The following is a 72,089-nucleotide window of genomic DNA, read 5'->3' as shown; positions in this document are numbered from 1 at the left end:
AGAAGGTGCAGTGAGAGTAACAACGCTAAAGCAGTTATGGTATTTAGAATAGTTTGACCATTCTGTGGACCATTATATTGTTACAGGTTAATTACAATCAGATGCATTAAATTTATGAACGATATGCGGTTAATTTCAGTGTATTTGATAAAGCCGCCGTCGTGGATGTGGATCTAAGAAAGGGTAACCACACAGGAACAGTAGCACTGCTTTGACACTGGGTGCCGCCAGTCTGCAAAACCGAGCATAGAACTTGCGTATGACAGGGTATGAGGTACCGTGGAAAAGTGCGTGGCTTTACGCCAAGTGTAGGTTTTATACATTGCAATTTGAACGTGGAAAAGTTCTTACGCAACATTTCTGTGTGTACGCACCGTTTATACATGAGGCCCCTGGAGACCGAGGCCAACTATCTGCCAACCCCTTCTTGGACATTTCACAGAAGTCAACCAATGATTCCAAAAGCTACCAGTATCTCAGATGACTTTTCCATGGACAGGAGAGCAGCATGGCAGAAGACAAGTCAAACAAGGGACCAAACCGCCTATGGTAAAACGTATTTTATAATACAATCAACCTTGTATTTTTATCTGTGGTGGTTGTGCCATCAGTGTGGTGTCAGTGTCTTTTTTGTTGAACACCATCACCTTACTGTGATTATGACAACTATAAAGTAGAAGGGTGAAAATAGTGGCTGCTGTCAGAGTAATGGTAATGTGATGGATACACTTGTACACTGTCTTGGTTCGCATTTCACCCAATCTAATTTGGCTCTATTTCATTTAAAACGACATTTTTATAATACAGGGTTTTTTTTATTGTCTATTACTTGCAACTTTATTCAGGCAGGCATATTGGAATGATCTATGATTTTATTATTGTAAAATGAATTATTTAAATTCCAACTAAAGCCAATAAAAAGAGTTTTGGCAGAAACCCTTCGGATACATCAAAAATTAATCAGCATTTTTTTTTTTCTGGAGCTGCTCAAGTTTGCCTTTGCTATTTATTCAGTATTGCAGCTGCTTTCATCCTCCTTTCAGAACATAAGTAATTAAAATTAAGATATTGATATCAAATATAAAGGTATTTGGGCTCTTGATGAAAAATAAAACAAAGCAAGCACACTTTTGAAAACCGTAATTATTTTCTTCTGTGATACATAGCTGTAGAGCTGCACTATATCAATCAGCACACTGAGCGAGATTTTCTGACTCTCCTGTATGTTACCAGAATTTCAATTGTGTTGTGTGAAATGGTCTGCTGTATTTACACTGAGGCAATTTTGTCAGAACATTCCATTCTAGTTTATTTTGTCTTGTCAGGTCTCCTTTATGAATATTGCAATAAAGGACCTAACCTTTTTTCAATTAAAATGCCCTGTAACCAAACCAAGTTTAGAGGAAGCCTATCATTCTATTGAAGTTTTCCATAGAGATATCGGCATCTCCAAACTTGAGATTGGTGTGACCCCTGGAAATAATGAATGTTTTGTCTAATTAAAATTTTATTTCAACAGGCATTCGTCAGAGCTTTGCTCTTTCTGGTCGATGACCCAAACAGTGAGATAATGTCTTATATTTTTACAATGGAATATTTTTTTTATTTTACTCCCAATATATGTAAAGTTGAAAGGCATGTTGATCTGGCTGCCTGCCTGCTTTGCATACAATTAGCAAACTAGCTTTGGTCCAGCAGGATACCAGACCCTTCATTAGAACACAGAAGGGAAAAAACAAGACAAAAGTGTAAATTGGATACTATAGATGCTGTCAAAATAAAAAAAAATGATGATGTGACTCTGCTTCATACTTATGTTCCAACAAGAAGATATTTGGCAAAACGTCTACTGAATATAAAACTAGCTGCAAATCTATAAATGGCAAGAAAGTGGATTACAGTTCACTTAAATTAATCCTTTGCATCTGTTAAGAAAAGAATACTTCTAACAGAGCTCTTAGGTAGTGGCTGCCAGATCACAGTGAGGTTGTGATTCACAATACATACTATAAATACATAGAAGATTCTTCATGATTATAGAATATTTTGTTTGTTTTTTCTGTGCTTCACTACATTTTATGTATATATGATGTATATCATGACTGAATCACAGTTCCACAAAACAGAATTCAGATCTTAGCTTGGCTACTGTTTTTGCAGAGTTTAAACATTCTCCATATCTGCTTTGGTTTATGTCATGGTAGGTTAGTTGGATTGGTGACTTCAAGGGGGTATTTTCCGTACGTCCCTTAAATCATCCAAGATCAGATGCTTCATCTTGGATGAGTTAATGCCGGCGAAACTCATCCTGGATAAGTCGGTTTTTCAAACGCAGCCGTATATTACATTAGTTGAGCTGGATCTAATCATCCGAGATGAATGCGCGCGCTGATTGAAAAGCCCATATATATTGGGTCTAGAAAATATGATCAGCAAGTCTTTGATAGGCTGTAACAAAAATGACAAAAGAACGGGCGCATTTTTTTTTCACACTAGCGGAGCAGGACCTTTTATTCGAAGGACATGAAGAATTTCAAGATTTAATGTGCACAAGGGGTAACACTGCAAAAGCAGCCCAAACCAGAAAAGATGGCTGGCAAAAAGTGGCCGACAAATTAAACGCTAAGTAGTGTGCATTGTACTTACTGAATGCAGCGTTTCATTTCCTATGTGTCAGATTAATTATTATTTAATATGTTGTAATTCCAGATCAAACATGAGCACAAGGAGAACATGGGAACAGGTTAAAGTGAAGTACAAGAATATACTTCAAACTGGTAAATATTGGTATATAACTATTTAAAGAATTGTTGACATAAATAATCATATATAATATAAAAAACATTAATTTTAAAGCTAATAAGAAGGCAGACAAGCAAAAAACAGGTGGAGGTCCACGCGGTCCAGACCTAACCCCTGAAGAAGAGTTGGCTCTCCAACAAAATGCCCATCGCCCTGTTTCTGAGGGCATTCCAGGGGGAAGCTCCTCCTCAGAACCAGTGGCAGGATGCAGTGGTCACTTCATTTCAAGTAAAGGATGGTCATTGCATATATTTGTCCTCAATGTGTGCTATAGGTATGTTCCAATAGCCCTCTTTTTTTGTTGGGTTAGTTGCAGGGAATGTCATATCCCTAGAACTTGTGTCTGACCAACGAGATATTGACAAAGATCAAATATTTGATGAAGACACTGTGTCTGATTATTCATCAGGAGGAGAGGTACATTTTCCAAATAATGTTTGATCAAACTCCACTCTGATCAGTCCCATGTGCCCCAATCACATTTGGAAATCCTGGGTAATGAGAATGTTCAGCTGATTGTGAGATTCTTCATGGAACTGTGGGTGTTTTAGCCTGTGTATTGCCTACCTGCAATGGCATGAAACACCTCTTTTGTCTGCACATACAGGTGTCCAGGAAACACTATGAAAACCCAAAGGAAATATTTCAGAGCCAAACAGACTTTACAAATTGCCTGGCAAACTGCACTTTTAGATAGATTTTCCGCATCGCCTACAGTATATAAGAAAGTACAGCTTGCAAAATACCTCAAAGCAATGCATACTGTCTGTGTGGTTGTGAGAGCCTGACTTCGCCTAGTTTGACTTCAAATATAAGGTGGTAATAAATCTTTGAGGTACAATATTCCCCCTTGGCTAAGTGGTACCTTTCGAAAAGAATTTCCTCTGGGAGTAATATAGGATCTTTCCGATCGCGCAAAACCCTCTCTATATGAAATTCTCTTCTTATAGTTTGCGCAACGATATGAATTGGTTGCTCATTCATGAACGGCGAAGCCATGACTGGATGAATTCCACGCACGGACACTGACTACGTGTGTGAGCTAATCCTTGTTTACATAGAACAAACCTGCTCTGAGCATGTCTGTGGATTTGGATGTGCTGCTATGACAACACTTCCAGCAAGAGTTTTGAAACACCAACAGAGCCAGGATCAGGCCAAATCGTCAACAATTACATCCGGCTAAACGACTAATCCACGTATGAAAAATACCCCCCAGGTTGATCTCTGGTATAAGCCATGTGTGTGAATCCTACATTTGAATGGATCATATGTGCTTTGAGAATTTGAATTGTAGCTCATGTGGCATAATAGACAGGTAATAATAATAATAATAATAATAATACGTTTTATTTATACAATGATGCCTTTTCTAAGCACTCAAGGACACTGAACAAACAATAATTAAAAAAGCACATTATAAACAGAACTTAAAGCACCAGAAAATATAGAAAATATAAAAAGTTACACCAAACAAAGCCATTGTAATCATTGAGAAAAAGCCATTTTGAACAGATGGGTTTTAAGTTTACATTTGAAAGTTGAGAATGATTCAGTATTTATAAGCTCAGTAGGTAATGAGTGGTTAGACAAGCGAGAGGGACGGTCTGGTGGATGGAGGAGGAGCATCTAAGGTTACAGGAGGGAATGGCAACATGAAGAAGGTTGGACAGATATGGAGGGGCGAGGTTATGAATGGCCTTAAATGTTAAAATTTTAAAATCAATTTGAAACTTAATTGGGAGTCAGTGAAGCTGCTGCAAGACTGAATTAATATGGTGAATAGATGGGGTTCGAGTAATGATGCGAGCAGTTGACCTAAGGTGAACAGGAAACAAAGGAGTATATCAATAACAAGTGAAAGTTTATCGGTTTTAGATAATGTTGATTTTGTACCAATGAGGAGACCCTCAGTTTTGTCACTGTTTAATTTAAGAAAATTTGAATAAAAACCAGGATTTAATTTCAGCAATGCAGTCAATAAGTGAAGATGGTGGAAAAGAAGCTGTGGGTTTACTAGCAAGGCAGAGCTGGGTGTCATCAGCATAACAGTGAAAATTAATGTTATATTTACTAAAGATATTGCCATGGGAAAGAAGGTAAACAATAAAAAGAAAAGGCCCCAGGAATAACACCTGAAGTAACAGCAGTGGGTTGGGATGTGAAAGTTTTAAACTGAATGAACTGAGTACGGCCTGAGAGGTAGATCTGAACCAATCTAGTGTCATGTAGTGGATAAAACTTTGGACTTTGGATTTCAAACCCTGAGGCCGTGAGATCAAATAACAATATTGGCACTATGTGACCATAGGAAAGTCACTTTACCTGCCTGTGCGTCACCTGGAAATTAAAAGAAACATAACCAATTGAATCTAAAATGTTGTAAGTTTCCTTCAATAAAGGCATCAGGCAAATAAATGAATTAATAAAAACAACACATATTCCTTCCCAGTATTGATGGCAGTTATATTAAGACTAAAGAAATATGGTACCAGGACTGAGACTGCTCTCAGATGGTTTGAGTTGTACATCTTGGTCAGATCCCACCGTATCTCCTGTTGAGGAAACATGTCAAGGGTGTATCAGACATGCCTGGGTGTTCCCCAAGGATTGGTGCTGGGTGTTGTATTCTTCTCTCTCTCTACATCACCTCACTAAGCCCTGTCATCAAATCCCATGGCTTTTCATATCTGGCTGATGATATACAGCTGTACAAGTTACTCCCTCCTGAAGACAACATGGCATCAGGTAAAGTCTCAGCATATCTTACTGATATTTCAGCCTGGATGAAGGACCACCATCTATACCTCAACCTGGCAACAACGGAGCTTCTTGTATCCTGGCCAGGTAGTCTATTAAACTCCTCATCACTGTTTAGTTTGACACTTTGTCACTAACACCTGCCAAGTCAGTGCACAACCTTGAGGTGATGAAAGATGAACAACTAGCTTTCTCTAACCACATTTCAACTCTCTCTACCATCTACAAAATCAGACCTTATCTGACTGAATATCCAGCACAACTTCTGGTCCAGGCTTTGGTCTTATCAAGTCTGGATTACTGCAACTCACTACTAGCAGACGAACCCACATGTGCAATCAAGCCATTGCAGATGGTCCAAAATGCAGTGGCCCCTCTTGTATTCAACCAGACAAGACAGACAAATGTCACTCCTCTCTTCAAATCGCTACATTGGCTTCCTCTATCAGTATGCATTAAGTTCAGTGGGTCAGCACCTGTGTATATGGAGACGTTGGTGAGATGCTATGCTCTTTCTCACTCACTCAGGTCTGCCCATGAATAACATCTGGTGATGCCACCTCTACATGATATCAAATCTTAATCCAGACTCTTCTCATATGTAGCTCCTTAGTAGTGGAACGAGCTGCCCACTTTTACCCGAACTGCTGACTCTCTCAATGCATTAAAGAAGTGATTGAAAGCCCTACTGTTCTGTGAATATCTGTTTTTGCTCTTCAGATAGCTGTTCGATTCTTAATTGATATTTTTTTCTTATTCTAGCTTTGTAGCTCTTCACTTGTGCTGATCAACTTTTATAACTGTCCTCCTACACTTATTCAAAACAATCCCTAGACTGATGTTACTCGATTATGTTGACCTCCATTGTAAGTTGCTTTAGATAAAAGCATCTGGTAATCAAATAAATGTAAATATACGGTACAAAGGAAAGGATATATTGAACTTACTTTAAAATGCATACACCTGCCTTGTGTCCATTACAGTTGGGATGGACTCCTGCTTGTTTCAGCTCTAGAATTAGATTAGGTAGGTTCAGCAAATAGCTTGATAAATGGAAAATAATATATACAATCACAATAGAATTTCTTGCTTATTCCAACTAGAATTAATTCACTTACTCAGGTTGGCTGAGTTCCGCACATAGAAGAAATGAAGAAAAATAGAATGTATAAAATGTGCACTACTGTGCATCACCAAATATTTTCAAGATAGACAGTTGACAAATAAAGAAAACAGAAAGAAGTTTAAAATAAACCCTGTCAGGCCCTATTGCTACCAGAAAAAGTGCTAAATTACAAGGTCTTATGGATTAATTCATAAGGATCTGTTTTGCTCTCCAGTTCCTATATGGGCAGACTTGAAGAGCTGCCTAACATTAACTAGTTCCTAAAGACCCATGAAAAAGATCACCAGGAAAAAGGGAAAAGAGACACATAAGAAATAAACTGGAACATCAAGAACATTACACTATCAAAGAACACAAGAGAAAAAAACATGCAAAAGGCTGCTCAGACACAGAAGAGTAAATACTATTTCCAAATTTTCAACAAAATGAAATGCAAATTTAGCACTACCAAGAAGATTATATGAGTTGATTTAAAGTGAGGAAAACAGCCACTGTGATATGAAGTGTGACTGAGGCAGAGGTTCCCACTGCATTCACAGCCTCATAACATCATAATATCGAGATGACCACGAACCCCTGGAAAAAAGGAAAAAAGAGATTTGAATAAATAAGAAATAACTTAATCAAAGGACATGATTGGTAAAAAAAACTGCAAAAAAAACAGATGCAGGTGTAACTAATAATTTATAATAAAAGAAAAAAAATAAAAGACAAGCTTGGAAATTCCAAAAAGATCAGATGACTGAAGTGAAGGTACTCATTGCATTTACAGTAGCACTCATGGCTTCTTTATATCACAATATCATGACCATTGTAGATCCCTGGAAAAACATGACAAATGAAGAAGATAACATGCTTAACCGGTGTTAATTTGTTATACGTTAGTATAATAGTATTTTTGTTTATTAAACTAAACTATGTAGGTCATTATGCTATGCATACTATTATTTCTCAACTGTTTGTTTACCTGCTATTATCCACAGGCTACTTAGAAGCTTCTGTTGACCTTATATTAATCTTAATAATAGTGCTATCATCTACAACTCATCTACAACAAATTCAACCACCTTTAGACTAATGAACCTTTTCTGTGTTCACAGCCACTACATATCTCAGTCCATTAATTCATCTAAACCACCACATGGTCTTTTTTTGTGATCTCAGGTGTTGGGCTTCTTTATCTCAACTACTGACCTTGTTTTTCACTTCTGTTATCTCATTTCTGTTTCTGAGTTTGAGTTTTTTTGTGTTGAGGACTAGTGGTTATATCACTTGAAGATGTTGGGCTGTTTGTTACCACTGTGTCCTCCTAAATGTTTTTGGTGTGTTTTCTGCCAAGGACTAGACTGGAATGTTTTATTATGATTCCCGACTTAGATTACATTGCTTTATTGTTTTGGGACTTGTATACTACCATTTAAATCCAGGATCCACTTTGGCCTCTTGCGACAGTTTTTAGTTTGCCCTAGATCAGTGAGATTGGATACAAAGGTAACCAGTCTGAATTTGTGCTATGATATGAAACCTTTTTCCCATAAATTGATCAGCATCACTTTTATGATAAGCAACCCCAAAACCCAGTAGTTGTGTTTCTCTGTCCATGAAAAGTGCTCCAAGATTTCAGCAAATTTTCAATGTCATGCTCCATCCTTGTCTACATTCACAAACTGTCATGTTTACATCCTTGGGCGTGCCTCTTTTTTTCCACTACTATCTGTGGTTGCTTGGTGATGGAGTATGTAGTGTACTCACCTGAGGCTCATCCATTATTTGTCTCATTGCCTCAGCAGAACTCCTTCATCAGGGTTTATTTTTAGAGTCCTTTTATCGTGTTTCTTCTATCTCATACTACTGTGTCAGGTGTACAGTATATCTTGTTTTTTTAACTCCTGAATTTCATTTCTCAGATATGTAGTTTTCACATAGCAACTAGACTTTTATTATTATCATTATAAAGTCAAAATACATGCAGCTTTATACATATGTATATGTAGGAAAATCCCATCTTCTTATTTAATTCTACGCTTCCTTACCTCAAAAAGGCTGGCAAGAAGGAGCAACAACAACAACAACAACATTTATTTATATAGCACATTTTCATACAAAAAGTAGCTCAAAGTGCTTTACATAATGAAGAGAAGAAAAATAAAAGACAAAATAAGAAATTAAAATAAGACAACATTAGTTTACATAGAAAGGAGTAAGGTTCCGATGGCCAGACAGAAAAAACAAAAAAAAACTCCAGAAGGCTGGAGAAAAAAATAAAATCTGTAGGGGTTCCAGGCCACGAGACCGCCCAGTCCCCTCTGTGCATTCTACCTAACATAAATGAAATAGTCCTCTTTGTAGTTCGGGTTTTTCACGGAGTCACTTGATGCCAATGGTCATACAGACTTCTGGCTTTTAATCCATCCATCATTGTTGGAACATCATGGTGCTTTGGGTAGAGCGCCACCACCAACAGGACACCGGAAAAGGAAACAGAAGAGAGAGTAGGGGTTAGTACAGATTTTGAATGAATAGTTATTATAATGAATTGGATATACAGAGTATCAGGAATAAATTACAGTGAAGTTATGAGAAGGCCATGTTAAAATAATGTGTTTTCAGTAGTTTTTTAAAGTGCTCCACTGTATTAGCCTGGCGAATTCCTACTGGCAGGCTATTCCAGATTTTAGGTGCATAACAGCAGAAGGCCGCCTCACCACTTCTTTTAAGTTTTGCTCAAGCAATGCAAAAGTCAATACCAAGAAATCTGAGAGTAAAAACACACTAGCAAAGAACTGAGAGGGATCCATTCTTGAACAAAGTATCTTAGCCAGGTGGCAGTTAAAATACAGTCACACAAGATGACAGAGACTTCCAAGACATGATCACTGAGAGCACACCATCGTCACGTCACGCCATGCCAGAAAAAGGTGGCAACCATTAACAAAACAAGATGAGACTGCAGGGAAAAGCATTTCAATTTTGATATTCCTACAATGAAACAAACACTAAAAATTATCAACAGAAGTGGATACAACATTATTTAATACTCCAGAAAAGGTCTGAAACAAAGGCAAAGAGTAGTAACTAAAGTGCTAACATTGCCATTGCCAACTCTTGCATGTATTTGACTTTTATGTGCCATTCTTTGACTTTGTGCCACACTTTAAAACTGTTATAACCCTAATAACAAAATTTGGCCCTATACTACTCACCGCTTTTTATCATCCTCCACAATATAACAGATCGGTTTAAAATAATCTGATCTGACTGAACTACAAACTCAGACCCACTTTCCTAAACAGTCATTCTTGTGGGTGATTTAACATCTACACAGATATTTCTATATGTAACTTTACACAAAGTGTGTTATTTGCTTATGGTTCTCTTCTAGCATTTTGTGTTTTTGTATTTTTTCAATCCTACCTGTTTTTTTCTTATTCAAATTCAGAATTTTGTGTTTCATATATTAATCTTATTATTTGGTGTTTAATACTCGACAATAGTCTGTATCCAGTGTAATTAATTTTATTCTTTTTCTGTGCTATTACTCATTTATGTACCTATTTACATGTTTCTGAAGTGCTTTGAACATGGGAAAGGTACTATAGAAATAAAACTAATTATTATTGTTATTATTTAATTTTTTGAAATATTGATTGTATGCCAACACATTGGCAGAGGCTAAAGAGCTATGTGAACAAGTATACATAGCTGTAGGCATTTTATGGCATTTTAAATGTTTTTATGTGTTTTATAGTGTTTATATCTTTGGGTAATGATTATGGCTTATTCTCTATTTTGATATGATTTTCATATTCTATATAAATGCTAAAATTATTTTACATAGTTTATATAACAAATGCCATAATGAAAAAAAAATGTTTTCTCACTAGAATGTGAAACAATTGGTATTACATTTAAAACACATTCCTAATTTTGATTTATCTGTTGCTCTCCAAATAAGATACTACAGTGCTTAGAAAAGAATGTCACACACAAATATTAATATAGAAGTAGTGTAAGCAAGAGCAGGCTTAGCGCCAAATGATTAAGTAACTAGAGTGACACACTAAACAGTCATTTTTGACTCAATTGTCAGAGGTTTGATCACTGTGTTTTCTTATAAGTGATTTTAGCTCTCATAACAGAATGGCATTTGAGACTTCAGGTGGAAAGAAAGTTTGGGACAAAGTATCACTGATAGGAAGAGTAAGTGTCTGGGGTTGTGAGATGAAAAAGACAGAAAAAGAGATGAAAGGAGATGAGAAAATGACTACTTGGTATTTTTGTTGCTATTTATTTGTGTAGACATCTTTGCATTGTTTATTTATAATCTTGTATGTTACTTTGTTGCTTTGAATTCTACTCTTATTTTTTGGAGTGATTTTATTATTGTAGTAGATGTTATATTTCTTGTTAATGTGTTAAGGATTATAAATGATATATTTATCATAAAAAGACGGTTAAATTGTAAGTGCACTTTTGATCTCTGTAAAAGAGGCAAGTTTTAAACAGAGAAGGAAGAAGTGTTAGTAGAGACAGAAGGCACTTTCTCACAGAAAGGGTTTTTCTGCAGTCAGAAGAGAAGACATTATTATTACTTACTTTATAATTTATATGAAAATACGTTTATGGAGGATTTGCATATTGAATCTCATTGTACAATACAATAACAATAAAGGAATTTAATTCAGTTCAATACAAGACAGCGCATATTTACTGATGATGACAACTGGCTTCTAAGTTGATTTAGATTTCCAAGTGCTATCTTCTTGGAGCTCTTGATATCATTTGTAAGATGAAATGCAGTAAAGTATGTATATTACATTATACATTACATTTTTAACTTCATTTAAATAATATAAACTGTTAATAAGTAAACGTGTGGATATGGTGGACAGCAGTAGCGATGAACTGGTGCCCCGTTCAGGGATTGTTCCTCCCTCACGCTGCATGCTTGCTGCGACTGGCATGACCCTGGATTGATGGATGGATGGAATAATTAAACATGTACTACAAAGATATTTCAATGTTCCTTAAAAGTTTTGAAGAATCATCATTCTGAACTTACAGATGGCTTGACATTTATTACAGAGCTTATTGTGTGGCAGTTGGTTACATTGTTTAGTTGGCAATTGGTTGGTTAAAGGAAAGGAAGGGCAGGAATTGGGAGTTAGTATATTTGAAAGAGACAGTACTGTTGCAATAAATTAGTTCATTGAGGGTTATGCACAGCCTAGGAAAAATCTCTGGACAGGGCGCCAGCTCATCACTACTACTGCGCCATCTTGCCCTTATGTTTAATACAGTACATGCTTTAATTCCTATCATCATGAAAATGATATGAAGCATACATGTTAGTATTTCATTTGTTCGGAGAGCTGTATTATCATGAATTTAGTATATTTTCTTTCACACACATAGAGTACATAGAAGAACACATAGAATATGAAGCATGTAGTGTGCTACTTTAGTTACGATGGGATTTGAGAAACTAGTAAATTAAATGATTTTAAGATGAAGTTTATGATGTTGTACTTTAATGACAAAATAAATAACATGATTAAAGTGGAAATTTCGAGATTAAAGTTGTCATTTCAAGCTCTTTTTTCCACTCTGTCCCTATTTTTTTTTTTTCTCTGTAAACTCAAAAGCTTCCATATAACACCCGCCTTTTCACGGCGACTTTGATATCTGACCACTTCTTTTAAATTTTGGGCACTGTACAACTTTCTAAACTTGAACTTTCGATCAACTTCCTTTTGTTATTTATACCATTGCTTAAACCAACAAATAGTATGTGTTTCCTTGCCTTCACTTGGCATTCGCTGAAATTCTTCTTTTTTCCCCATGCTTTTGCCATTGTCTTGTCACAGAACTCTGAACTTAAGGGAATATATTGATTTGTATATTCAACGAGGTATAATTCTGGGAGGAGTCTGGGAGAGGAGAGAGGGACGTGCACAAGTGCTACATTTCATTTATGTAGTGGAAGTGCATGGAAGTTGGCTTACGCACGGTTTTCTTCTTCTGAATTTTTTTGTGCTTATGCACATTTCGACTTTTGTCCATACACCATGTTTTACTGTGAATTCTATGCACGACGTTATGCATGAGGCCCCAGGTGAGTGCAAGAATAAGATAATAACAGTTGGGTTGGAGGACAAATGTGTGGGTCTGTGTGAAAAAAAGAATCTGGGAGTAGGAATAAAAGATTCTATGGGATAGGATAGGATCACCCCAAAAAACCCTTCCATAATAAAACAGCACATCATGACAGAAAGATGCTAAATGAAAAGAAACTGATTAACTAACTGATTTAATAGGTAAGGTGAAGAGTACAATTCCTCAATAACTGGAACACACCTTTTAGTTCCTGTAATGGAAATGGGACATTACTTTATTCCTAACTGTGATTGGTGTAAAATGCTCACATAAAGGGCACTCCAAAAGCTGAAATAGTATTAACTTATTTTATGATGCATCAATAAATAGAACATAATTCACTTATATGTGACCATGTGCAATTTTTAAAAACTTAATAAAAATTGCAATTTGAAAACACAAGTGATCAAAATGAATATTGGGAGTAATTTTACTTCATAAAGTATATTTACAAGAGAGCATGAGCTGGAACTGAAAAACTACACAGTGGTTGCAATTAAAGTGCATTATCTTCTGAAAATTTGACAGCTCCCATTGTCTTAAGTTCCTCAACTCTGTCAAATTCATAGTTTTATTTCTACTTTTCATTTTCCAAAATGTTGTCTTCATGATGTTGTTTGCATTTAATTGGTGAACCATCCTACGTGTTGATATTTATTGACCATGCAGTCCAAAAAGATAATCTGAACTGGTGGACAGAGATTTCACCATGCATGCCAATACCAGCAGATACTGTAGCTATACAATACAATACAATACAATTTATTTTTGTATAGCCCAAAATCACACAAGAAGTGCCGCAATGGGCTTTAACAGGCCCTGCCTCTTGACCAGCCCCCAAGCCTTGACTCTCTAAGAAAACACTCCCAAAAAACCCTTGTAGGGAAAAAAAATGGAAGAAACTTTGGGAAAGGCAGTTCAAAAAGAGATCCCTTTCCAGGTAGTTTGGGCGTGTAGTGGATGTCAAAAAAAAGGGAGTCAACACAACACAATACACAGAACAGAACAAATCCTCAATACAGTATAAAAATACAAATTTTACAAGTACAATGCAGAATTTAACAGTAGATGATATCACAAAATATGATTTGGATTTGCTTAGAGTCCTGGGGCCTCATGTATAAGCGGTGTGTATGCACAAAAATGTTGCACAAGCCCGTTTCCAAATCACGATGTATAAAATGTAAACTTGGCGTAAAGCCATGCACATTTTCATGGTAGCTCAAATCCTGGCGTACGCAAGTTCACTGCTGAGTTTTGCAAACTGGCGGCACCCAGCGTAAAAGCAGTGCTACTGTTCCAGTGTGGTTTCCCTTTCTTTTTCAGATCCACATCCCTGACAGGGCTTTAAAAATACACTGAAATTAACCGCATATTGTTTATTACTTTAAGGCATCTGATTGTAATTAACCTGTAACAATATAATTGTCCACGGAATGGCCAAACTATTCCAAATATCATAGCTGCTTTAGTGTTGTTACTCTCACTGCACCACTCGGAGCAGCTGATCGGAAAGAGAATTATCGGTATACAGAATCAAGCACACACTGCCTCAGCCATTCGTTATTTGAACTGTTCTCATCTGACAAATGCTTCAGAGCCTTTCCTGTATGGACCTCGCAGTTCAGAAACAGTTTCATCCCAAGAACTATAAACACACTCAATCAGTCCATCAAGTGCTCCTTATAGAACTGTTTGTACTTACAAGTATAATTACCTCACTGTAAACTTGCGATACAGTTATAGTATTGCACAACCTGCGCCTCTTTATAAAGCGCGTATTTACATATGATAACGATATCATTTTTAAGATGAATTGCAGCAAAATGTGTTTATTATATTATACAGACAAAACTTTAACTTCATTTAAATAATCTAAATTGTTAATAATTAAACATGTGAGGACACGGTGCTGCAGCGCAAGCAAGGAGCTAGCGCTCTGTTCACGGATTGTTCCTGCCTCGCGCTGTATTCCTTCTGGGACTGGCGCGACACTGCAGAAAGACAGATGGATAGAATAATTAAACATGTACTACGAAGATATTTAAATGTTCCTTAAAAGTTTTGAAGAATCGGCGTTCTAAGCATACTACGGGCTTAACATCTATTACAGAGCTGATTGTGTGGCGATTGGATCCTTGGAGAAAGAAAAGGAAAGACAGGAATTGGGGGTTAGTATGTTTGAAAGAGACAGTACTGCTGCAATAAATTATTTCATTGAAGGTCGCGCATGGCGCAGCAAGCAACTTGCGGGAGGCAGGAACAATCTGTGGACGAGGAGCCTGTTTGTCACTATCACTGCACCACCATGTTCCCATGTTTAATAACATGTTTTAACTCCTATCATCATGAAAATTATATCACATGTACATCTCAGTATTTTAATTATTCAGCGAGCTGTAATATTACAAATGGATTCTGTGTCCTGAATTAGTCCAAGGCCTCCTCCTCGACCAGAATCTCTAGACTTATGAAAGAATGAGTATCCATCTGGTGATGCCTCAGCTAGTGCAACAGTGTCACAGTTACTAAGCCAGGTTTCAGTGAGAAGACACAAATCAGATTTTGTACTTAATATAATATCATTTACCAAAACAGCTTTACTGCTAAGAGAGCGAATGTTCAATAAGCAGCATATAAAACTGCATGCTTCTTTCTGAACTGATGATATATTTTTTGTTTTAATTTGAAGTAAATTTCTATTACAGGTGCCCCTAGTGGAGGCTCTGATTTTATCCCTTGGTCTAATTATACACCTTATTTTTTGGTTATCAAGTAATTTAAGGTTTGCATCAAGACTAAATTTATTGCGATGCCCCACAACAGGGATTAGATATGGATAAATCTTCTCTCAATGTTGCAAACGCTATACTAAATTAAAATAAAAAGCATAAAAATATCCCTTTAATTCCTGACATTTACTGAGAGAATTTACCTATGATCAAAGGGTTAGTTCTTATGAATGTCTTTGTTTCATTTTACTTTCTTTGAATTTACATCATTATTTATACATATGCTCCCACTTCTATTTGATTTCCTCCTAATATATGCAGGTTACTGCCTGCAAGAAAACAGAGACAATTAAGTTGATCAATTCAGTTTGGTTACATAATAACTAATGTTGTCCTTCTCTGTCTTAGAGCTGGATTTTAAAAACTGAATAAATTCCCCATGTGGCCTTCTCTGCTCAAGGCTAAGGTGCCTTAGCTTACTTTGTTTGCCCACGTATGCCAGGGATGCACTTATCTGGCCCTCTCAGAACTACTTTTTGTGCTGTGAATTATTTTATTATTATTTTTGTGGTAACTAGAACTGCACATAATATTTCAGATAAGGTGTCACTAGTACATTAGGAGTTTATGCAATAGCTGGAATGCCAGAAGTCATGGGTGAGTTGCAAAGGCTGAAAAAACAGCCAATTAAGCTAGGAAATAAAATTCTTACTTTAGGTATTTTCAAGAATACAAAGCCAAAAAAAACAGAGAGACATGTCAAACTAATACCAGAAAAAGATGCGCCAAAACAAGAATTGTGCAAATAAAGCAGCACATAACTGTTTTTCAACTCTTTTTATTGAAATTCCAGACATATGGATGAATAGTAATGTGTGCCACCATCTTAAATAGTGGTGACATGATGATAATATACCTTGTAGACACAATAATCAACATAAAACATTAGAAAGAGAAAAAAGTCATTCTTAAACCTAATAAAAATAATCACAATAAATAACACTCAGTGTAACATTACATGCTCAAGAATCACAGAAGATGTGGCACTTCATTTGCTCAATTGATTACAGATAGTTTATCACATGTGACAGCTGACAGCCATATTATCTACAGATAGAAACTTTTCTCAAATTTTGCAGTTCTGGTGTTAATAGTTCTATAATTCCTATCTGATGGAAGGAGGGAGATGAATGTCCACGCTGGGTGACTGGGGTCATTTATAATTTGTTTTGCCTTTGAAAGACAGTACTTAGCAAATATGTCCTGCTAAGATGGTATCTGTGTGCCAATGATGATCTGCACTGTTATGGCACATGTCACCCCACGTTACCTGCAATAGGTAACTTTAAAAACAATATGCCAATGGTGTATAAACACTGGAAAATCGTATTGCTAATGCAAGCAAATTGGCAGCATGATAGTTCTATAAAATAAAAGTGCAACAATAATGCAACATCCAAAAATAAATAAGTCCACACTCTTTAAGCCTGGCATGCTTTATTAACAATAATGTCTAATTTTGTGACCTGCTTATTCAGTTCTGAATCAAAGAGACTTTCATTTATATATCCTACATTTATTTTCTTTTTCAATTGTTTCATTTCTTACACTTTAGGTACAGCACACACACAAGCAGCCAGTAACACAGATTTAACATTTGCTTTTGTCTACTTTTTATATACCGTTACTGATTCTGGTGCTTTGAATTTCTTTGCTCCTGTGTCTGTAAAGTCTTCTACTGTTGCTTTAATAAATGATCTTTGAGCATCGCTTCCTCATAGGGTGCTCTGTCTCCTATTGTCACATTTGTTTGAGGGCTCACAATTATAATCATTCATGCTTCCTGTCTTTCTTCAACATAAAATAATACTGTGGGGATTTAGCCACCAAGTATTAAATGTAATATTTTACTGATGGCTTGACTAAGGAAAGCAGAAAGCCTCTGGCAAAACTGCTTTAATGCATGACTTCCCTGGAGGAATGATCATTTACATTAGCTTGTAATAGTCTCTTCTCTGGAGGGGACTGTTACTGTTCCCTTTATTTATTTATTCATAACTCCCCAGTGTTATCCATTTGTAATTGCAGACCAGGGCCTCATATGAACTGGTGAAGTGTACTTGTCTCCCTTGCTGCTCTTTGTTTTTGCAAATATTGCAGACATACAGGAAAACCATGTTACTACTTATGTGCTGTTTTAATCATTTGACTAACTCATTGAATACGGCAAGTGACATTATTAGCTGTATGCTCTGACTCTGGCTTGTTTCACACCAAGTCCAGGCCTTCATTTGACTTCCTGTCTGATATTGTTGATTCATCTCTCCAAAGTCAAACCTCATGCATATACTGTAAGTGGCCACTCTTGTCTGAAAACACAGCTGGCACAATTTGGTATTGTCCTTACCATGGCAAGGAAAAATATGTGAACCCATTGAATTTACTTGACCTTATGCATTAATTTGTCATACAATGTAACATGATCTTCATCTGTATTACCAATATAGATAAAGACAATATGCTTACAATAATAACACACAATTATAATCTTTCATGTCTTTACTGAACATACCCATCAGACATTCACAGTGTGCTTTGGAAAATGTGAAACTCTTGGATTGAATAACTGGTCAACCTCCTTTGGCAGCAATAATCTCAAAGACGTTCCTCCCTTAGCAGCAGATGATATTTGAACAACATTCTGGAGGAGTTTTGGACCATACCTTATTATAGAACTGATTTAGCTCAGTCCCATCCTTAGGATGAGCAGCTCTCCTGAGATAATTCCACAGCAACTCTATTGTGTTAAGGTCTGGGCTCTGACTAGGCCATTGCATAAGGCAGATTTTCTTTGTTTGAAGCCGTTCTGTAGTAGATTTTCTCCAGTGTTTAGAGTCATTGTTCTGCTTCATCACTCATCTTCTGCCTCAGGTGGCGGACAGCCATCTTAACATTATCCTGTAGGATACTTTGATAAACTTGGGAATTGATTTTTCCTTGATGATGAAAAGTTGTTCAGGCCCTGAGTCAACAAAGCAGCCCCAAATCGTGATGATGGGATGGTGGGATGATGTTTTTATGTTGATATGCAGTGCCCTTCTTTCGTCGTATGCACTGTTGTAAATTCTTCCTGCATAGTTGAACCTTAGCTTTATCAGTCCACAAAACATTTTCCTAAGGGCATTGATGAGTTTCAAGATGGTCTTTGGCAAACTTCAGGCATTTTGTTTTTGAATAACAGTGGCTTCCTCCTTGGTGTCCTGCTATGGACACCACTCCTGTTCAATGTTCTGCATATAGTAGATTAAAGAACAGTGATGTTAAGCTGTTCCAATGATTCCTTCAGGCCTTTAGCTGTTACTCTAAGTTTTTTTTTTACCTCACTGAGCATTTTGCATTGTGCCTTTCTCGTCATCTGGGCTGGCATCATCTTAAAGGAAGATTACCCAACCAGGGAACTAAATCATCTCCATTTATACACAGTTTGCCTAATGTGGACTGATGAACATCTAAGCTGTGTGAAATCTAACATTCTTGATTGTAGATCTCCTTAGATCTAATTTTTTGCAAGGCATGCTTCATATCAGCAGATGCTTCATGGAATAACATATTCAAATTAGTCGAGTCTTTTTTATAGACTAATTAAAGTAACTCTAAAGCACACCTCCAATCTTGTTTCATTGATTGAACTCCAGATTTGCTAACTCTGGGATCTAATTAGCATTTGCTGAAGTCATCAGGCAAGGGGTTCACATACTTTTTCCAACATACACTGTTGAATGATGTATAAAATTTGTACAAGAACAATAAAATGATGTGCACATTATTGATTAATACAGATTGTGTTTGTTAATTAATGTAACTTAGATAATGAACAGACCATATTTAAGACAAATTTGTAGATAAATAGAATTATTTCCGATGGGTCCACATACTTTTTCTTGCCACTGTAGGTAGAAAATCACATGTCTAGAGATAAACAGCATCATAAACAGGAGTCACACAATTCAAAACTCAAATGGGATAATATTTTCCTTCTCTGTTGCAGTAAATAGTACATCTGTACAATTTGTAACACTTTCATCATGTATGTGCATGCACATAGCCCATTGATTTTTTTAAATAAGATTTTCCTCTGTTGACAAAAAATGAATTTCCATTGAGAAAATAAAAAATTCAAGGACACCCATAAACAGAGCTCCTCTTACAGCTATTTTAAAACCTAGTTGATAAGCTCAAGCCTGATTAGGTCCTTGTTTTGTTCTCATTGCTTGTTTGACAATACATCCATCCATCCATCCATTTTCCAACCCGCTGAATCCTAACACAGGGTCACGGGGGCTGCTGGAGCCAATCCCAGCCAACACAGGGCACAAGGCAGGGACCAATCCCGGGCAGGATGCCAACCCACCGCAGGACACACACAAACACACCCACACACCAAGCACACACTAGGGCCAATTTAGAATCGCCAATCCACCCAACCTGCATATCTTTGGAATGTGGGAGGAAACCAGAGCACCCGGAGGAAACCCACGCAGACACGGGGAGAACATGCAAACTCCACGCGGGGAGGACCCAGGAATCGAACCCAGGTCCCCAGATCTCCCAACTGCGAGGCAGCAGCGCTACCCACTGCGCCACCGTGCCGCCCTTGACAATACATTCTGCAGGTTAATTAATAGTATAAAGAAAATCGATTGATTATATTATTCATTTTTTTTAATTTACAAGATCTTTCCAGTTAAAATTATTCAAGCAGGAAACACCAAGAATTGTTACTTATTATGGTGCTACTGACAACATGTAAATAAGCAGGCTAAAATGAAACTCAATTTTATAACTTGTGTAAGAGAAATAAAGGACAATGATAAAGAGTTGGGGTATCTACCCTGTAAGCCTGTGATAATTAGAGCATAGACAACTTGAAAAAAAATAGCAAATAATTGCAGAGATGTCTCAGTTCAGGACAGAACTGGCAAAGGTGGTGGTGCTTCTGGTTTTCAGTCCTCCAGGCAGGAAGAGGTGGGTCCAGGTGGACGGACACCAGAAGTGATGTCAGAGATGTTCTAGCTATCAATCATCCAGTCTACAGAAGGAGGCCTGTCGGTAGAATTTTAGTCTCTAGTGACCTTCAGCGCGTGACACCTGTTTACTCAGCTCAAAGTCATGGTGGGCTATCTCGTATCCCCAGCATAGGATGCAATGCAGGAACCATGGACAGGGTGCCTTCAGAGGTGACATTCGCACACACACCCCCACTAAGCCATTTCACTGTTAACAATTTAACCCAACATGCATGTCTTTCAGATGTGAGAAGAAAACTGGAGAACTAAAAATGAACCCACTTACAAGCAAATATGTGGTTGATTCATTTTAACAAATACAAAAAGAATTAAAAATATGCAATACAACCCCATTAATTTCTCAAGAAGTCAGGACAGATAGAAAGTTGCAATAGAATAAATCTCAAAGCTCTAGGTTCGTCCAAAGCTGGTCCTTGAATGAACTTCCAATGGGACTCTTGATTATATACCACACTGACTGGAAGGAAATGATATCAGTTGTCCTGCGCATTTTTCTCCTTCTTTACTATAAGGAGACAGACGGAACAAAAGTTAGCAGTGGTGTCACACTTACTTCATTTCCTGCATTTGTCCATCACAGACCCGTAAAATGCTTTCTATGCCCAAGTGTTTGAGAATATTTACAAAAAATTATTGTCAGTCATCCATGGTAGTATGAGATTGAAAGTTAAGTTGTTCTGGCCACCTTTATCTAGAAATTGATATCCTTGTAATCAGAGTAACTTAACTTTTGGCAATGATTTAATTTTACATTGTTAATTTCTCCCAATTTCCCTCTTTTGTCTATTTGTACTTAATTTGACTGTTGCTAAAAATTATTCAGAATTATTTTTATTCTGTATTTGGTTTTTGTTATTGCTGACATTTGATCCAGCTGTGAGTTTTGCATGTTTTCAGTTGCACCAAGTTTGACTGAGGAAAGGTACATAAAGTATGAGCTCTTATCTGCCTTCTTAAATCGCCTATTAAATTTCTTTATTTTAAAGAAGAGTACAGTTCTAATGAATAAATAAGATGATATATTGCTTTAAATGAGTACTCTATGTTAAGCCTTTTAGTTATAACCCGTCCTTCCTTTCTTTTCTTTTGTCTTGTGCTTGCAGCAGGTATGAGTGACAAGAGGCTGACTGCTTTTAATTGGTTTTATTGCTGTCATGTTATTCAGATAAGCTTTTGTACTGTTAAAATAGACATCTTATTATGTTTGATACAACAGTGTTTTTGTGTATTGTGATTTATATGTGATATTAATGTATATAGCGTTTCAATCCATTTCAGCTTGATAAATTAACAAATTAATGAGTCAACTGAGGAGAGCTGTTATGAGTAACGAGAGGCTGACTCCTTTTAAGTATATTTTTTTATTGCCATCTTATTCGGGTATTTTGGTTACCTCAGGGGAATAAAAAGAGATTTCAAATAGCAACTCTGTGACTCCACTGTGGTGATTCAGCTTTCATTTTATCACAATGCAGAGTAGAAACCGTGTCTCAGGTACAGTGGCAGTGTGAATACTGGTTACACAAACTGAACACTAATTCTTCCATTTTGCATTCTTTGTCACTTGAAATGTCAAACGAGTCAGACATTACCTATGACAATTTGCTTACTCTGATTTTAAGGTCACCATTCTGTGTAGCATCATCATTATGCACAGTGTAGGAATTAAGCCCAGTGAGTGTGCTAATCCAAGACACAATCAAGCATGTAGCTACGCTCACTCTCAGGTCTCCAGTTAATCTGTCTGAAAATCCTTATACATTGAGCTCTGTAGGTTTATTTGATATTGTGAATTATTGTTTGTGTTGTTAAGATGTCATTGCTCTGCCATTTTGTTTGGTGTTTTTGTATAAGTGAAGCAATATTGTCTACAGCAATGACACTGTTGCTGGTTACATGGGCATGGTGGATGTGACGTGTGACATCATCACATTTCTGCCATAGGATAGCAATGTATTCAGGAAGGCATCGGAACTTTAGATCAAACCTTAGAAATGATGTCTCTGAAAACACTAGTGATTAATCAAAGAATTTTTAAATGACACAAGACTTTTTGACTACAACAGACAAAGTCAGGAAAAGAGTTGAGGCACCAACCGCTTATCCATTGTGGCTGGGTGCAAGAATAACAGGTCTCCAGACAGCAAAAGGAAAGTCTGGTGCACCAGCCAGGTCGTCCCTTTTATTGAGACAACAAGAAAAAATAAAACAAAAGAAGTAACACTCTTTGGCATGTGTTCTGTATGTGGGAATTCAATAAACAAGAGAAGTGGGTTGTATTCACTTCTAGCAGAACTCTGTCCGGTGTTTTGCTGTAGCCAGTAATGCCTCCTCTTTCCGAGACTCCTGGGGGCTATATGGATTACAATGGATGGGGTCAAATGCCTTTACCTAGAGGCTTCTCACCACTGCGGGGAAATAAAGAGATGACAAGGTTAGTGGCAGTGCCCCCTTTTGGCAGGTTACTATATACCTCAATTGAGCATGTGAGGTGGTCCTTAGATGCCCATGTGTGACAACTATTATATTGTAAGGGTTGAAGGTTAAGCTTATGCAGCATGGTCCATGTAGTGAAATACTTCCATGAATGGCAAGAGGAAGGTTTTGTGCAGGAAGAGGGAGGGGTCTGACAGACGGAACTGGAAGTGCTCCCATGAGTTTCTGGTCTGTGGAATAAAAATGAATGTGAATATAAGCACCCCCTCTCAACTCAAGGTGGAATTATTGACTCTACCCAAGCCTTTTAAATGCCTCTTACTCACATGTGTGTGACACTTCAAAGCATTGTTTTTGTCTTTATTTTGGCTATTTAGTGATTCCTGACTCCTCTATTTGACCTATTCTAGCTTTCAGACGATTTTTCATTGCTCAATCCTAAAATAACTCAGTCCAACATGACTCATGTATATGGGAGGGACACCAGAGTACATATAAACTTGGGAACATGGATAGAAAATACAAACTCTACACAGACATTGCTTGGTGATATTTCATTCAATTCTCCCAGTGCTTTATGGCTGTGGCATTAATAATTGTGCCAACATATTGCCCTATAACAATCCAGAGCATTGTAAACTGAACTAACACGTCTCACAAAAAAGGTGAATGTGAGGCATGTCATAGCATAACATTGACATTTTTGGAGAAAAATCCTGGAAATCAAATCAAATCAGATTCCAGTTATTAAGGAACAAGAAAAGAAATTAAGGAAAGAATGATGGCTGCTGAAAATACTGTCCATAGTATTCTGTCACACAGTAAACACCCATCCAAATTAATTTTTGCTGCAATATTCTGCACTGCAAACCTGGACTGCGCAGTTTTGATAATGTGCAAATAGATGGATGGCTGTAATGTTCCAGGACACCACTTCTAATTGTATGTCATGGGAGGGTTGAAGCCTATCCTGATAGTACTGGACGCTAGCTAGCTAGCTCTCAACCTTTGGCATCATACATTTAGTTTATATAAATTCAGAAAGTGAATATATTTGTTTTAACCTATACTTTCTCATTACCGTTAAACAAACCTGGATGTGCTTTTTCTTTCACCATTTTAATTCAAAGTTGTACAGCACTGCAGGGGGAGATGGAATGCTGATTAATTGTAGGCTGAACATATTGGTGGTTATTAGCATGTGCTTTACCTCTTATTTATTATTAATTCTCAGCTACAGTAATATCCATTTTCACTAGTAGATGATGTTACAAAGAGCAGATGTCTAATGCTTCACCCCAGGAATGTTTTCATCATAATCTAAAAAAAACTTTAATGGACATCATTCTGCAATGAGAATTTGGCCACAGCTGCTAGAAGGTATATTTCATTTGTTTATAGTGTCATGATTAGAGGTTGTAGATTCAATTTATGCTTATATTGTGCATTTATACCTCTGTTTTTGACTTTGTTTTTATGTATTTAACATTATTTTAGTGACATTCCTACACCAGAATTTCGTATTTTGATTTTGATCTCTGGTTCCAAAATTTAGTGCTTTTTCAGATTGTCAGAGCCATATTATTGTTAATATTGATGAGTGTAACTTCCAAAAGTAATATCCCCAAATGTCTGAAGCAGAAGTTTTTTAATCGATGTGTTCAACCTGTTATGACATTTGATAGTGAAACAGTGAATCTAAATACAAAGAATACACACAAACTGAGAGTTAAGCAATGAGAAATGGAGAGATGCAATCTTGGAATTACTAGCACAGATAGAAAGAGAAATTATTGAGTTAGGTCAAAAATCAATGCAGAGGCTGTCATTGCTGCCATTAACAGGGTAGAAAATGTATGCATTGAGATGCGCAAAAACTTAGCTCACTAATTTGTACATTTTTTTAGTTACTTCAGAGTCTTTTATCACTTTCTTGCTCTTTAAAAAGAAACCTGAAAGACACTGGGAGGATCACGATTGTCCATCTGTTTATTAGTACGCATCACCCTCACAATTGGATTAAGACTCAACCCAGTGGATTACAGTTTCTATCTGGATGGATGTGCTATCTGTGTGCTTGCTTGTTCGTGTGAGTTTGTCTTGATTGGATACTCCTTCATTTGGAGAGCACTACTAGTCACGGCAAATCTTCACGCCCACAAACTGGAACCTGTTAGAATAAAACTTGACATTGCTTTTAGAGTGATTTCATTTCACACATTCATCGTCACCTGCTTCTGCTTTACTGGATAGTGTTGGACATTGTTGTTAGTGTTTATTTCTGGTTTTGTAGTACTGTAATTTATTATTGCCATTGGGGTTCTGGGGAGAGCCTTTGCATATGCTTCTTTTGTAATATTGAGTATTCTCTTTTCGTTATTTGATGAATGTATTCATTATTATATGTTGGTTTATTGTGCTGCTTATCAGTATCTCAGTGTGTAAGTGTGAGCATGCCAGGTCAAGGATGGGTGTGTTCCTGGGGTCCCAACAATAAACTAAACAAATCACCATCCTCGGATGGTGTGAATCTTAGCATTCCCACAACCACAGAAATTCCTATTCAAAAATAGCAGTAATAAGAGAAAGCAATTGTTTTAGTAGACTATATTAAAATATGGTTTATAACAGTACTTTACAATAACATAGTTAAGATGTAGTCCAAATAAGCTTGTAGTGGCTCAGTAGCTTTCATAGCCAGCAGATTCCAATTCAAGTGATGTAAAATTGGCTTTGATTGAAGTCATAACGTAATGTTAGTTTCTGGTAGCGGAAGGTCTGTAACTAATTACAGCTCAAATTTCTTAAATGTAACATTTTTTTCGAAAGACATCCCCAAAGAGTTCAAATTTGTTTAACTCTCAAGGAAAACTTATCTATTTTTGACCATGAGGACTGGAGTTTTGCCAGTAAATTATGGTGTTAATAGAAATCTCTATGTATTTAAAGCAGTAAAATGTCGGTCCATCCAGCATCCGGGCCCTGCTCTGCCCAGACGTAATGATGTCTAGCATCCACAAGAGGATGAGAATGTCCGATGAACAAAGGCAAGTGGCTGCCGTTAGTTAGAAAACCATACGGTGTATGTTCATGCATCACATCCTCCAGTGTCCACAGTAGAACTGGAATATCAGATGAAGAAAGGCAACAAAAGCATAAAGAAAGAGCGACTTATGGTATATCCAGTGAACTGAGATTCATAAATGCTCAACACAATCAAAACATATGGACATTCAATTGTAACATTGCTATACTAGTGCTGAATAATTATAATGTGCACATAATGTAACTGTCAGATTTTTTTTATTGTAACATACAAATGTATATTTGAACACTCTTCACTCACAGAATAAAGCTTACATAATTACTTTCCTCTTAGACTTATTTGTAGATATGTGATGTTTGCTGTTTTTTACTTTTATGTTTAACATACCTCAAGCAATAGGAGAAATGAGCTGGTGTACATGTGACTACCTCAGTTTTTGACTAACTTATATTAAGAACCTGTTTTGTTGTCCAGCTTGGACACTGTAAATTTCATATTATTTCATTTCTTACTTTCCAAATTGAAGTGGCCTCTCTCAAGGTAAATTTGAAACAGTAAGCTAATCCTTAATTAAAGTCACAGAGAATGCTTCTCTAAATTAGGAAAGATGAGTTTGCAAATTCGCCAATGCTTTTCATAAGGGCGAATTTAAAATTTAAAAAATGGGTGCAGCATGTTCCATTCAAGATATCTCTGTGAAAATGGAACTTTCTTGACAAATTTACTTGAAGAATAAGTGCGATAAATTTTAACAAAATTAGTCCACTGTGAATTGAGTTGTTTCATATGGATGGACAGACAAACATGGCATTCACAGTAGGTGCTTTTTGCCTTACATGCGAATGCACTTAAAAGAAATTTGGATTGGGCAGGGCATGTAACTAGAAGAAATGATGGTAGGTGTACTACAGAAGTTTCAAATTGGATTGCTACTGATAAGAAGAGACTAATGAGACAGACAAATTGGATATGGAATGGATAAGGAATTTTGCTAAAACAACCTGGAGGCAGAAGACCAAATATTGTTCCATGTGAGGAAAGCTGAGAGAATCATTAGTCCAACAGTGGACATCTGAATGCTCCATTAGTTGAAGATAATGATGGTTGTATGGGCAAGATGATGAAAAACTGGGTGAAGCAGAGTCTCAATCTTTTGGTGGATGGTAAGAAGCCCAGAGGTAGACTAAAGAAATACTCAATTGATGAGATGAGAAGTGATATGAAGAAAACACATCTTACTTTTACACATTTAGTCGATGAAGGAGAGGAATTAGGGATAAAATGGTCATCCCACATTATCCAGGAAACTATCTGTAAAACTGAAGTGATGCTGATGAGCTCCAATTGCACAATTCTTTACATATCCAGGCCCATTGATGCATATACAGTATTCTGCTTTCTCATCCATCTGCTCATCCAGTGAATAGACTTCTAGATGATTTTTGTAAAGCACTCCCTTTTTTAAACATTCTCGAAATCAGGGACTACCCCTCCTCACTACCAGTCCTAGACAACTATGCCTACTTTTCCAAATCTGTAGTTCCATTTAATGAAACATTACTTTGAAACATCTCTTATCATTTCCACACCTGCATCCCTTGCTCAGATTTTTCAGGCAGATCCACCCCTGCTTCATTGTTTGTCTGGCTCTTCACCTCAGGTTCTGTCAGGAGGCTAACTGAAAACAAAGCACTAAGGCTGTCTAGAATGCACCCTAACCCTAACCCCTCAACTACATTATTTCTATGATACTTGGAGCAGTTAAAATTTTGTTTTTCATATTCTTTTCTTGTAGGGAATTATACAGTTTGATCCTACAGTTTCTACTTTGCCACTTAAATTTCCCCACGTGGCTTCTTTCTTTTTGTTGCTCCATTTGAACAGAGGTGAGATTGCCATCATAAGAATTCTGCCTTCCTCTAATTTATCTGTTTTATTGGCTGACAGAGTTTTTCATTGTTTTTTTCTTGTCATATATGGATTCCTTCTAGCTGTAGGATAAATCATATGCCTGACCTGTTTGCGCACGCCACATCTCAGTAGAACTTAATGTTGTACACCAGCTCTGTAAGCACGCAAGCACATATGGATTTCTTCTATGGCGGGTGCAAATAGTGTGCAGCCTTCCTACTTCACATGTTTTACTCTTGTCACAATGAATTCTTCTTCATTCCGCTAATTTGTAATTTTGAGTCCATTTATAAAATCTTTAACCTTGTCATTCACCCTGCATACCTTACAGTTCATTTAGTGATGTTTGCTCTTAGACTTTACGATTTGTGTTTATTCTATCAAACTTTAAGAACAGGCTGCACTGTATTGGAATGGAGCTACTTGCACTATCCTCAGTATAAAAATTCAATGCTCTTGCTCATTTCCAAGTTAAACCCAAATTTTGTTTGATTATTTGAAAGTCACTTCCATGTCAATCACATTCTCCGTCAGTTTATATTGAATTTACCATTTGTTCATACAATATTTGGTTTCAGCCATTTCTGTTTCTATTTTTTAATTTGCGTGTAGGTTGGAAAGGACTGATTTTGCTAGGTTTAGGGTTTGGGTGAAACCAGGAATATGCCATTTAAGCCCACAACACAATTCATTACATTTCTGGGACATTTATACAATGGAGTTCACACTGTAAAACAATTTCTATGTATATGACAATTCTGAGGCCAACGTTGGTCATTCAAAGATTTTGTTTGAATTACTTTTCATTACTCACAAGATCTATTTCCAGTTTTCCTTGACCTCAGAATCAGATAGTGCTGCATACTATTATAGCATAAAATCAAAGTGATAATGTTTCATATATACTTTCATTAATTGTTTGTCACATGTTGATGATCGCATTTAAGAATGTTATATAACCTAGAAATATGAATTTATATTCAATGAAATTTATTAAGAGATTTCAGAAATTAATAAGAATATTAAGATACTAAGACATTTTTAAGTTGATCTTTCAGACTTGACAATTGGATCTGTATTGTGATCCTATGTTGACTTTTGCTCTTGATTAAAGAAAGATTTGTATATGGCCTTGTCATGTTTGACTACATTTATTCTAATAATGTATATAACATTAACAGTAAACACTTGGAGGAGATATTGCAAAAAAATATGCTATCTATCTATCTATCTATCTATCTATCTATCTATCTATCTATCTATCTATCTATCTATCTATCTATCTATCTATCTATCTATCTATCTATCTATCTATCTATCTATCCTCAATGAGAGTATTTAATTGAGAACAACAAATGGTTAAGGAACATAAATAAACAGCCTCTGCCATGATTCTAAATCTGCCTGTATTAGATTAAGCACAGGAGCTCTGTCTTTGTATGTTGCAGGTCCTAGAGTGAATGCCACTTCTTGTGAGAGATCAAAATTTATAAGATTTCTCCTGGTTGGGTAAAGCTATTGAGATAGGGTGGAAATGAAGCCATGTGTTGTCTTGACTTTGCCCCTTAGAATTGCGGATGGAAAAGAAGATGAAGTTAGTGACAGTGCTCCCCTCATCTCACTTAATTCAGAGGAGCCCTGAAGGTGACCCCTAGATAGATAGATATGTGTATGTGTATATGTACTCTATGTATGGCATACAGGACCGTCTTCAAGGCTCCCATCAGGCAGGAAACGGGATAATGGAGAAGGAAATCATATAGTTGATGACTACTACACTGCAAAAATGATATCTAAGCAAGTGAAAAGTTTTCATATCAAGCTGTTAGACCTTATTTTCCTTATTGTAAGATTTATTGACTTATCAAAAAATTCGTATGTAAGATTACTTAGCTTATTTAAAGGAATCTTGCCAAGCAAATTTTGCTTAACCAATTGGTAGAATGTTTTGCTAAATAAAACAGTTGTTTTGCTTTACTTGATAAGTCAATAAATCTTACAGTAAGGAAAACAAGATTTAATGGCTTGATATGAAATTTTTCCACTTGCTTAGGTTTAATTTATTTTTGCAGTTTTCCTTTCTCACACACAGAGAAGATGATGAATTCAAAGGGGAGCTCTGAAGTCACTTCCTCCACAGACCCAGAAGCCCTGCACCTTTTGTCCCATTAACTATGCAAGAAAAAGAGAAGCCAGAAGTTAGCATTAATTTCCAAATTTATAAGCCAAAGACTGATGGTAAAGTAACATCTCTCAGAAGCATGTTTCTGAACCTTATTTTAGTTTCACTTTGTTCAATTTACTATTGGCAGTAAACAAGGTCAACACCCTAGATCCCAACCCTTTATCTTGTGTTTCTTGTCTTCATTACAATATATATACAGTATATATATGTGTGCAGAAGAGATATGATGAGTATATTGGGAGAAGGATGCTAAGGATAGAGCTGCCAGGCAAGAGAAACAGAGGAAAGCCTAAGAGAAGGTTTATGGATGTGGTGAGAGAGGACATGCAGGTGATGGGTGTAACAGAGAAAGATGCAGAGGACAGAAAGATATGGAAGGAGATGATCCGCTGTGGTAACCCCTGACGGGAGCAGCCGAAAGAAGACGAAGATGATATATATATATATATTTATAAGGCAAAATTTTCATTAGCTTGTTTTATTTTCTATACACAGCCTTGCTTTTTAAGTCAGAGGCACACACAAGTCAGGTTATTGTCACATGCTTTTGGCCTTGTACCCCATGGTAGCGGAAGGAGTGGCCCAGGGTCAGAAAGAGGGCCAAGAAATACCCTGGTGTAATGAAATACCACCCAAAGGTTATGTGAAAAGACAATTTTCCCTTAGGAATTAATATAGGATGTCAATTAAAAAAAATCAAAATCAGTGTAGCGGTTAATAAGCTTACCTTTCAAGCAGGTAATTCAGGTCTGATTCTCACTTATGACATTTAAATTTTTGTTTAATCAAAGATTTCTTCTCTTTTGGTTTCTTCACACTAGGTGGGACAGTATTACCTCTAGAGTTATTCCTTACAATTTCAAGCTGTAAGTGTAACCTGTCATTATTCCAACACCTTTGACACCTGTCTATTTTGCTAACCACATCACAAGGTCAGAATTCCACAGCTCATTCAAATCTTTTTATTAATTGGAATCACCGATTTTCCCACTTTGCAGCAGATTTGTGTCTGCATGTATTATAGTGCTGGGGTTTGGAACTCCCATCATGGTCCACAGTCCTGCAGACCTTGAACAAGACACTTCACACCTTTGTCTTCAGGATACAAGCTGGAATTGGAGATTAGATGGTTTGTTGTTGTTGTTTTCATATTCACATTTTCCTTCTCCTGTGATATTAAAGTTGAGTTGCCCACTACCACTTAGAAGTGCACATGCCTGGGTGACTCAGCTACAGAAAGTTGTCATGCTAATGCCGTGTGAGGCAGAATATCCTTCAGTGGTGCTGTCAGTGTAATTGTTTATACAAACACACATAAATATTTTCATGACAATTAGAGGAAATGTCAGGAATGGACCAACTTAGAATTCTGGCTAAATGGTGTTTTCATGCTGTGGCAGGCAGTACTCCGTAAATCTAAAATTGTAGTATTTTTGTTGTCAACCATTAAATCCATCCTTTATGATGTCAGAGGACAACTATAAAGCTGATTAGCTGAAGGAAAATAACAGTCTGACCAGGGCAGCTCAGGGGCAGAGTGAGTTGCTGTGATCTCAACAAGATGTGACAAAGGAGAATGCATATTTATAATGCAGATTCTGTCAAATGACCCTTTCCATTTTAAATGGATGCAGTGTGTCTAAGTTGTACAAGCACAGATCTCTGCTGAAGCTGCTTCTCTCACGGGCTACTGTGTGCCACTTGCTCAGACGAGTGTAAAATGAAATTTACTGCAACATTTTGAAATAATAACCCTGCAATGCCAGGAAACACAGCTATCATTTATATTTGTAGGTCATGGTACCATAACCTTTTGCAGCTTTTTATTGCATTTTTGCCTCAAATGGGACACATGTTAGCTATTTTGTCAAATTAGTTGCCCTAAAAATAAAAACAAAAGGCAGATTTCCTTAAAATTCAATTTTGGAGATATTTCCAATATGTTAACAATATACAGTTATAATATAGTATTTCAGTATAACAAAATAATGCTTCTGGCAGTTCAACAGATGGGCTCTATCCTTGATAGCTGAAGTAGGAAAATCTGAAAAGCTTAGTTAAACAGGAATTACTTTCTAATTGTAATGAATTATTATTATTAATAATAATTAAAATATCACTCATAATGGATACCTGCTGTTTCCTTGAAAGTCATTCTTTTAATGTACTGTATGCCTTATAGAAACCATGCTGAATTTCAACCTGAAGTGTACATTGAATAGATGTGATAAACATACTGCTCTGCATTTTACCTCGAAACTTTTGCATTTAGGGGCTTCTAACAATAAGAAGCCCCAATATATTTTGTTTCAAGTATAGGCTGCTGATTATTTCTGATAATGTCTTGCTACTTTTCTGTGACAATATGAAGCTGACATCAAAAAAGAATGAAAATGTTATGCAGTCAGACACATTCAAGAATGTAATTTTTATTAATATTAATAAACTTAGTACTGTATCAGAGTACTAATGATAAAATAAGAATGATGAATGATGTAAAATTAGTGAAGTTACTTTAAATGAATCACACACAACCTACGCTCTATATGCTTGAGGCTTTGTGTGCTGTTTTCCATGTTGGGTTGGCACTACAGGCAGGACCGACGCCACCATTAAAACAAATTAAAAACCCAGCCGCACAGGTTAGCTACTGAACAGTCGGCTGGCACATTAATAAGCTTGGCCTAGGGTGCAAAATAACCAGCACCTGGCACTGACTACAGATATTGACAAAGTTTGGCAAGAAGTGTTTGAGGAATAAAAATCCTGATAGGCCTGCTTATCACTCCTTGAGGGTAGTAACATTTGGTAGCTTAATAAATTATTTGTAATTTCTTAGATACTTTGTGCAGGTATATGTTTTGTAATGACTTTTTACCTTTAGACATTCCCACTTTTTGAACTGGGCAACACTAGGTATACAGTAAAATAAGCACACATAGTGCCACACTCTTAAAAAGAATGGTTCCTTAATGGCACCATATGATTCTTTACTGGAATTTGATGTACCTCATAGACCTATTGCTTGACAAAGCATCATCTCATTCTAAGAAAGGTTCTTTGCGTATGAAGTTGGTTCTTTGTGCTTTGAAAAACATCCAAATATGTAGAAAAAAAACCCAAATCTTGAAATCTTTAACATATAGGGTTAGGGTTAGGGCAGGACATTAACAGACTAAGAAAACCTGGACTAGCCAGTGTTATTGTGTATAGTAACAGCTCCGTGAGCCATTGGTATTTCACTAATCTGTTACCATCTAGTTTTACTTTATGGAGTCTGTTACAGATTTAAATCAATAAAGGTTCTTTCTGGAACTTTCAAGTGGATGGGTCTTTTGGGAACCAAAAATGTTTCCCCTCTGACACCTTTATTTTTAAGAGTGCAAGTGAAAAGGTGGTGTACGCTTGAAGATCTCCCAAGTGTAGGTGGTGAGTGTAGGTGGTTGCAACCACGTGCAAAAAAAAAAAAAAAACAGTGACAAAATTTTAGGATTACCTGTGTGTACAAGGCAGAGTGGTGGCTCTGAGGCTAGGAATCTGCACCGGCAATCGGAAGGTTGTCAGTTCAAATCCTGTAAACGCCAGAAGTGACTCCACTCCATTGGGCCCTTGAGCAAGGCCCCTTAACCTGCAATTGCTCCGTCCTGGGTATGATGTTAACCTGCATCCAGCCTTGCAAGCTCAAGGACCTGCTTGAAAACCTGCGGGTTTGTGGTAGGATTGACATTCCAGCCACCATAAAAAACCTCACATTGTTCAGTGTGGTGCTGAGGCTGCACTCGGATCCCAATCTGGGTGGTTCGCCATGTAGTGGGTGCAGCAATGTGCTGTAATCAACGCATGATCCCAACCTATCTGTACAAATAACTTCAAAAAAATTATACTAAAGTGTTACCAAAATCCTGATAGGATCTTGTCTGTTGTTATAAGATCCTGATAGGATCTTGTCTGTTGTTATAATTTCTACAAGGTTAGGAAATGTTGGACATTACAAATTCTTCAGCAGAATAAAGTCAAGTATATTAAATGAACATTGATATCAATCAATTATAACTTAAAGGTGGATATTATTTAAGCATTAATTTAACGCTACCAATTTGTTACTAGCAAAAGGCAATGTATAATAATGGAGGTCATTTTTTGTCTCACAATTTGTGAACTATGCTTAAAGGAAGAAGCTTGGTTGATGTTGTATGGTGTATCGTCTGACTTAACCGAGTATCTGGGGGCTTTAATCTGATTTGTTGAACCGGGTTATCATTTAGCCAAAGCCTTCCATAGTGGATGTTAATAAAACCTCTGGGCTGTAAGACCCACATCCCCACCCCTTAAATGAATTAATCTCTTACCTACATACGCTTTAATTTTCAATTCCATTAATAACAAAAAGTTATACATATTCCCTTTTTTGAGTTCTCTTTCTTCCTCTTTCCATAGCGGTTATTTTCTTCCATCCTCACTTTATATTTTTTTCTTTCTTGTTACCTTCACATTCATGCATTCCTTCTCATTCATTCAACTAGTTAAACATCATACCAAGAAAACTTTCTTTTTTACTTCCAGTAAATTTGCATTTTGTTCAATCCGTTATTGTATATAGCGATTCGCAGAGAGCTGCCATTTCTACATAAAACAAATTCTTTCGACAGCCTGGACCACATATTTGCCGGCTCATATTTTTCTGACAGTTCAGAGCTATTGCGGTGCTCCACTCTTAAGTCTTAAGTCTTGGTCTTTTCATTTCTGAAGTTTATCTCTTGTAAGAAACATTTTACTCTTTAATTCTATTCTTAATTTTAGTCTTTAAAATGATCTACTAACTGGCTGTAAACTGGCGAAAACTGGAAACCACTGTTTAATTTACTTTCAGCATAAAACTTTAATGGCTAGCCCCTGCCTAATAGTATGTCAAAGATTTCTTTCTTTGTCTCCACAGTATAATGCCATTTATAATTAATTTGAGAAGCTCTGCTAATAATGGAGGTGTTCTAAGAAGTGAAGTAGCTATTTGGTAGAGCCAGTGGTCCACCCTAAGGCCCGTATCCAAGAGCATCCAACAAACAACTGCAGCTTAGCATTTGATGCCTCACATACCATCTCTAAATTCCAACGTTCACAGTCCAAGTCTCAGAAAAGCTCCCACCCAATTCATCCATTACCTAGTATTTTAAGATTCCATTTCACATTAAAATAAACAGCCAAAGGAGGGGAAATGATCTATGGAGAGTTAAAGGGCAAAGTAAAGCCTTAGATGGAGTTTGACATGGAGTTTCTGTTTTAACATTCACATCGGTAAGGAGTGCAAAGAGTGACCTGGCTTAACGGTGTACAGGAAATCAATTGCTATTCTGAGAATGTCCTCACTGGATTGCACTTAGTGGATGGATAGCACTGTAATCTTTTAATCCTGCTTCAAAACTAATGATGATGGCATATAAATGAGTGATGTAGGATGTTTTATAAACTGCTTGATGATTTGGGATTTCATTTTTATTTAAGTATTTGACCTTATGATAGCCAGAACAGTAGTGCATTGGTTAAGGCTGCTACTACACAACCCCACAGTCCTGAATTCAAATTCCAGCCTGGACGCTATTTGAATTGAGTTTGCACGTTTTCTCCGTGATTTTTTTTCCCCAGGTACTTCTGTTTCCTATCACATCCTAAAAATGGGTAGATTAAGTTAATTGGTAGCTGTAATTTGTCGGAGTAAGCCACGTGATTAGGATGTCCAGATATTTCATATTTCTTGGGACAGCCACATCTACAACCTCCAGTTTAAGTGTCCTGGCTTATTTTTAAAAGATCTCTCATTTTAATCATTAGAAATTTCTCAGTTTTAGTAGCATATGCAGGCATTTCACTTTGCATGGGCTTTCACAAAACTCCTTGCTTTGCACACTGGTGCACTTATTTAATCACCAATGACTTTAGTTCTATTCAAGACAGAAACAAGATCTGACCAATCAGATTTACTGTGACACCAATAACAAAACAAATGTTGACCAAATATCTTGCTTTCTCATGAAAAATTGCTTCAAGTGGAAAATAGAGCTCTCAGAAGGAGTATGAACAGTGTAGCACCTCCATTTAATGAATAGATTAATTTCAACAAGTCTAGGCCATTCAGCCTAATAGAGTTCACCAATCCTATCCTTCCATTATTAAACAGTGCTCTTGGAAATTGTAGCACAGCTGTCATTGAGACTGGAAGTAACATTTCTGACTGGTTTTAATTATTTTAGAGCTTGTAGATGAGATGGTCTCCATCCATTTTTGTTGCCAATGATATTGTTGGTCCCAATGTTTTGACTACAGTATGCTAATAATACAGTGTACAATGTTGCTCAATAAGTTAATGCAACTTGTGAGAGTACGTTTTATGCTTTTTTAAAATTTGTATTTCTCTTCTGTTGCAGAGGTGATGGTGTGAAAAAAGCAGTGGGGTTGCTGGTTGGTTTCTTGGCGGGAAGACGGACAGCATGAAATATAACAGGAAGATTTTAATGGAAAAGCTGTCTTCTCAAGTGCCTATTTTAAGAAAGAAAGTAAACAAAGACTGATTGTTTTACCAAGCCTGCGTGTTTCTTTTAAGTCTGTCACCTTGCTGAAGGTAACACACCCAGTGCTTTACAGTAGGTGATGTCATTTAAGTGGCCGTGTATGGGCTCCTTGAGCTCTGCAGAGTTGTTGTATGTGTGAGGGATGTAATTGTGGTTGAAAGATACAGCTGTGTGTTCTAATAGCAGCATTACAGCAGAGAAATGTAAAAATATGAGAAAAATGTTGAATAAATTGGTTCCAGGGGGACCTGGTCACCCTACATGTAATTGACAAGGTACAAATCCATGGCTGTTCTGTACTGTCTGGATTGGCTATATCAGAATAATAAATGGTAATAAGTGCATTCTGGAAATGAATGAATGAATAATTCTCAGACAGCGCAGAAGGTATTGTCAAAAGGCAGCACCGGGAGACGAAATTGATTTTTCACTTCTCTATGGAGTTTCCTCCTACAGCCCAAAGATTTGAGGTCAGCGTAATTTGCACCTCATTGCTGCTGTGATACGCTGCAGAAGCCGGTAACCCTGTGACGACGAAAGTGAATCTAATGCTCTTCTGTATCTTTAGAATGGTTTTTAATTTTTTATCTCAAATAAATTAAAAAATTGTTAATCTTTTAAAAATCACCCTGTAGGGCTTTACCTAGTACAATAATGAAACTCAGACATTTCATAGTGCTTCTTCTGTCAGTTTTCATTCAAGCTAATGAGAACAAAATACTTTAGACAGGTGTGTCTTGATGAAAATGTCTTGGCCAATTTCAAAATAAAATAAAGTCTAACGTACAATGTGTAATGAAAAAATGAACCGACAACATGGACTGTTGTCATTCTAGTAACTTTACAGAACATAATACTTGTTATATTATATCTAGAATGTACACCTACTCTTCAGCCTTCCATCATGGCTCCAACCTCCTATCAGTTATAGGACACGTCCAATTCAAAGATCTAGTGCTGGTTTACTGAGTGTCCACTTGTGCCTCCAGAGTGTTTTTATACCATATATAACAGCCTACATTTTGCCAGCTCAGAGTGGCAACAACTCAGTTGCTTGATGATTCCTAGGCTTTATACGTCAGTAGTGAAGCATGCCATTATAATTATGATAAAGTAATCTGTCTCCAAATTTTTAAAAAAGAAAAAAAGATCTGGTTTGGATATCTGACACTGATGACATTGACTGTATGTCCTTGTGCTTGGCCATTTGTAGTATTTGAATGAAATTACTTATTTCTTTGCATTTTATTTATTTATTAAAAATGTATTATTGAAATCCTTATTTTTTTCTGCAATTTGGATATGTTTGTGTACAGGGAGTGAAATGACTGGAAGGCCAAATGGCTTTTTGCTGCTTCAGTTTAGTCTATAAGTGCATACTACTTCAGCAGGAGTTAAATGGTTCAGTCCAGTGTAACAGGCTTCAGCATGGCTTACAAGTGTAGACATGATGTTTTTGGTAATATCTTTTCACTCAGAAATACATCCAGATAATGCACTGGTTTGTATTGATTTGAATAGGCCTCCCCATTCTGAAAAGGACAGATAAAACCTTATTGTGATTAGGAGTCAGGAACATGGTGACAGGTTGTGTGAGGCCTCCATAATGACCTTCACTGACTTGGTCACCCTGAATCTGCCAGCACTCCTACTGCTGGATGCATGCTACAGCCTGAGCAGGCTCCAAAATGAGAAGCTGATTGTGAAAGTTCCAAAAGACAGCAGAAGTGTGTCAAGAAACATTACCGGGGCTCCTTTATACCAACAGAAATACGTCTGCATAATGCCTCACTGGGACTGGGACAGCCAAGGTAGACGTTTTCTTTCTTTTGAATTTTCTTGCTTTATACTCATTGCAATATGTGTTCAGACCAAATTGTATATGCATGTTTATTTATTTATTTACTTACTTACTTATCTATTTATGTATTTATTTAAAGAGCTTCTGTAAAAAAAAGCCGGATTTTCCCCTGGGGACAAATAAAATTCTATCTCTCTATCTATGTATGTTTCACAAAATATACAAAAATGCCTAATAAGCAAGATTAATCTGTGAAAACTGTCTTATAAATGTAATTTTTATAAATTGAGAATTTATTGACAAAAATAGGAGAATTAACAGAACTGCTCCAAATAGATAGATAGATAGATAGATAGATAGATAGATAGATAGATAGATAGATAGATAGATAGATAGATAGATAGATAGATAGAAAAGTACAAATAGAACAACAGATGTGGGTGGCCCTGCCTTCTGGGGCTCCACTCACATAGTTAAATCATGAACAAAGTTAACAGAAATTATAATAATAATAATAATAAATTTTATTTATATTGCACTTTATATTTTAGCAATCCCAAAGTGCTACAGAGTAAAAATAGAATAATAAAATAAAAAAAGAACAGAAGAGTCTATAAAATACTTTAACAAAATGACTTTCTAAAAAGATGAGTTTTTAGGTTTCGCTTAAAGGCCTCAGTCGACTGTGGGGCTCTCAGGTAATCAGGGAGGGCATTCCACAGCCTCGGCGCCACCGATGAAAACGCCCTGTCACCCATGCTGCTGAGCTTAGTTCTGGGGACTTGAAGAGTGTTAGTGAGTACAGAGCGGAGGGCACGTAAGGAGTTATGGGGGGTAAGGAGTTCCTGTAGATAAAGAGGGGCATGTCCATAAATGCACTGATGGGTAAGAAGGGAGACCTTGTACTCTATTCTGAATGAAACAGGGAGCCAGTGAAGGGTTTTCAGGATTGGGGTGATGTGATCATACTTTCGCACCCTCATCAGGATCCTGGCAGCGCTGTTCTGAATATACTGGAGTCTCTGGATACTCTTGCCAGGAATCCCAATGAGGAGTGCATTACAGTAATCCAGCCTGGAAGAGACAAAGGCATGGACGAGCTTCTCTGCATCTGCCAGGGTGAGTAATGGGCGGAGTTTGGCGATGTTCTTGAGATGGTAAAAAGATGACTTACAGAGATATTTGATGTGGGTGTCAAAAGTAAGTTGGGAGTCCATTCTAACACCCAAATTAGTAACAGATGTGGAAAGAGGAATATTTTGGCCAGAGAAAGTAATACTGGTGATGGTAGAAGAGCGAAGATGATGTGATGTACCAACTAAGATGGCTTCTGTTTTGGATCTGTTCAACTGAAGAAAATTGAGCCTCATCCATGCCTCTATCTCCTCCAGGCAGGTAGACAATGTAGATGTTGGCAGAGGAGCAGTAGAGGAGGTGGGAGTAGTCCTGAGGTAAAGCTGAGTGTCATCGGCATAGCAATGGAACGATAAACCATGTCTGCCAATGACAGTTCCAAGGGGGAGCATGTAGATAGTAAAAAGGATAGGGCCCAGCACAGAGCCCTGTGGAACACCACAGGCGACGTTGTGGGTGTGGGACTTTGCGCTGCCAAGGGCGACATGCTCAGTTCTGCCAGTCAGGTATGATGTAAACCAATTTAGAACAATTCCTGAGAGTCCAATAGTGTATTGCAGGCGGTGAAGAAGGATGTTATGGTCTATTGTGTCAAAAGCAGCTGTCAGGTCAAGGAGGATAAGTAGTGAAGGTGAACCAGTATCTGCCGTCATCAGAAGATCATTGGTGACCCTGACCAGGGCTGTTTCGGTGCTATGGCCAGGGCGAAAACCAGACTGAAACTTTTCAAACAGATTGTTCAGTTTGAGATGATCGTGAAGTTGTGCTGCAACTATTTTTTCCAGAACTTTGGAGAGAAATGGAAGATTGGAGATGGGCCTATAATTGGAGAGAACTTCAGGATCCAAGGTGGATTTTTTCAGTAGAGGTCTGATGACAGCAGTTTTTAGTGCAGAAGGAATATGGCCAGCCAGGAGGGACTGATTTATTATCCTGGTGATAAGTGGAGAGATGGCAGAAATGTTGGCCCTCAGCAAGGGTGAGGGGAAAGGGTCCAGGGAACTAGTAGACGGTTTCATTTTCCTGATGACATCCTCCACCTCTTCCCGTGTGGCAACAGAGAAAGAGCAAAGAGGATGGACGGTCTCAGACAATGAGTCAACAGTTGGGAAGGGCAAGATAAAGAAAACAAAGCCAAAACATCAATAAACCATAAAATAAACATGAACTGGAGAATAAACTGGCTGAAACAAAAGAACCACTTTTGGGATTAAGAGTAGGTCCTGCCACCATCAGCCACATTTACAAGCGCAGGAGTATTTCCTCACTAGTAAGATAAGAAAACAAGTGTCCAGCTAGTTAGATGGGAAAGAAAATACTTTGTAACCAATCAAAATCCTTGATAAACATACCCTGACCTTCACAGCAAGAACTGGTAGAACAGGGGTGGGCAGCGTCAGTCCTGGAGGGCCACAGTATCTGCAGGTTTTTCTTCCAGCCCAGTTTCTCAATGAGAAGTTAATTATTGCTGATGAAGCACTTGTTGCTCAAGAGACATTGTGATGCTTCATTTTAGTGGTCTCGCTTGTTAAGGTTCCCCACCCTTAATTGCTTATTTCAATCTTAAGCAGCTGCTTTCACTGTTTTTAATGGCTCCTTATTAGCAATAAGATGCAAATTACAAAAGAGCCAGCAGTTCTCCATCTAACTTGTTTCTATTTTCATCTGTGTGGATTCATCATGCACTATTTGGTAAGTAAAACACTTAAGAGAAAACTGTCACAGACTAAAATGATCTGTTTTGGGCTTCAAACCATTTGGATGATATTCTTGGAAAGGACAAACAAGAACCTAACATTGCAGACTAACAAGCCATAAAATTAAATAAGGTCTGAGATTGGCAAGGAAAGGTTTCTGATTAAGAATTTGAGTTGGAACAAAAACTTGCAGCCATTGCGGCCCTCCAGGACTGACATTGCCCATCCATGTGTTAGAGAGCTAAGTACTTACAGTACAATATCAATGTAAAGCTCTCTCAGGGAAGACCTGTGCACACTGGCATTGAAAATAAGAGAGCCAGGACTGCCATGGGCTTCCTTCAGTGGCTGATATTTGTAAATGGCAAACTTTATTAAATCTTACCTGCTCAGTATCCTTTGATGTAATATCCTTATTTATTTATGAACTGTTATATGTGTATACCAAAGTAGACTATGAAAGATATATCTTTCATTTAAGGGAAGAAGTAATTCCTGCACAATGCAATTTGGCATGCCATATACGACTTTAACCTGCTCACTTGCAAACTCACCTGGAAGCTTAGTCTTTATGTTTAGACACTTAAAAAATTTTGGTTAGTTGCTGCTAATACATATATAGACATTGGAAAGATCAACAGATGATATAAAGAAAAAGTTCCTTTGCTAGTGATAAATGTATTTTGATGGCATTGTCATTTCTGCAGTTTGATGGTTATGGCCCTTTAAACAGAAGGATAGATTTGTGCTCCTCCTCCTCCTTTGTAAATGTTGCATTTGAATTTGTTTATAATATATATATAACAATGAGAATTATATTATCCCTCAATAAGAATAAGAAGAGCAAGAGGACTAACATCTAATATGCATCCAGTTTCTGAATACTCATTATCCATCACACAAGTTTCAAGTACAAAGCAAAATCTAACTCTGGGTGGAATGTTGGGTGGAAGTCTATTATGGGTATTCTCACTATTTTACCAGTGTAAAATCATTGTGAAAAATTAGTTGAGGCCCAAACTGGAAATTTGTCGAAATTACCAAAATTCATAATGTTAAGCAGGCTCTTAGTGGGAAAAACACACAAAATTCTGACTCTACAAAGTGTTTTGAAAGTAGCTAATGCCGTAAATGAAGCTTTTCACAATATCTAAAATCTTGGATTCTGGATTTGGCGTGCCACTATCCTAAATACTGTTGTAGTGGTGACATCATATTATGTGACTTCGTCATGAAGTGGTAATGGGACTCTGCTAATTTTTACAACTGGAATGAAAAACAGCAGTGACATTGGGCTGCTAAAACTATAATGAGCCTGTTTTATAAAATGATTAAAAATAGTTCATTCATCTTAAATTTTCTGTTTAATGTTGGACACTTGAAGCTACAAGGGCAGATCTGCAGTAACCTTCTCCCAGAAACTGTTTGTTTTGACCGTCATATGAGGTTGCTGATATTGAGTATTGTTGTGCAGTAAGACTGCAAGCATGTGCTCTGAAAGATAATTGAATGTCATCAGGATAAAACACATGCTGCTAGCAAATATCTAACTCAATTTAGAGCAAATCCTTTTGGAAGCAGTGATGTCAGTGAGCCCAGACGCTATTCTGAGAAAGTGTGAGGGATACAGAGGAATCCTCATTAAGTCAAAAGACATGAGACAGGTGAAGAACACTTTACTAGTATAGTATTGTTAAAGGAAATAAACAAAAGCGATATTCCTAGTTTTTGGGATGGAAAAAAGGACCAAGGAGGAAAGGGATGCTTGGAAATGCATTTGTATATTTCAGATGCTAGTTTGATCAAACATACTGTAGTTCTGTTAAATATTTTATAATAGTGTTGTCTAGGTCATTTTACCCATCATTTCCAAATAAAGATAAGTGATGCAGTGGTTAGTTCTACTGAATACAGGATCCAGCATTGTGAGTTTGAATGCATCACCAACTCTCTGTCTATGTAGAATTTGTACATTATACATACATTTCTGTGATTCTAATGCTGGATTCTGCATGCATTCCACATAAATATATTACATTTACTGGACACTCCAAATTGGCTTAATGAGGTGGGTGTGTGCATGACTAGGTCCTGGCATAGACTGGTGTCCTATTGGGTTGGTTCCCACTTTACATTTGATGGTTCAGTGTTTCTGCTCCCCCAAGCAACCCAAAATGGGAGCAAGTAGACATGAGAATATCACAAATAGATTTTATGTAAAATTGTATATCTTACACAACGAAACCATAGAAAAACCAATGATGAAGGACCTGTTTAAGTCAGTAATACACAAAGGATGGTAGCATTAGTACCCAACAGAAATTGACAGGTGTCAGGATCCCAGGAGGTATGTTTAAAGATTGTTTGTCTTTAGAAGATAGCCTACTTATTTTTCCTTCTCTTTTCTCACTATTGTCATTTGCTAGGATTTCCTTGATTTCCCTCTATTTTTGTTCAGTTCTGGACTGATTAGTCTGGTGGTTTTCATTGAGACAAGTTTTTATATTTTTTTTATGAATGCTACAACATTATCAATATCAAAGGTGCCTGTTATTAGCTGCATGGGCTACTTTCACTGCCACTATAAAAGATGGTGGCACATATTTTCTGGCATCTGAATTTTGGGACAAATTCTTAAAAGAAAACAATGAAGATTAATCTTGACAGATAAATTAGGAGACATGGTATAGTTTGTGATGATTTAGTTAGAAATTTTGATGATGAATTTGTTTTATGTATTAGCTTTGTTATAATGTGATTCTGAACTTTCGTCTGCTCAACAACTCTCCCTGTGTCTTTACTCCAAAGGAACTGATGTTATCTATGCTGATTGAACCTTATACAGGTTGTTTGGTTGAAAACAAAGGACCATAACAAAAGTGCTGCTTTACCCTGACCCTGGTAGCCCACTGGAGTTTTGATGCTTCTTAAATTTTAGTCACTGAATACCTCAGTAAATGAAGGTAACAGTTTATTTTAATCACAAATTATAAAATGATTATAATCGTTTTCGTATACATAAAAAGATTAAACAAATCAGTCTATCAGAAATGATGGTGTCAGTTTGTGAAGGGGAACACTCTATCAAACAATGAAATGTTAAACTTTATTTAAACAATTGCTGGATGTTATCAGATGAAGAATGAGAAAATAAGCACAGAAAGTATATTTCTAGAGGTACACCTCTTAAATATGAGAAGGAGTGAAGTGGGAATTGATTGAAAAATGTTTAATTCCTAATAGAGTAATGTTTTAATTAATAGAAGAAAGAGGCAAAAAAAAATTACCTCTAACGCACCCTTTCTGATGACGGTAAACATTTTATTACTTGTCTTTATCTTGAAGGAAATTTAACAAAATTACAAACAATGAAGTCCAATTTGATAGAAAATACAAAAGTAAAGCCATGAAGAAAGTTTACAGCAGGCTGGTAGACACAGATCTGCTACAGGACAATTGAAATGAACATCGTTCCTAGGGTGATGCCAATGTTCGTAGTTAATCTGAAGAAATATTAAGGCATTTCAGTTTCCCATTCATCCTTCCATCTGTTCAATAATCCATATTGATTTTTTAACATACTTAATCCAGGATTATACACTGAAGATCTTCTCACCACATACACACCTATACTCACTCATATCAGACTAGCTCACAGTCCCCAAACAATCCAATGAGAATGGTGTTGAGAAGTGGGAGAAAAATAGAGTATGTGGTGAAAAATCTGCCAGAAAAGAGAGGAAGAATAGAGTTTCAGTTAACATTCATCCACCTTGATTTGCAGTGTTAACTACCATGACTCCCTGTTTATTACTTCATGTGTTACAATGACACTACTTCCTGTTAAATTTAATTTTCTGTTTCTTTCCAGGCCATATCCTAATTTAGCTGACTCCATCCCTAGTTGCATAGCAACAACTATTTGTGAAAAGCTTTCTGAATACAGTAAGAAGCCAGCATTATTTTACCCACCACTTCTCGATTGCGGAGAACCCCTTGAATCTTATTTTCCACCCTTTTCTTTAATGTTCAACAACAACAACAACATTTATTTATATAGCACATTTTCATACAAAAAGTAGCTCAAAGTGCTTTACATAATGAAGAAAAGAAAAATAAAACACAAAATAAGAAATTAAAATAAGACAACATTAGTTAACATAGAAAAGGAGTAAGGTCCGATGGCCAGGGTGGACAGAAAAAACAAAAAAAAAAAAACTCCAGAAAGCTGGAGAAAAAAATAAAATCTGTAGGGGTTCCAGGCCACGAGACCTCCCAGTCCCCTCTGGGCATTCTACCTAACATAACGTAAACGTAACATAACATAACATGTTGTGTTATTCCAGGTTTTCTGGCATGTTTCCCATTACACTTGATCCTACCCAGTTCAGCTTTGAATTTCTTTTATTGTTTCAGCTTGTCCATGTGATGCTCATCTGTACAAAACACAATGCCACAAATAGTCATCCCATTGAGTGAAGTCTTAACATGTACTAAAACTACCCAAGACTCAATTAACTGTGAAATGTGAGGGTTATAGTATAAATGTAGATCTCCAGACTCTGGCACTGAGCCATTCTTACTTTGGCTGTGGCATCACATACCAACTACTATATGTCTTATTAATAAATGTCAGGACTTTCAAATACTGTGTCATATTTTGTTAAAAATGATTATTTTGTTATTGTGTCATATTTTGTTAAAAATATTGACATATCTGTCAACAGCTGTGCACCAGAGGCAAAAATAGCCAGCATCTTCAGGAAGATTCTTCCTTTCTCCTACCACTCCATATTTTCCTTGAAGCTGGCACTAGTTGATGACGACAGCCAGTGGTTTGTTATTCAAGGATGGTCTAGAGCAGGAGTCTGGAAGATGTGGGGCAGAGCTAAGGTGATTGGCTCAAAGTCAAAGATACACTACGAGTGAAGGGCAATAACAGATTGCAGGTAAGGTACATTTTGTTATTTAGATGGCATCTCCTGTAGCCCTGAAAGCAGAAGCAGTAGAGATTATGGCATGGGTTATAAAGTGAGGAAAGAAAAGGAGGTGAAGTAAGTTTGGTTGTTTTAGTAGTGTCTCCTGTGGTCTTGAAAGCAGGAGCAGGAGAGATTGTGGAAGATACTGTAGGATATAAAAATACAGGATGGGAGGCAACTGAGGTTTACCAACTGTTTTCTGCTTTATGCTATAACATCTAATGCATTTCTTTGAGAAAAACCACAAAAACCTGAAATAACAAAGTGTAAAATTAGAATAATTCTTTTAAACACTGACTGCTTACATGGACTAAAAATATACACGCACACAAGATTATTTCAGTATTGAAAACATGCCCAGAATCTGGCCAGCACTAAGTAAATCCACATAGGTGAGCCAAAGCAAACTGCCTGATTGCAAGCTATTAGCAGAAATGTACTGTAATGACCAATCGAATTCATTTTGTAAGCCAACAGTCTCTTTTGAAACTATTTTTTTACAGATTCAAATAGCTGGCTCTCCTTCAAATTGTCTGTCTCTGCCTTTATTTCTAGTGTCAATGCCATTTATGTAACCATTTTTTGTTATACCAGCATATTAACAATTACAGTATAAGATGACAAAATCTATTAAGTACTGAACACAATCCACACTGTACTTCACACTATACCCAAAACAGAAAATTTGGGAAGAACTCATTAAATAATTAGGATGGTTAAGTGGTATTTTGCTGCAACATGTTTTGATTGAATTATTCTTCAGAATCACCTCGGGTCATAAATTATACTGTTTAACAGTATTAATCTCGGTCCTGGGTGCCTTCTGAATAACACATTGGTACCTAGGAAAACACATTTTTGTGATTAAATTGCTTTTTAATTATAATTGCACATAACTGAAAATAATCAATTTTTTTTTTCAAAAAAATATCTAGAAAATCATTCTGTCCCATAGATGCCCATTGCAACCAAGCCTTAGAGGAACTATATGAAACAGAAAAAAGAAAAGGGAATGTGATTATTTGTGAGTGCAGCAGCCAACAACCAGATCTCAGGTAAAAAAACAACTTAGGAAGATCAAGGTCCCATCATCACTGACCATCAAAATTCCAGCTACCCACATGACTACTAGTAGATGTTGGGGTCAAATAATCCATTATCAAAAGCATAATGATACCCTGACAATGACTATCAAAGAGTGAAAAGTACATGTAAATGATTTAAGAACTTCCCAAATGAAGGAATATGCCTCCTTCGAGGTGACAGTACCTACAAATCTTTACTTTAGTGGATTTGATTGAGAGAAAATACAGAAAGGTCCGGGAGAAAGAAGTTATGGGGTGAGAAAGAAATTTCAAAAGAGACAGTGAGAGAATTGATGACAGAAAGTTTGAAAGAATGGACCAATAAAGAGTGACAGAAGATCGGCTCCAAAACAAGTAGTGGAAAGTTCTGACAACATTTTGGAAGCATTAGTGACAAAAAGGGCCAGGGGATAAGCACATTGCAAAATGAAATGTAAGATATAATTACTTTGTAATGAACAAAATTAAAGTGAGTACACTGTTTCCTGGGGTACAGAATGATATTCTTAAAATGGTATGCCAGGCTGAACTGATTGGGGATTAGAGATCGAGCTGCCATATTAAATTAAAAGGTGAGGGCTTATAGGAGGTTTTGTGCAATGCAGAAAATAGAGTGGTGACTAGCTTTTAATTTGTGGAGCAAGAACAAGGAAATAAAGCAGAGGGGAGAAGTTGAAGGAAAAGAACGAGGTCGGGAGCCTTGGCATTAACTCCCAGAAATGACCATGGTGGAATGAAAGTGAGGTATCAGCCCTTATGAATGGATTCATTATGAGAAATAGGGATATGAATGTGCCAGCTGGGAATAGAGCCTAACTGCATTTGTACTTTAAGCATAACAGCTGAAAGGATCAGAGTTGGAAGGAATACACCTTTCTCTCAAATAAGTGAAAATGACAGTAAGAAATGATGTGAAGGAAACAAGTTCAATGGGAAGCGAAAATGGAAGGTTAGTGGGAGTGTTGAGCCAGCAGGGTATAGGCCCAATAAATTATTTCCAACTGTGACCACCATGGGACACACAGCTCCCCAAACACCCGACACACCAGACACAAGTCCCAAGTCTCTGCAATGCACATTTATTTTTCCACTCCCCACTTGCTCAGCATGGTACAAAACACCAATAAATCACACAGTCCCCAAAGTAGAATAAAGCACACAGCAATATTCTTGTCTTTGTCTTCTTCACCACTCATCTCCACAAGCTTTGTCCTCCTTCCTCCCAACTTCAGCTCCTTGAGCAGTGACAGTTGGCTCCTTTTATGCTGAATCAGGAAGCACTCCAGGTGGCTCGTTTGCGAGATCCGGAAGTACTCCCAGGTACAGTCGAAGTCCAACAAAGTATGTCTTTGCAGCTCCCCCTGGCGGCATTTCTGGAACCCAACAGGACTGAGCCAATAAATACCAATTTCCATCCAGGCCTGCAGGAATCTGAGTAGCCATTGCAGCCTTGGGGGGCTGCCAAGTAACAACTCGGGGAAAATAGTGCCCTTCATAAGCTATCTTCCCCTGTTCTTCCATGTTATGGATGTGTCAGCTGGGTAAGGAACCCATCACACAAGTCCGGAAAAAATGCCCTACCCTCCCACCCCATGTCCTTTTATCTGTTACAGAGTTGTGTAGAGTCAAAGTCACCGGTCATTCCAAAGAAAGATGGAAGAGGGTGTCTTCCTTCAGATTAATATTTGGCAGGTCAGAGTAGGATGATAATTAAATTAACTCTTTTAAGGAGTGTGTTGATTAAAGTCAACATGAAGGGTTGAAGGGTACAACAAAGGTTATATTTTGTTTTTTTTATCCACTAGATTGCAGCAAAGACAGCAAAATGAACTGATGTTTGCAACCTTCAGACATCTGTTCTCCTCACAGATCTGCATGAAACACCAGCCATTGCACTCGCTTGCCAAGCAGTCAAATTGAACATCAATTTCCAGCCACATATGAAAACAAGAAATTCCAGTCAGAATGTGTAATGTACTTTGTAAGCAACTTGCAGAAAAAAACTAAACAGTGTTACCAGTGAAGTACATACTGTGATTAATGTAACTTACCAATACATGCAATTGATTGTTTAGAATTGTATCATTTGGTTCAAAATGATCATATATAGAGTGAAAAAAGCATCAATACATTTTTGGACATTTGTTAGTTATCTTGGGTATGACGTTAAGCTTCATCTGGCCCTGTAAGCTGTCCTCCAACTTGCAGGGAAAACTTGGGGGTTGGTTGCAGGATTGGCACTCCAGCCACAATAAAAACTTCATGCAGCTCTGAAGCGGTGCGACTTGTGATGCAAATGCCATGTGGGAGACCTATTGTGACCAGACCCTGAAGGTTGCTGAGGGTTGTTTTGGTGTTTCCAGTGTGCCCAGAAGGAGGTATTTCATCTTGGATCACCCTGGATATCATCGAGAGAAATCACAGAGCACAGCTTGATGGCAACTCTGGTCTGTGCCTGGAACTGAGAAGAATGGCCGCGAGGGCTTTGAGGGCAGAAAGGGAGACATTTGTTAGAGGAATTTGTGAGCAAGCGACACACCATCTATGGTCTAGTGACTCGCGTCCTGCATGCATAGGAAATGAACCATTACACACATCTGAATCTGTTCTTCGGAGAGTTGCATTCAGGGCATGTGATGGAATGGTCCTTACGGATGATGCTGCAGTTGAGACCCTCTGGGCTGGCTACTTTGAGCAGTTGGTTAAATCTGATCCTTCGACTAGAACGTTGGACATCTCTGGGTCCACAGTTTTTGAGACTGTTCCTCCAATTAGCTTTGAACCACCCAGTCTCACTGAGATTAGGGAAGGCTGCAGGAATCTGTTTTATCTGGAGTGAATTTCTCCAGGCTGGAGGTAAGTCCGTCCTCCTGGCATTGAAGCAATATTTCCTACATTTTTGGAGATAGCATCATCCCATCTGACTGGAAAACAGGACTTGACGTTCCTATCTGGAAGGGAAAGTGTGATTGCCTGGATTGCAGCAACTACAGGGGGATAATACTGCCCTTGGTGCCAAATAAGGTCCTTGCTAGGGTGATCCTCAGTAGGAGTTGTGATGACTTGCTCACCTATCAGTGACCAGAGCAGTCTGGTTTTATGCCTAAAAGGTCTACCATTGATCTCATCCGGGCACTGAGGGTTCTCATCGAGGACAACCTTTGTTGATTTTTGTAAAGCGTTCCACTCAGTTGATCGTGCTGCCCTGTGGGACATTCTGACTTTGCAGGATTCCAATTGTGATGTTGAAGGTCAGCTCCATGCTCCCACTTCAGCTTTGGGAACCTCTTGAACCCAGCACCATCGATAGTCATGACTGGCATGAACTTGGCAGATGAGGAAAAATACACACAAAAGCAAGGGGATGGTGAAAAAGTGCTCTAGTGGTTTTATTATAAACACCCATCAAAAACAAATCAGTGTCCAAATAAATAGTGCAGTGCTCAATATGTTCAATAAATAAATAATCCAAAAACAAAAAGTGCTGGTGTAGGTTAAAAACAGTTCAATAAATAATCCATTAAAAATAAGGAGGTTAAAAACCAGAGAAATTCCATAAAAAGTGAACCCCAATGCTTCCCTTTAAACCTGGCCACTGACGCTGACAGTTACAGTCAACCTTCATATCTGGGCTCCGTTCCCTGCTGCCCTTCCTTCAGTGTATGCAGGACAACCAGTACAGCCCCACATGCCTGTTCTGCCACTCAACTTTGGCCTTTGCAAGAAGATGCCGTCAATGAGGCCTCTCCTATTCCCAAGAAAGTGCTCAGTAGGAGCACCGCTTTCACAGCCTCTGGCTTCCATGGCCCTGAGGTTCACTCCTGACCACCTGCCTCACTCCATTCGGCTTGGGCGCTCTCACTCTCCATTCTCTGCCTCTAACTTCTCTGTTTTCCTTTTCCTTTCAACCTTCTTTGTGTCACAAGTCTACCTCTCTTGGTCACTGGCCAGTATCTTTTCCTCTCGATCCTCCGATCTGCTTTTTTTCCTCCTAACACTTGCACATTCCTTCTAACATCAGGCTTTTGGCACAGCTGCGCCAATCAGCAGCTTCTGAAGCTAATTTGGGTTATGGGTGATCCTGCACCTGTGCACTAAATGCAGGGCCGTCCGCTCCTGCATCACACACGGGAACTGCTCTCATCATGCTACCATGCCCCCTCTGAAAGATGTGAGTGCAGTAATTATTTATTTAAAGTACGAAACCAGCCATGGACCTCAATTTACCACACCCCCGGTACTGTGAGTGCCATGCTGATTGAAGGCAGGCTGCTGTATTTTTCCCAGTTGATTCTGGGGTTCGTCAGGGGTGTGTTCTTGCATTGTTCAGGGTCTCCAGCAGCTGTGGGGCATCTGTTGGTGAAGAAAGATTCACTGATCTTGACTTTGCCGACGATGCTGTGATCTTCATGGAGTCAATGGAAACTCTGATCGGGGTTCTCAAAAAAACTGAGTGAAGAGTCTGAGTCTCTGGGCTTGCGAGTGTCCTGGATAAAAACCAAGATCGAGGTATTTAATGAACCCTTATGTCTGTCTGCGGAGAGAATGTCGACCTTGTCGAGAGGTTTACTTACCTTGGCCGTGACATTTAGGTCCCTGGTGACTCTTCCTATGAAAGCAGTAGATGGACTGGGAGAGCATGGGGGGGCATGAGGTCACTGAAAAGGGATGTGTGGTGCTCCTGATATCTTTGCTAAAGGACGAACATCCAAGTCTTTAGAGTTGTGGTGCTTCCTGTCTTGCTATATGGTTGTGAGACATGAGCGCTATTCAGTGATCTGAGACAAAGACTGGACCCCTTTGGTAATGTGTCTCTTTGGAGAATCCTTGGGTACTGCTTGTTTGACTTTGTGTTGAATGAGTGGTTGCTCATGGAGTCCCAAATGAGGCACATTACCTGTATTGTGAGGTAGATTCAGTTATAACACTATGGCGTGATTCCCTGAAGGTGATTCAGCTTGCAGGACCTGAGTGGCTGGACCAGACCAAGGGGATGCCCACATAACACCTGGCTGCAGCAGATAGAGGGTCATTTTTGGGGTGTGGGACTGGACCTCATGTCTGCTTGGGGGGTGGCCAACCAGTATCCCGAGCTGTTTCATCGTGTAGTTTGTGTGGCAACATGCTGTATCAGTGCATGCTCTCCAACCTGACCTGACCTGGGAAAATCAGTAGGACGATTGCAAAGAGATGATGCACACCAACAACAGAAAGCTCTTTTTACAGTATGTCTCTGATCTCAGTTAGACAATAGCAAAATCTGTCTTGTACTGAGTTTTGAGAAAGAAGCATTAATTATAAAATTAAGGCAAAAAATAAATGTATGGCGCCTGTTAGGGTGCTGACAAATTTAGTTTGCTGGCATTACTGGCATCAGGCTGTGCTGAAAGTTTTATTAGTTTCGGTTTAGTTCAACAATTGGTAATTCCTAAGATCCCACTAAAAATTAAGCTTCACAATTCTTCAGTGTATGGAGGACCTATTAGAAGGGGTTTATCTGATATACTTACCAAGTCATCAGACTACAATGTAGGAGACACTTTCACTTTATATCAGCAGTTTTAAATCGAAAGGAAATTTTGAGATGTTGCAGTGTCAATAACAAGCCAAATGTGACTGTTTCCCATATATCATCTATAATTTTGTTTTTGTAGATTTTACTTAAAGAAGTTAGTATCCCATACAATCAAGACTTACTTTAACAACAAAGACAGTAACATTACATATAATCGAGTAAGACTTAACAAACCTAAAATCAACCCCCACCTGAGAGAAAGAGAGGAGAGTCAACAACAGAGCAGTTCTTATAAAAAAACAACAAAGAACAGAGAATATCGTTCCCCAGATAGAAAAGCTTAATGTGAAATTTTATTAATTAGGTTTTGCCATGTTTTAAAAAAGTTTTGAACAGATCCTCTAAGTTTGAATTTGATTTTTTTCCAATTTCAAATAGTACAAAACATCAGTTACGCACTGACTTATAACAGGTGGGCTGGGATTCTTCCTGCAAGATAATGTGGTGTAGGCAATTTGTCTTTCTCCACTTTAAGCCCTTCTGAGAGTACGTCAAATACAGCTGTTAATGGATTAGGAGGGATTGCGACACCAAGGCAGTCAGAAAGGGATTTAATGATTTTGTTACAGAATGATGTTAATTTGGTGCAGGCCCAAAACATGTGGCCCAGTGAGGCTGGAGCTCGATTGCAATGTTCACAAGTTGGATCTTAACCTGGACACATTTTGGACACTTTTAACTGAGATAAATGTGCTCGATAAAAGATTTTGAGTTAAATGATTAAATGCTTTGTGCATATGGAGTAAGATTGTATTCTATGCATGGCTGCCTTCCACACCTTCTCTGAGATTATAAGTGAGAGATCCTTTCCCCACCATACACTGGGATCTTTGAAAGGAAGGGACTTTAAAATATGTTTATATATTATTGAGATGCTCAGGAATCTTTTTGATTGATCAATAGGTTTCTTCTGGAATAGAATTGGGAGGTAGGTAAGGAAAAATTGGCAGGTTCCTTTTAACAAAGTTTCTCATTTGAAAGAAATTAAAAAATTGTGTTGATGGGAGGTTAAATTTGAATTGTAATTGTTCATAAAATGCAAAGACATTATCTATATACAAGTCTCTAAGTGTTTTAATCCCAAGCAATTTCCAAAGGTTTATACTGTGTATGTTTGAGAGGGTAGAGAAAGGTGGTTGTCATGCAGAGGTATAACACAATAAAGCTTCTCTGTCTTAAAGTGCTTCCTACATTGGTTCCATATTTTGAGTGATTGATGGGCAATTGGATAATTTGATGGTAATTTGTGTTTACTGGGGCACAGAGCAGGGCATTTGAAGAAGTACAGCAAGACTTTATTTCTGTTGCAGACCAGGCATGTGTATATTCATTAATTGATGTCGATTTCCAGGTCCTTATAGCTTGTATATTAGCCACCTAATAATAAGAATGAAAGTAAGGTAGTGCTATTCGACCTTATGCTTTAGGTAGAATCACTCTTTGGATGCATGGATGTTTCAAATTCCAAATAAAGGAGGTTATAATTTAATCTAATTTCTTAAAGATTGAGTTGTTAATATATATGGGGATGTTCTGAATTAGAAAAAGAAGCTTAGGAAGGATGTTCGTCTTGACAGGGTTGATTCTCCCTGCTAGTGTAAGATGGAAGTACACCATCTGTTCACATCTTGTTTAATTTTTTCCAAAAATCAATAAAATTTTAAAGAAAAAAATTTAATCATAAAATCATGTGGACTATCATTACCTTTTCTTGTGTATGATAGTCTTGCTAAAAGGGCAGTGTCATATAACGGCATTGTTTATTTGTGAGCAAGCATGGTGACTTATTTCAGGGTCCTATTCTTGAAATCACTGACCATACACAGAAGAGATTAATGTGGCCTGTCAAGATTGTGTTATTCATGTAATGCCAATTCCCTATACTTTACAAAATACTTTCTAGTTGTTTTTGTGCCAGAAAATACTGGTGGCATTGTACTCAATGTTTCTTGAATGATCATTAATGTCTATCCTATTAAACAGGTCTGCAGTGTGTGGATGAAGCCACAGTGATGCAAAAGTAGGAAAAAGTGGATCTTTCTCTTATCAATTGAGGGTGTTCTTCAATACTGGCAAAAATACTGCCTGCCATCAGACTAACTGGAATGCTCTAGACACACATTACTGAAAAACAGAAAGAATATCTATGTATATTTTATAGTAAATTATGTCAATTTTGTTGTGTTGAGATGTGTTGTTTTTTCACCAACTACTCCTGGTGTTGGTAAAATGGCATGAGAACCTTTGGTGCCGCGCTGCCCAAAGTGAATTAGGGATTCTGCACATCCATTCTTACTCTACTTCTGTCTGGTCCCACTTGCTTTTAGATAAATGGATCTGTGGTTTGTGGAAGCTGTATATAAATAGAGTGTTGGGCTCTGAAACCACAGTGGCTGTCCATTGTCTGTTGTGAGTGGATGCCAGATTTCCAGGGGCAAAGGGCACCATTTGGATAACACAGAGCAGGTCTATGCTTTAGGGCGGCACGGTGGCGCAGTGGTAGCGCTGCTGCCTCGCAGTAAGGAGACCTGGGTTCGCTTCCTGGGTCCTCCCTGCGTGGAGTTTGCATGTTCTCCCCGTGTCTGCGTGGGTTTCCTCTGGGTGCTCCGGTTTCCTCCCACAGTCCAAAGACATGCAGGTTAGGTCAATTGGCGATTCTAAATTGTGCTTGGTGTGTGTCCTGCGGTGGGTTGGCGCCCTGCCAGGGATTGGTTCCCTGCCTTGTGCCCTGTGTTGGCTGGGATTGGCTACAGCAGACCCCCGTGACCCTGTGTTCGGATTCAGTGGGTTGGAAAATGGATGGATGGAAGGTCTATGCTTTATATCAAGGACCAGACAAAAGGAAAAAAAGTCACAGAAGACTGATAATATTTTTTTGTTTGCATGAGAACGCCCAATGTCATATCACAGAGAAGCAGTGGGATTCCTATTGGGAATTGTCTTAGGATTTAATGAAGTCTGCCACTCATCCTGCCACTGCCCTTCATATAGAGGGTTCTGAATGATGATGATGTGAGATAACTCCTCTGAAGCCTTCTAGCAATTCAACTGCAGGTAAGACTCATTGACCTCTGTGTTGTGCCTCTCTGGAAATCACAGTCTAAGTCTATTTGTGAGGCTCCTTTAGTCTGACAATTTAAATTCGGATCAAATATCTATCTCTTCTGTATTCTACTCATAAACTCACATTGTCAATTGCATTATTCTCACTCTTGCTCTTTACTGACCTGTGATTACTTGCAAATATACTCCTTGTTTGGGTATTATTTTATGCGTAGCATAACACAAGTCCATCTCCCTCAAGGTGGTATCACATCTTGGTGTAAATAGTAAGTCGTATGAAAAAGGTGTTTTATTGAACCCAGACATGAGAAGGGATAAACAAAGGAAGAACACAAAGTAACAGGACAAATAAGACACATGGTAAAGACTAGGTATGCCACGTGCCAAACCTGTTATTTGGAAAGGATGTAAAGATCATCTTATTAAACTCCTAGCCGCATGACCTCCTCGGCAGATCAGCTTTATTTTTTTTTACACCAAGAAGGTGATACTACTTGATTCTACTTACTATTTACACCAAGATGTGATACCACTTTGAGGAAGATGGACTTATTTTTTTTTCCAACTCATCTCCTAGCTGTACTTACTTGACATGTGGCAGTAAGCCGAATTTAAATCACATCCCAAGGTTACATTTGGGCAGGCTCTGCAAAACTCTAAAGCAACCACATCATAGTAGCTTCTCCTGGCCCCAAGACAAACTCAGCCTATTTTGTCTTGGAGCTTATGACCTCTCAAATAGGATCTGAGAAATTGAGCCCCATTTCTTGATAGTGCCTTTAGAGCAGGGATGCCAAACTCAAGGCCCATGAGCCAGATGTGGCCGTTGTGCCTTTTTAAAGCAGCCATGTATATCAATATTGAAAACTTGTTACATATAGCCTATAGTTTTCACAAAGCTCTCTTTAATTTACATTTCACAGATAGATTGTATATCCATATATAATTTAGGTTTAAAATTAAAATATAAAGTGTGTCCAATGCCTGCTAGAGTTTATTTGCACAACACAGTGTACCATAGCTATTATCGTGTAGTTAGAATGGAAACTAACCCAGGAAGAAAAAGTGAAAAAGAAGGTGACATACCACACTGCCATGCAGAACCTTGGTGTTTTACCATGATGCCAAAGATGGGGCAGTGTCATGAAGGAGATAGTAGCTCAACTTCACTTGCTGTTGCTGCCACACTGCACACTTTTTAAAGCTGCACAGGTGTAAATGCTGCCCAACCTATAATAGCAAGTGAAAAAGGAAGAGATGTCTTTTTCCAGTATCTTCAGGAAAATGAAAAGGTCTGGGGTAAAACAAAAAAAAAAAACCTGGCAGGTCATGGATGGTTGAGTTGTCCACGTTGCTCAACCAAACTGACTTTCAGGTTTTTGTGGACCTTAGGCTCTGTCTTCTGATGATGAATGCAACAGTTGTCTGCAGACTCTGCACAGGCAGAGAAAAGAGTTGAACAAGACATGCTGAGCTGAATAGCAAGTGCACATCAAGAGCGTTAGGAATGTGTAGACAGTAAGCAGCTCGCCAAATGCAGATGATGTTTCTTTTTGTTTGTCAGCCTGGAAAGTTGCCACACGCCCCTTGTAATTTAATTTTTTTTTCAAACCCATATTTTAAATGAATCTCTCAATTCCTTACAGAATTAATGTCATTTTCCCCCCACTTTATTAAATCTGCTATAAGCTTGCAGGCCGCCTATGCAGCTGTCAGTGGAGAGCTTGGAAGTCCACAGATGTCATGACTGTGCATGCACAGCAGTGGCTTTCATTTTTATAGTTGTGCAGTAGTAAGGCCAGACATTTTAGAGTACAGATAATATGTTTGTTTGTTTACTTTATAGTAGGCATCCTTAAGGGTGCTGTCTTTTACAAGTACTTTTAATAATAACTTATTGAATCTCATATTCCACAATTTTATTCTGTACATGATTTCTGATTTTGTAAATATTTTTGCCACATTTAAAAAAAAAAAAACAGTATTTTATAAATCATAAGGGAATCCAAATTAAATGCCACAGATTTTTCTGTACAGATGTATGGGAAATGAAGAGTGGAGACCGAGTAAGATGGGCTATTTAATGCTCAGTGTGTGAGTTCCTTAGACTTCTAAAGATTGGTAACATGCAGTGCAGCCTAGCATTTAGGGTGCTGTACTGTAAGCAGCTAGGCTGCCAGTTTAGTGCCCGCCATTGACTCAGCGTGGGACAATGAATATGCGCCACCTTACCTGCCACCACTTTAATAGTGCAAATATTTAAATAGATAGATCAGCAGATAAACAAATCAGTTATCAAAGGGGCCCTGTACTACTTCACAACAGAGAGGCCCAGATTTTTAATTAATTCATTACATTGGTATAATCAATTCTTATTATCAAAGGGGATAAATTTAAATATTAATGTAAACCATGGATACCGAAGTATTGATCCTATGGAAAAAAATGGGGTTAGGTTCTGGCAGAATGCTGGTTTGATGTGGGGGACCAGCCAGGGAAAACACATTCAGGCGGACATGCTGGACCTCCGGTCTTGCCCATAAGGGCTTGATAATTACCTTTCTACAGGTTCACCATTTGAAACCTTGTTAAAATTTTGACTTTACTTTTTTTTACTTTCCTTTCGCTAAAGTCAAATTTGACTTCAGAATGGTTGCTCCGAGGACCTCATGAAACTATTCAATCGATAATAGAAACAGGCGATGTGTACAAAGGACAGGGACATAATCAGTTTGAGCTTATAACCCACACTTGTTTGTGAGGAACAATTGCAAGCTCTGGTCTCCATAACAAATGGGGTTCAACAGCTTGCCCAAGCCTCTTTGCTCTGAATAGATGCACATTGATCCATTCAGTGAAGTGCACACGCTCTGTTTTTGCTCTATTATTGCTCAATCTCATGTTTCGCTGTTGCACATTAGGTCTCACAGAAATTTTTTTCTGCTGTGCATGGCTGCAAAATAGTCAGGAGTATCCTGCTGGTGTTGGAAAATGCATTATACTTTTATAGATAGATAGATAGATAGATAGATAGATAGATAGATAGATAGATAGATAGATAGATAGATAGATAGATAGATAGATAGATAGATAGATAGATACTTTATTAATCCCAAGGGGAAATTCACATACTCCAGCAGCAGCATACTAATAAAAAACAATATTAAATTAAAGAGTGATAACAATGCAGGTATACAGACAGACAATATCAGTATAATGTTAACGTTTTACCCCCCCGGGTGGAACTGAAGAGTTGCATAGTTTGGGGGAGGAACGATCTCCTCAGTCTGTCAGTGGAGCAGGACAGTGACAGTAGTCTGTCGCTGAAGCTTCTCCTCTGTCTGGAGATGATACTGTTCAGTGGATGCAGTGGATTCTCCATGATTGACAGGAGCCTGCTCAGCTCCCGTCGCTCTGCCACAGATGTCAAACTGTCCAGCTCCGTGCCTACAATAGAGCCTGCCTTCCTCACCAGTTTGTCCAGGCGTGAGGCATCCTTCTTCTTTATTTCCTCCCCAGCACACCACCGCGTAGAAGAGGGCACTCGCCACAACCATCTGAAGAGAACATCTACAGCATCTTATTGCAGATGTTGAAGGAAGTCTGTAGTAACATATAAGCGATCTATGGATGTTGAGGTTTACTGTATATGCTTTATATTTTGAGCATTATGCAAAAATCCATATGCAAAAACTAGACAAAAAACTTTAAATGGCAGTTGTTTTTCTTTTATTTAGCAAAAGAAATCTGCCAATGGAGTACTGTTTGTTTTGAATATACAGTATTTGTGTTGTCCCAAAATTCAGAGACATGTCTTCCAAACTTTATGCACTGCTCCTGAGCTCCCATTTTTTCTGGTTTAAATAGCCAGAAGGAATTCTCAGGAGTGGTGATGTCAGGGTGGCCCCACCTTTTGGGGTACCACCCACAGAGCATATGGACTGGCCACCACTTTAAGGTGACAATACGCAATTATATATGATATGTACGCTATGTAGCCCTCCCACCATTAAACTTGTTCAGTATTTAGAACATTGGGTAAATTTACTGGTGGGATTCACACACTCAAATTAAAGTAAGTAATCTACAGATTCAATGAATCACTTACAGTTATACCTGCTGTTAAATATCCCCACAGTTTAGCTCAGTTCAATTACTTATTCAGAGTTATACTTGAGTCACTATTCACAGAGTTTAATACATATGAATTGTTTATAATAAAACAAAAAAAAAGTTGGAGGTCAAATGTTGTTGCAGAGTGGTATCTACGCTGGTATCTGGAAGGTTGCTTGTTCAAATCCAATTACTACCTGAAGGAATCCTACTCCATTGGACTCTTAACCTAAACAAGGCCCTTAACCTGAAAATGACTGACTCTGCACTCTGATCCCCAGAAGGTCATGTGAAAAGACCATTTTCCCTTGTGTCGTCTTTTTGGTACTTTCGTTGCAGTCCACATTGATATCATTGATAAAACTTTGGACCCACACAATTTCACCTTAGGAATGCTGATATCTTTGGCTTTGTGCGTGATAAATTCAGTGTTCCCTTTACTTGTTGCTTTTAGTTGGCAAAAGGCAATGCAACAAGCTCCCATCTTTGCTACAGTTCTTGACAACTTTTTCAAAGCCAAGCTTTCTTTCTGTTTGCATTCCAATAAATCAAATTGCTCAATACCTCCTCATGCTTCACATTAACATGGACATAAAATTAAACAAAAGCCTTTTTGCAAGCTCGCTCTCAATTTTAGTACCCTAAGTTCTTGTCTATAAGCCGGACTCATGTATTAGCCGGAGACCAAAAATCATACGATTTTTAAAATAAAATCGTATCATAGATAAGCCGGACTCATGGATAAGCCGAACGTACTATAACCTATAACTAATAGAAGGGAGGGAGGTCAGTGGTCTCACTCGCGCCCATTTAATTTCTTTAAGGGGGGAGAGAGTGTGAGATATTGCCGTCTCTCTCACTCCCCGCATGGCGCAGTTGGAGCGGCCGGAGCGCGTTCTTTCTGCTCTGGGCGTCGCCGAGTCAACACGAGCGCGTAGCGGTCATTTAAATTGTGATTTTATATGTAAGCATATTTAAATATATATCGCGGATTTTTTGCTGGTTCGCAGATTTTTGCAGACAATGGGTCTTTTAATTTCTGGTACATGCTTCCTCAGTTGGTTTGCCCAGTTGATTTCATACAAGGGACGCTATTGGCAGATGGCTGAGAAGCTAGATTGCTTACTTTGCTGTCTCTCTTGCGCTGACTATCTGTGATCCTGACGTATGGGGATTGAGCAGGGGGGCTGTTTGCACACCTAGACGATACAGACGCTCGTCTAAAAATGCTGAAAGATTATCTTCACGTTGCTATCTTTTGTAAAGCTGATTCCTGAAAAGACATGCTGCACAGTGTTCGCATACTTAAAAGCTCGAAGGGCACGTATTGATTTTTGACTGAAAAACAAACTCTCTCTCTCTCTCTGTCTGCTCCTGACGGAGGGGGTGTGAGCTGCCGCCTTCAACAGCTTTGTGCCGCGGTGCTTCGCATACTTAAAAGCCAAACAGACATATTGATTTGTTTGCTTCACTCCTTTGAAGAGGAAGATATGTTTGCATTCTTTTAATTGTGAGACGGAACTGTCATCTCTGTCTTGTCATGGAGCACAGTTTAAACTTTTGAAAAAGAGACAAATGTTTGTTTGCAGTGTTTCAATAACGTTCCTGTCTCTCTACAACCTCCTGTGTTTCTGCGCAAATCTGTGACCCAAGCATGACAATATAAAAATAACCATATAAACATATGGTTTCTACTTCGCGGATATTCTTATTTCGCGGGTGGCTCTGGAACGCAACCCCCGCGATGGATGTATAAGCCGGACTTATGTATAAGCCGATATTCTATTTTTTCATTTTCACAACTTTTTTCCTTAGATAAGCCGCGGCTTATTGACAAGAACTTAGGGTACAAACTTTCTTTGTTCCATCTTTTCCTAATTCTCAGTCTTTTCCTACACCAGCAATTGCCTCCATGCGATCTTTCCTCTTTCTTCCTTGTTCTGCTCTCCAAAGAAAAAGGTATCTGATTGGTTAGCTAATGGTACGCCATAGTTTAATTGGTTGAAAAGAGCATCAGTTATGTTTTTCTGTGCTCTCTCTCTCTTTTCTCTTCCTGCTTTTGAATAACAATAACGGTTTGTTACTATTAAGAACAATTAAGTTCACCAATACAAGCAACTAGTAAGGCAGTACAAATATATCATATAGAATATACATTAAAAATAATTTCCTTCACACAACCCACCCACCTCAGTCCCTGCCTTGGACCTGAAGAAAGGTCTTGATGGAAATGGTAGTAAGAAAAAAATATTAAAAAAAATGTCATGTCTCATATTAAATCCATTCATTCATTTTCTATTCTGTTCATTTTAGTTCATTAAATTCAATTACAGAATGTTTTAAAATCATTTCTAAACCTTTAAAGTGCTGTTATGATTTAATTTACAAGATGAATGATGAAGAATTTTTTAGAATTCACTAGTAGTGTAAGTAGAAATCATTTTTTTAGCTGAAAATTTGATTTAGCCACATACCCTCTCTGAGAATGAGATTCTGTGATGAGCAATAGTGTACAGAGGCCCTGGGAGTTACAAATATGCAGAAGATCATAAAAACATCTACATTAGGAGGGACATGAGAGAAATAAAGTCTAAAAAATATGGCTGTGTGGTTGAGGGAGGGCAGAGAGTGTATGAGAGACTCTTGTCTTAAGCAAATGCAGAACTTCCTCTCCTATAGAGCGCAGAACAAGTGGAACAAACAGCACTTGACAATGCCTTGGCCCTAAGGCTATAGACTTGCTAACACAAAAAGACATCTCCAGAATAAATTGAGCTATTATGTGAAAGCGGTGGGTTTATTTATGCAAGATCTTGCAGAATACCTAGATTCATCCTGACTTCCTGAATTAGCTACTGCTCTACTGATTCTAGTATTATCTATTTTTACTCATTCCTCCAAACCTTTGTACAAAGCTGTGATTCAAACAGGCGACATTAAACCTTCTTCTTTCTTTATACACAGCTTACTGAAACACTTGTTTGCAAGACAAAGGCTAGAATCAATTACAAGTTGCAGAGGAATGTAAACAGCCCTTTGTCGAGTTCCTAAAGTTAAATAGCAGCAAGCTAGGTACAAAAATCAATCCACAATCAGGCTTCTTGTTTACTAAATATCCTTCGTAAAGCTGACTACTGCTCACCTCAGCAGACAAATAGCAGAAAGGCAGCACATGGAGGTCATCTCATGCCTTCTTTATGGGCAGACCTATTAGGATCTATGACATACAGAGCTCTGTCCCTGAGCTGAGTTACGACAGGAACACATAAAAAATACCCCTACATACTCACTCATTCATATCAACCAATTAGTTCATCTATGAAACCTTTACTTATTTTATCCTATCAATCAGTTAATCCACCACTCGATCCCATCGATCGAAGGGACCTTCTTCCATACATTCCTTTCAGTCAGTCAAATAATTAACTTACAAAATTTACTTTCACTCATTCCTGTCCTTCAATCAATCATTCTATGGAATACATTTCAATCAACCACTTAACTAATAAACCAATCCAATAATCAATGGCATGTCTTCAAATCAATTACACTAATCATTTAATCTGCCTATGTAATTATCTTTCAATTATCTGAAATCAATTAAGCTTTCTCCACTCCATTTGATCAATTGGGGTAATCCTATACCACTCTTGTTATCAATTAATCAATTAATTTGTTGACTAAACCCAATATTAACCATTGCTTTTAATTAATCAATCAGTCAATTATACCCCATTCTACACAATCCTAGCAATTCAACAATCAGTCATTCAATGGCACCTTCCAATGCAGGACACAGGCTCCAATACATATTAATCATCTTTTTCCACCTTCCGGCCTACTCCGTGTTTTACCTATAGAAAACGCTAGGTATTAAGACACTTAGAGATCTGTATATAGACAACTAGCCATCCCCCATGGCTTTGCCCGCATAATAGTGAAACGGGACAAACTTTAAAAATCAATAAATAAAAATGGAAAGTTACATTCCAAAACGTAGAGGTAGGCCGACTCCTTACTCCTGGTGTCACGCTTCCCCCTCCCCTTGGCCTGCAGCCTCTGTCTCGGATTAACGTGAATATATTGCTCCTGCGAGCGAACTATGATTCTTAGCGCCATGAGAGAAGTCATAAAATCAGCCAGAATGGAAAGGAAATTCCATAAAAAAGCAGATCTAAAGCCATTAAGTAGTTCTCTCCATAAGATACACCCTGAGGCTGTCGTGTGAGTGAGGAGGGCCATGCCCCCTCCCATTGGCCCTCTGTGCGTTTCTTGGATTTGCGCAAATAAATCGGTACCACAAGCAAACTATGACAGTTAGTGTGATGACAGAGGTCGCAAAATCAACCAGAATGTTGAAGCAAATTATAGAAAAAAACCCAATCTAAATCTGTTATGTAGTTCTCTTATTAAAAGTGGACAGACATAGAGACAGACAAACATTGGATTTTATATATATAGGAATGTATTTGCTCTTATGAAAAATTATGCTCCAAATTTAACTTTTCAGATGCACATTTTTTATACAAATTTGACATCTTTTGTTTAAAGAAAACTACCCACCGTTTGCAGCCATATCAATCCCTGGGGCCATGCTAGGTAGTCATGATGAAGACTCAGCTATGAGTTTTTTGAGAATTTCAACCATGTGTAAAAAGTATTTCAAAGAATCTACCCTTCAAAGATCCTACAAAACTGTGGGAAAGGGCCACAAGAGTAAAAAATGCAACTCTGACTAGGAGAAGGACACAGACCTTAAGGAGTCAGTTGGACCAGTTGTAAGTGATGAATGTAAGGCAGTGTGCAAGTTCTTTAAATGTGAATTGAGGGCTCATCACTCTGATTTAATCCAACACCCAATAATAGAACAGCTTGCTATGTAGCCTGTCATACTTCAATTAACTCGGGATCACCTTGGGGATGTTCAATTTCTTGAAAGGATGTGCGCCTGCACAGGACCAAATCCTCTGCTCTCATTAAACATTTAATTGTTCCAGGTATGCTTAAAGATCTCCTTGAAGACATTTTCTACAGAGTGTAGGGCTGGGATTCAGAAAGTGAATGTGGCTTGGTATGGATGAATGCAGTATGGTAGTTGGAAAGAACAACTCTGTGTACACACATCTGAGAGGGCAGAATGAAAATCTGCAGCTCATAAAATGTATTTGCCATTCAGTGCAGCTACATAACCTCTATGAGATGTAAGCCTAAGCCAGATTACTTAGGAAAACACAACCACAGAGTAAACAAAAGCATTTGGTGTTAAGTAGAAATAAAGTGTAGATGATATGCCAGTCTATTGCAGGGCATATTTTTGAACCGAGGTAACAATGCGCTCATTTACATCTACAGATCAACAAAACTTGCACATCTTTAGGAGAAAACTGAAGGTCCAAGAGGAAACTCCTGAAGACATGAGAAAAATGAGTGTACTCTACAATAGAGAATAACTGGGCTGGAAATCGACTGGATTGGTGAAATGATGAGAATGCAGCACTGAGCACTGCATCACACCCAGTAGGTAATTAACAACACAACAAAACATAGTATTTAATACAATTCAGGATTGTCTGTACTGGTAGCATTGGGTGCGGGACAGGAGCGTACATTGGACAGAGTGTTGGTCCATTGCAGTGCTCCGATAGCTCTGGTCTGCACCAAAATCTACCCTGGAAATGGAATTTGTCAACCACAAACTGTTTCTGAGAGATAATGGATTCAGTGAAAAATGGAACCTTGAAAAACATTGTTGATTTTTTTTTTTAATTTTTATTTTATGGGCGGCATGGTGGCGCAGTGGTAGCGCTGCTGCCTTCGCAGTAAGGAGACCTGGGTTCGCTTCCTTTGTCCTCCCTACGTGGAGTTTGCATGTTCTCCCCGTGTCTGCATGGGTTTGCTCTGGTTTCCTCCAACAGTCCAAAGACATGCAGGTTAGGTGCATTGGCGATTCTAAATTGTCCCTGGTGTGTGTGTGTGTGTGCCCTGCGGTGGGCTGGCGCCCTGCCTGGGGTGTGTTTCCTATCTTGCGCCCTGTGCTGGCTGGGATTGGCTCCAGCAGGCCCCTGTGACCCTGTGTTAGAATTTAGTGGGTAGGACAATGATTGACTGACTGACTGTTTATTTTAAGGCATAAGTGTTTATCAGACTCAAAATATTAATTTAATTATATTTTGAGCTGAAAAAATGGCAGTCTTCCTTGTTCTTAATGTAAGTTAAGGTGGAAACACATTTTTTGCACTCAATCAGTATCTTTTTTTCTTCTTTTTCCTTCAAAATACTAAGTCATTTATATTTAGAAGATTGCAAAGATGCCTCTTTTATCACCCAGAAAAAAAAGTTGCTGTTTAAATGTGTTTTACAGAAATATAGACAGCTGGACTGGAATGCCTCTGTCATTCCAAAAGATGGTACATCCCAAACATTACCAACGCCTTTATGAATTCCATACCAAATGGCATATAATAAAGACATATGTATGCAAACGTTAGCACTGAGGTCTACATTGATTACTTAGATTTCAACCCATCTTAGAGGTAGCACACATGTAGCATCCATGTCCATACCTGGGCATAATGTCATCTGGCATCTACAAGAGGGAGGGAATGTCTGATAAAGAAAGGAAATAAGAAGCACAAAGAAAAAGGGATGTTAAGACTGTAGCCAAAACTTTTCATTATTAAACATAAAACTAACAAACAATTTCTCAAATGAAGCTAAGAAATAGTTTCTTACATGGAGGTGGCTGTGATTATTTTCACATATCGCCATTCGACTTGTCGAGAAGCTAACACCACTTATTTTTAAATACTTGACACTTAAATGAGTTTTTATCTGCTTTAATAGCTGAGTGGAATCCTATGATATTTTACTTGCCCATATGTTCATTGTGACCCTCCCATATATTGCACTAATTTATAATTAAATGTAATCCAAATTGGTGTGAGTTTAGGATGAATTGCATGCAGTGTCTTGGTCTTAAATTTCTCATATTCACCCTCTCATTCTCCTGGCTTTTCAGAAATACCAGGCAATAAATATAAGTAATTTTAAGTATTTGTTACCCATTCACTGAAAACCAGATGAGATAATAACACAAGCTAGATCTTGAAATTTGTGTGGAATAAGATGGTTGGAAACAGTTAAAGCCAAAATCTAAAAATTACAAAGTGAATAAAGTAAACCATGAACATTAAATACAAAAAGGATAGAGTGGACATGCTTCAAAGTTGCACATTGCTTGATTTTTTTGCCTACTTTGTTTACATTGCTCCATTCTTTAACTTATGTAACATCGTGTTTACAGCAGCTGTGGTGTCTGGCTGTGATGCAGTCTCCTCATATGAATTCAGGACGATGGCTTGCACTACATCATTTTAGCCAGTGGCACTGTGGCTCACTGCTTTAGTAATTTCTTGTATGTGTTTGTCTTGGGGCTCTTTTTGTCCATATGGGAGTAAAAATCTACAGCTCCTACATTAGAGGAAGAATAATGGTCTGATGATGTCTTATTTGTTATGTGATTGATTTGGAGAAATGCTGTGCTCAAAATAATATGGGGAGACCTCAATGAATAAATCAAGTCTGCTTACTGTTAAGACTCATCATAACATTATTTCCATCTCCCAGAGTTCCTTTCATTCCACCCTTGCTTTACCCTGAACCATTTGCCCCTTAACACAACAAAGCACTGAGAGTTAGTATGCCTAATTTCCCAAAAAAGTGAATTCACTGACCCAGTCCAAGCACTGCTTGTCTGTCTAACAAGTTGGATTTTAACTTTGTCCTGAAGTGTAACGTGGGCAATCAGAGGTGTCAAGGAAACATAATCTGTTAGTGTTTGTTTGATTATTTAATTTTGAATACACTTTGCCCATTATATTTACATTTTTGTGGGTGCAAAACAAGAACCACCATTGGATGGAACTCGTGCCCATACCCTTGACCTCGTATCAGACCTTGACATCTCAGAGAAGAAACCAGAGAACCCAGAGAAAAATCCAGCCAGATAGGGGAGAATGTGTAAATTCAACACAGACAGTAATTGGCTAAATAAAACACAAAAATCTTGCCAAAATTTGATATCTTCTTTCATTCTTTTACTGAATACCTAAAGACAAAATATCTTCAAATATTTAAAATCTGCTTTGCACATTAAATGTGAGAACATCACAAAATATTCAACTAAACTAGGAGTCCAGTCATGGGCAGGCATTGACCCTTGATTAGTAAATTAAACGGCCTACTTTTCCTTTCACCTTAAACTACTGGCTCCTGTCCAACTTTATTTCTCCCCAGGGGGAAATTTGCCTTTTTATAAAAGTTAAAAATAAATAGAAATACATAAATATACATATTGTCGCAGGTGGCTGGGGGGGGGGGGGGGGTGTGACCCAGCTGGGATGCCCCGGAAGGACCGGAAGAGGGCTTACGCCTTCTCCCAGACCGTGTGGGAACCACGGGTACAGTGCTTTGAAGCTCAACTCTGTAGAGGCCCGTGGTCATCGCCAGGGGGCGCCCCAATGCCTTGGGAGCCCTGGACCTCAGCACTTCCGCCACACCGGCACTTCCGCCACACTGGGGAATGCCGGTGGAAGATTGCCGGGAGGCACCTGGAGCACATCCGGGTGACTATAAAAGGGGCCGCCTCCCTTCATTCAGGACTTGAGTCGGGTGAAAGAGAGACGAGGACTTGGAGGAGGCAAGGAGGTGGCCTGAAGAGAGAGAAGGCATTGTGTTGTGGCCAGGACTTTTGGGGACTTGGGGGCTTGTGAGCACTTTACTGTAAATATGGACTTGTATAATAAACATGTGTGGGGTGATTTAAACGTGTCTGCCTGTCTGTGTCCGGGTCATGTTTCACAATACTGTATATATATTGTCACAAAAAGACTCCAGACAGTTAAAAAGGTTTGGGGCAGCCACCCGTATATTATGATCCTGGCCGCAAAAGGTTGAAAAATGATTGAGTAGTTTACAAGACTGTGTCCAAAACAGAACTGTATATGTGGAGGTAAGATGGTGGTTTTAAGGGTTGGTGGAGGAAATGATGTCATCTATGCCAGAACTGGATGTGATATCATCAGAGGCATCGGACTCGGAAATGACATCATCAGAGGCACCGGACCCGGAAGTGACACCATCAGAGGCGATGGGAACTTGCGGGATTTCCTGGGAATGGTATGCAAGGAACTGAGAGAGACAGTCAGCATACTCCACCACCCCCTGGTCTGATGTAGTATTACACTTACTTAAACCCTTTAGCTGCCTCCTAATCACACGTGTGTGACAATATATATATATATATATATATATAAATTGTGGGCTTTTAACCCTTGAAAAAACAATGCTGGAACCAAGAAAAAGGTTTGCCCTAAGACAATATTTGAAAAAAAGAGATCAAAGTCTTTTAAATTACAAGAACATTTGACAGTGTGTACTTTGTGAAAATGGTGGATTTATACAAAAAGGATTATGGGAACAGGAAATGGTTGGCGTTAGGAACAGGAACCGGAAGTGATGTGATCTGGATGAGCCGGAAGTGATGTCATTGAGGATGGCCGGAAGTGACGTTGTTGCGGCCATTTTTATACCCGGAAGTGGAGACAATTATTTTTCTTCTGGCTTTCTGTGGAAAGAAGATATCCAGGTAAGTACCACATGACCAACTCATGTCTCGCAATAGTTTACTCACCTTTAGGCTCTTTGACTGCCTCCTAATCGCACGTGTGTGACATGACCCCCCCCTCAGCTGGGCGACCTGCACCGAGAGGTCGTGGACACGGGAGAGAGCATCCGCGTTGGCCTGCAAGAAACCTCTACGATAAATGACACTAAAACGATAAGGTTGTAGATCCAAAAACCACCTATTGACGCGTGGATTCGACTCTTGATTAAGGGCCATCCACTGTAAAGCGGCATGATCCGTCACCAGAGTAAATTCACGCCCCAAGAGATAGTACCTTAAGGATGTTATAGCCCACTTAATTGCCAAGGCTTCCCTCTCCACCGTGGCATACTTGGTCTCTTGATCCAGCAGTTTCCAGCTGAGGTACATAACGGGGTGTTCAGCACCGTCGACACATTGGCTCAACACAGCACCCAATCCTGTGGCCAATGCGTCGGTCTGGAGGATGAAAGGGAGAGAAAAATAAGGAGATCGTAAAATAGGCGCCGAAGTAAGAGTCAACTATAAGTCACCAAATGCTTTATCAGCCGAATCATTCCATACCACTTTTGAAGATGCTCGTTTCCTTGTGAGATTAGATAAGGGTGCAGCAATTTTGGAGAAATGAGGTACAAAACGACGATAGTAACCTGCCAACCCCAAAGAAGCCTGTACTTGCCTCTTATTTATCGGACGGGGCCAATTAATGATGGCATCTACTTTGCTACATTGTGGTTTAACAATGCCCCCACCCAATAGGTAGCCTAAATATTTGGCTTCACGTAACCCAAAAAAACATTTCTTAGGATTAATACGAAGCCCTGCTGACACTAGTGTGGAGAGCACTGTTTTAACCTGCACTACATGGTCCTTCCATGTGCCAGAATAAATGACCACGTCATCGAGGTAGGCGGCACTAAATGAATTGTGGGGCCGTAGCAGTGTATCTACCAGACGTTGGAAGGTAGCTGGTGCCCCGTGCAAACCAAAAGGAAGGACCCTGTATTACCAATGTCCACTTGGGGTACTAAATGCGTTTTTTTCTTTAGCGGAGGCCGTTAAGGGAATTTGCCAATGCCCTTTCATCATGTCAAGAGTAGTGATGAATTGTGCATTCCCCAGTTGATTGAGTAAGTCATTCAGTCGTGGCATGAGATACGCATCAAATTTAGAGACCTGATTAAGACGACGGAAGTCGTTGCAAAACCTCCATGACCCATCAGGCTTAGGAACTAGGACAATTGGACTAGACCAAGGGCTATAGCTCTCTTCAATAACCCCTAATTCCAGCCTTCGCCTAATTTCCAACTCTACTTCTGCTTTCTTTGCCTCCGGGAGCCTATAGGGCTTCTCCCTGACAATCACACCAGGGTCAGTAATGATGTCATGAACAATCAGTGCAGTGCGTCCAGGAATCTCATCCACAACTTTGGGGACAGACAAGATAGTTTGTTTGAGATCTTGACTTCGTTCAGACGTCAAGTCGGGACCGAAATTAAGGTGAGGTTGAGACATAAACAATGAACAAGGCTGGCCGGAGGAGGGATCAAGTTCCCTATCCTTCCACGGTTTCAGCAAATTAATATGATATACTCGCTCAGTCGGTCGACAATTGGGTTGTTTAACCAAATAATTGACGAGACCTTTTCTTTCCTTAATTTCATAGGGACCCTGCAAATGTGGATAACAATTTGGAATGTGAAGTTGGGACAAGTACCATTACACGATCACCTGGGACAAATTCCCGGATGGTGGTGTTACGGTTATAATAATGCGACTGTGCTGCTTGTGCCTTTTCCAAATTCTCTTTTTGAAAGGGCCTAATTTTCTCCAATCTATCGCGTAATTGCGCGATATATTCAAGAATATTTGAAGTAGGAATGACCTCCTCTTCCCAACCTTCTTTTAACATATCCAATAAACCTCTCTGCAGTGGGTTGGCACCCTGCCCGGGATTGGTTCCTGCCTTGTGCCCTGTGTTGGCTGGGATTGGCTCCAGCAGACCCCCGTGACCCTGTGTTCGGATTCAGCGGGTTGGAAAATGGATGGATGGAATAAACCTCTGGGTTGTCTTCCATATAATAATTCAAAAGGGGAGAAACCCGTAGAGGCCTGTGGGACTTCCCGGTATGCAAACAAAACGAGAGGAAGTAACTGATCCCAGTTTCTTCCAT

Source organism: Erpetoichthys calabaricus, chromosome 2 (genome assembly GCF_900747795.2).
Source record: "Erpetoichthys calabaricus chromosome 2, fErpCal1.3, whole genome shotgun sequence".
Lineage (NCBI taxonomy): Eukaryota > Metazoa > Chordata > Cladistia > Polypteriformes > Polypteridae > Erpetoichthys > Erpetoichthys calabaricus.
Note: the sequence above shows the minus strand (reverse complement) of the source record.